Raw genomic sequence first — 66,254 nt, 5'->3', positions numbered from 1 at the left:
AACCTCCTGGATGTTGTAGTGGATGCAGCAGTGACGGGGCCACACGACAGTACCCACTGTGAGGGCTGCCAGCTTGGAATTTGCAACAAGTCACGACAGGCCCCAACATCGGATCTGTGGAAGGGCTTTATGGATGTGAACAAGGACAGAACCCACCACACAAAGTCATGGCGAGCCCCAGCATGGGTTGGCTGGAAGCGCTTGACAGATGCAGATGTGTCCCTGAAACGCCAGGGCTTATTAGGGCCCCATGCACCCTCGACCCACCACCTCCCACCCTGCAATAGCAACTTCCCCTGGAAACGCTGCTGCTGCATCAGCAGCTGTTTGCTCTGTGTTTTGGCAGTGATCATCTTCATTGCGGTTTATTTCAGCAGCATATAGTGGGACCTGGAAATTGCAAAGAGGAACTAGGGTGATGGCTAGGGGAGCTGATGGAGTGCCTGGGAAATCTAGTACCCAAGGTCAGCCTTTGTTCCTGGCTCAGCTAGGCTTTCCTGGCTTCTGGTGGCATGGGAACACATCAGGATGCTTCAGCCAGGCTTGTCCCAGAGCCTTAGGGAGGCTGGTGGACTTGATGGGTTTCTTATGGGACATATTTGTATGAGGATGACTCTCAGCATGGCCATGCAAAGGATGAGGTTTATTACTTTCACTAATAAAACAAGCCCTTGATCCTCAGCCCAAAGATGCGTTTGTGCTTTTTAATTTATCTAAAGCCTTTTCTAAGTGTGTATGAGCAGCTCAGAGAGAAGCTGGACAAAAAGGAGGGTGCTGACTCTTGTCTGCTGCTACTTTGCCCTGCAGGGCTCTAGGGACCTGGTGGGCATCATAAAGTTGGGAGAAAACCTGTTGTCCCCCTTGCAGCCTGACACCCCTCAGACTCTTACCTTCCCTGTAGAGGAATTCTGGGCTCCTGCGGGACTTACCTGTGAGGAGTGTATGTCCTTTGGCCCAGAAAAACGAAGTTGATCGGTAAGTGCTCATGTCTTCGTTTCAGCTGGGAGATAATTTTCTTTCTAGTAGCTATTGCAGTGTTGTACTTTGGATTTAGCATGGGAATAATAATGTTGATAACACACTGATACTTTGGTTGTTTCAAGTATTGTTTACCTTAAGTCAAGGACTTTTCAGTTTCCTATGTTCTGCCAGTGAGCAGGTACACAAGGAGCTGTGAGAGAGCATGGCCATGGACAGCTGATCCAAACTGGCCAAAAGGGATATTCCATACCATAAAATGTCCTGCTCCGTGAATAAATGGGGCGGAGGGAGAGGGGCCAGTTGCTCTTGGAGGATGGACTGGGCATTGGTAAGTGAGTGGAGAGCAATTGTGGTGTACATTACTTATCTTTATGGAATTTTATGTTTCCTTCTCTTTATTATCTCTCTGTTTTGACTGTTATTGTTATTATTATTAGTGTTTACTTTGTTTCAATTATTAAACTGTTCTTAACTAATAGACTTTACTCTTTTCCAATTCTCCTCCCCATCCCACTGGGGTAAGGTGGTTGTACTGAGTGAGAGGTTGTGTGGTACTTAGTTGCTATTTGGGCTTAAACCACAACAGTTTGAAGAAGCTTTTGAAATAGTAGCCTGCAGCCTGCACAGCATAAGCCTTAAATATAACCATGGCTACTAAAGGACATCTTCTCTGGCATCCTGGGGTGAACAAGTGACAGAGAAAATCAGAAGTGAGGTAGCAGAGATTGGTATAATCTTCATGACTTGAATTTTAGAGCCTGTTCTGTATTTCTTTTTTTCATATAAACAGCTTGATTGTTCTCCTGATACCACTAATAGATCTTGAATCACCTGTGCCAGGGAGCACTCAGATTAACCTGAAATGCTTTCTTTTGTTTCTTCCTTTTTGTGTGTTTTGGTTAACTGAGTTTTTGTGTTAGGCAAGACTGTCCCCCCTACTCCGTTCCTGATGGTTGATGCTGTGTGGGCAGCACGGGGGCAGGACCAGGAACCCATTGCCCTTTACGACTCATTGCATGTGGAAAAACACACACAGAAGCTGGAGAACTGGTTGGACACTGAGGCAAAACTCCTTTTGGTTTCCTTTCTTGTGCTCAGGCTTTGGCTCCCTAGGTCAGGCAGCAGGGGCCGCAGAACACCCCAGGCATTCAGCCTGAGCCTGTACAGCAAGCTTGGCCCCTAGGAGAGATGGACCCACTGCAGATGGACACCTGGAGGGAGATCTTTTATGACCTGACAGAGGGAGGGACCTGAAGATGGACCAGAATCTCACTCCTTAAGTCCTGCCCTGGGGGCTGGATGCAGGTGGTGGAGGAATGAGGCTTAGCCAGGTAAGGGAGTGGGGAATGGGGGCAGCTTAGGCTGTTATCTCTCATGTCCTTCCGGATCAACTCAGACCATAGGGCTGGGCAAGGATGAGGACCTTCAAACAGCAGTGCCACCAGTACTGGCTGCAGACAGAGCTGGTTTCAGCCATGAGAATGCTGGGCAGATCCTGCAGGATTTGATTGCCAGCATCCAGCAGGAGACACTGACTGGGGTGCTCCATGAGAGTGAGCACTGTGAGAGCTGTCACCTGCAAATGCACTGGGGGATGCACTGGGAGCACCAGGGATGCCATGGGAAATCCAGCTACATGGGGCCACAGGAGAAGCCAGGAGATGCAGCCATCTCCTGGGGAAGTGAGGTGCCAATGACGACCGTGCAGCCACCTTCTCACTGCTGAGCACTGGAGAGGTTTAGGAGCAGCTCAGCAGACATCACCCCTTGATGTGTATGTGCCATTCTCATCATACTTTTTGTTTTTACTTGATACCTCTCACAGAGAGGCTGGTCAGTCATGCCTGGCTGATGAATGGCTTGTATTAACTCCATCAGCATTCCAGCTTCAGTGGCCCTGGACACCTGACTGTGCTGCAATACTGACTGCTGGGGTGACATGGGGATTTTTAACACTCTCCAAACTGACCTGCATAGCTTGCTTTTCTCTACTGTTTCCCCTGGAGTTCATACATTGCCTGGGTTGTTGAGGAGCCAAAACACATACCAGGGGACCTGCAGCTTCCCTTGAATAGTGAGAGCTGAAGTGAACAACCTCCAGACTACTTTGGGTACTGAAATTGGTTTTAGGACTGTTTGTCAAATTAGACTAACAAGGAACAGATCTGCAGAACCACTGAGGCAGATACATCCATCCTCTCCTGACTTGGTAAATTATTTGATGCTGAAGATGGATATGGTAGCAAAGATTCCATGACTGTAGTAATGGAAGAAAGATGGACTGAAGGAAAGACAATAACCAAACCCAGTGCACCTTGCACAGCATCAATCCCCATATGGGCCATTCACTTAAAAGTTGGACTCGATGATCCTTGTGGGTTCCTTCCAACTCAGAATACTCTGTGATTGCGTGAAATTGAAAGTGGCAGAGACATAAATCCCTGGCTGTGCAGCTTCCCAGGTCCTGTTCTGTCCTCTCCTCCATGCTGCATCCTACAGGGCCCTTTATGCTGCTCATTGTAGGTTTGCTTTTTCTGCTAGTATAAGATTCTTCCGTATTTTCACATATTCAACCTACAGGCTATTGGTTAAAAAATGTACATAACAAGAAAGCCCTATGTGATCCAGGGGCCGCGTGGATTTGGTTTCTTGAGTGTTCTGTCCTGCTTACCCCACCAACTCTCACTCCTTCCCAGCGCCTTCTCTCCTCTGCAGTCTCAGCAGCCCTGGCCATGGAGCCACCAGGTGGAGCTGCAGATCTTTGGCACTGCACTGGGAAGGGCTAGGACCGGGGACCCGGCAGCACTGGTACGGGACAGCCCTCCCTACATGGGGGATGCCCTCCCTCCTATTTCTGTGACCAGCTGTTTTCCTATAGCATGTTCCCCCAAAGCCTACCCTACGTGAGAATGGAACTGGTCTGTAGAGTAGCTTTGCTGGGGAGGAGGAGGAGGAGGAGGCTGGTCCTGTAGCCTGGATCAACTCCTTTCCCTCCTGTGCTGGGAGAGGTCCGCCCTCTCCCTCCCGTCATTATGTCATGAAGCAGAGACACAGCCAAGTTTTTTGCTGCCATTGCCCATGGCCCTCTTCATTCCATGCTGAGGTTTTCCCAGCCCCAGTCATCATGTCTGCCTGTCTGCAGCCTCCCAAGCCACCCAGCTGCTGAGGGACTACTCCCTTGTCTCAGCCTGAGAAGCCAGCTCTGGTGGAGACAACATCCCTGCGGGAGTTCTTATTTTCTTTTTTGAGTCTCTCTGCACTTTTACAAGGGCAGACCCATCCCTTGCTCTCCTGTAAGTCTTCTGCACACCCTTTGTGCTCCCCCGCTGATGGCCTTATGTGAATACGCTGCTTTTTGCCTGGTCCCATCCTTGCCTCTGCCCACTTGCCCGCTTGTCTCCTCATGCTGTGCAAGCATGTCCCTTCTGTCATGCAGCCCCTTCACCCCCTCCCCAATACTCAGAGCTGCCTGTGCATACATGGTCTTGTGCTGCATGCATGCAGCCATGGTCTCATTTTTGGGGTCCTTTCCAGGACACCTTTCTCCAACATGAAGTTGTGCCCATGTGCCACTTGTTTCTTAGCAAACTGCCCTCAAAGTGCTGCTTTTGGTGGCTCTTGGCACTTTTGGAATCCAGAGTAAGCCCTTACAGCTTGGCTCAGGCCCTACTGTTGATGAGCAGTGGCAAACAGCGAGCCCATTGCAGGGAAGGTGGCTGAGGGGAGAAGGATGCTCTCTCTCTTTGTGGGTCCTGTGCAGGTCCTGGCTGTTCCCCCCAGTCTGAGACTGGGCTCTGTGGCAGCCAACTCTCAGCTCACTTTTGGCACTCAATGTAGCCAGGGGCAGTAAAACTTCAGCCAGGGATGTTTTGCTGGCTTTTCACCACAGCCAGACTGATAAATTGCTGTCTCCACGCCTGTCTCCCTGGAGAGAAGCTCTCACCACTTTGACAGGTTGCAAGATGCCAGCAAATGCAAAGCCCATTGTGGTTCCCACTTTTCTCCTTGGCTGTTTGTTCCCAACCCACCCTGCAGCCACTGCGGTGCCTGTGGGGCATAAGGGATGGCACTCTGCAGAGGCAGCTTGGTGAGCAGGGGGCAAAGGCTGGGTTGCACTGGGGATTTCCCAGCAGAGCTATCGACAGGAGGTGGAGGAGAGTCAGTATTTGCGAGTTAGGGCCACAATATTTTTTAATGTGCCCCAGAGCTGTCTAGGCTCAGATCCTACAAATGATGGCTTAATACTCAGGAGACCATGCCCTGATTTTGCTTTTTCTCTCTTCTCTCCTTTACCCTCAATATCTATGAATATGTCAGCAGACCCATGAGTGAGCCAAACCCACCACCATCCTCCCTGCCATCAACACAGAGGAGCCTGGTGCTGTTTTTCAGTTCTGTGCCATAGGAAAATAGGGATCAACAACCCAGCTCTCATCCTTGGCTCAAGACACATGGTAAGAAACAGTGGCCATGATTTTAAGCTCTCTCCAAAGGCTAGATTTTCACAGCCTGTGATGCAGAGATGCCTGGCAGAGTTTTGTCCCTGCCTCAGCTCACATCTGAGCTTGCTGCAGAGCCTCTGCTGTGAAGACACACCTTCTCAGTCCAACAGCTACTGGAGATGTGCTGATTTTTCACCTATTTTATAGCAAAAATCACATACCTGTTATTTTTTCCTCATGTCAGTTGAACTCAGATTTAAATACTATTCTCAGCACACAGGTTGCTGCCCTCTCTTGCCATTGCCCCTTCTTCAGTGATGTGCTGAGGACATAAATAATTAAAGGAGACAGAATCTCATTTGTCTCCCTTTTTGTGATTTGTATTCAGGGCTATTCAGGGTCTGTCTGAGCCCATGAAGCTGCGTGGGCCATGGCTAAGCAGCCACTGGAGTGAAGGATGGTGTGAGAATCCTCCTGGGAGTGGAGGTGTGTATGGCAGAGACTGGTAACCAGCCTTGACCATTTTCCTCTTGGAATGAAAGTCTCGGGGGACAAACTCAGTACATATAAAAATTTTATTATGTTCTCAGGAGGAAGATTGCAGAGAACCATCCTTACATGACATTAGATACTTTACAGAATGTAAAAAAATGCAGAAGAAATACATATATATTAAAAAATACCTTGTAGTTACGTGACACAGCCAAGAGTACAGTTCATAGTGTGTCTCCAAGCTTGACCTTCCTTAGGCCTTCTGCTCCTCTACATGCTCTACAAATGGCTTTTTAGATAATAGCAAAATGTCAGAGTGGCTCATCCTCTGCTAGTTTCTTCTTTTCATTGCAAAACCAAAGGAGGAGGAGGAGGAAGAGAGGCAGGAAGGAAGACAGAGAGGATAGTAGACAATTTTTGCATGTTGCTTACAATTCTAGGAGGGCTTTGCTGGAAAATGAAGGAGAAGGTGTCCCCGAGGAGGTAATGCAACCTCACCTGACCTTGTTCCTTGGCAAGGCTTACTTGTCTACATGGGCCACAGAGGGAAGCTGGCAAGATGTGAATACTTCTGGTGTGTCAGGTGAGTTTTGATCAGTCTAAAATGACTTGGACACCTGCAATAGGCCTCAAGAGCCATGAAAAATTGCTGAACACCATCGGTAAGCTGTAAATCAGCTAAATCAATGACCTTAAAAGCAGTTAAAAGGGACTAGGTTCTTGCAAGAAGGAATAAACTGTCATGCAGGACTAATCAGGTCTCTGAGAAAGAGGTAAAAGCCCAAGGAAGGATGCTTTTTTCTGAAATGATTCTGCTGAAAATAAGTATTGCTTAAGTACAGACAATGTGATGCTGTCTCATATGTTGGAAAACTCCCCTTGGGAGGTCTGCTGTGGCTGGAAACCACAGAGCTAGTCTGGGGGTGGGATTGAAGTCTTGATGTGACAGAGGGTTAGAGAAGTTTTGGTGGCTGGAGGTGAGGGTGATGCTGAGTCCAAACCCCTGCTCCCTGCCCCTGGTGGCCCCTGTGGGTCACTCATCCCACATGGTGGAATACCGGTAGACAATTGGGCTGGTGCTGTCTTGGCAGCCATGGCTGAAGTTTAAGGCTAACTGTGGATACATCCTCACATCCTTAGGGCCAGGTGGTTATCACCTCAGGCAGGGATGTTTGCAAATAAAAATCATAGCAACCCCCCAGAACTCTCTCACTAATCCTCACACAGAAAGTGTAGGGGACCTGTGGAGTCCAGGCTTCCCCAGATAGGTTTCCTGTGCTGTCCATAGGCTCTGTAGTTGCATCTTTTGATGAGAAGATTTGCCAGAGAGTCCCAGGGTTGGGGGTAATTCCCTGTGTGTGGCACAAAGCTTTGGTGTCAGGGAAACGCTGTCTCAATTGCTGTGCCTTTTTCCTGGATTAGAGGGAGGCTCCCTGGAGTGTGAGTGAGGTTTGCAGATGAGCAGCACAAGCTGAGGACACCAGCTGAGATCCTGTCCTTCACTCCCTTCCCCCAGCTCCCTAGCAAGCATTTCCTAAGAATGGAAGTGAAGGGATGTGGGACCAAGTGAAATAAATGACCTGGAGGGCTGGCAAAGTCTTGGCATGTGTGGAGTATCGTGGCTGTTGCTTGTGAAAGACCAGAGTCTGGAGCACATTAAACAATAACAACAACAAGAAGAGAGCTGTGGTGGCAGCAGGCTGCTTAGTCACTCATCTCTCCAGCTCTGGGTCCAGAAAAGTCCACCTCTCTAAGGAGCCTGTTTTCTTCTCCACCCAGTCCACATAGTTAGAGACCTTGGTGTACACACCGTACACCTGCTTGCTGCCACACTCTTCTGGGCCACCCCATGAGACCAGCCCTTGGGCCACCCACCTCCGGGTTCCTGGATCCTGGATGACAAAGGCACCCCCACTGTCTCCCAAACAAGTGTCCTTCCCACCTTCATAGTAGCCAGCACAGAACATGTTTTCAGTCACGCTGTAGTTGCCTGACCGCGACTCGTAGCTGGTCTTGCACTCGGCGTGCAGCACAACTGGCAGCTTGACGTATTGCAGGATGTCAGACAGGGTCCTCATGCCCGAGCTGATGATCTCATCCACTGTGATGTTGGGGTTGGAGATACCCCAGCCAGCCACCAGCCCCAGTGTGTTGGGGTGAGGCCCCTCCAGCTCATGCTCAAACTGGGGCAGACAGACAGGCATGACATACTTCCCCATGGTCACCTTCTCCTTCAGCTTGACTAGAGCAATGTCATGGTTGTAGTTCTGGATGTCAAACTCCTCATGGAGGATGATCCTCTCCACTGTCCGGTTCACAGCATCCATCTTATTCCTCACATCATGAAGGGCCAGGTAGACAGTGACGTGCTCCTTGGAGACAGGGATGACAGTCTTGTCCCGCCGCTGGGAGCGGAGCACATGAGCAGCTGTCAGCACCCAGGAGTCTGAGAGCAGAGCCCCACTGCCAAACCATTTGTCATTGGGCACCCGGGACATGTCCTCCACCACAATCAAGGCCTGCCAGGGGAAGAAGCCAGGCTCTGCATTCCGCCCGCCAATGATGCGCTTGATGATCCCAGGCAGAGGACGAGCTGGCTGGCCACACACTGGGGGTGGAAAGGACAGAAAAGTTACTTCCAGCTTACTTATCTAGAGAACAAATGAAAAGGGATATCTCTGTAGGTCATGCCACATGGCTGGTTGTCTTTAAACCAAATCCTCTCTTTTGTAGTTTCTGGAGTGATTTGGCCAGACCCACACCACTTCAGAAGCAGAAAGGCCAAATGAGTAAACCTGCAGCCTCACTGTGACCCATGTGCTTGCTCAACCCTTCCCAGACCTTCCAGCTCCTGCTCAGTGTGCCAAGAAACCCAGGGGAATGCCAGCAGGAGGACTGCAGCTTGACATCAGCCCAGTCTCACCTCTTGCTCTGAGACATGCCATGAGGTCTGTATTCTCATGGCCATGGCATTTACCCTCCCATATGAGCTGCAGCTGAGGAAGGCTCAGCCACATTGCCTAGCACCATGGGCTTTACTCTGCACCTCCTCACCACAATTCTGGCAGCCAAACCAGAACCCCTCTGCTCAGCTCTTCAACAGACCTAGAATTAATGTCTGAAGAGCCCTGACATGCTGACTGGTTTGTGTCCAGGAGCTTTATCCAGGCACTGCGACACAGTGTGAGGAAGAGAAGTGACTCAGGATGCTGAAGGTGACTCTGAGACAGTTGAACAGGGTGGGGAGGGACAATCCTGTCCCTGCAGAACTTCAGCCTTGGGACATGGTTGGTGGTGGTAGGGCTGATGCATGCCTGTGGCAACACTGTGGAGAGGGACTCCCAACTAGCTGGTGGGTGCTGATGTCGCTGGGAGGTTGTGGGAGCCAGTTTGGGCTTGTCCTTCTACATCTGCAAGATTCCTGAATTGCAGCAGCTCAGGTGCTGGTCTCATCCCTGAGTCTGCAAAGAGAACCCATATCCTCCATGGAAAGTGCCAGGCCTCTACCCTGATGTCATCTGCACTGAGAGGGGAGGATGCAAAGTCTCAAAAAAAGAGGATCTGACCTTTCAGGGTGATGGGACAGGAGCTGAGAATCAGCCTTGGAACCAGTGCAGGAGCACTGGGAGCTGCTAATGTGGATTTGTCACAAATGGGGTCTGCCTCTAGGAAAAACATGACTCTATCAGGGAGGGAACATGGTGTCTCTGCATGTGCTCACCATCCCTGCCTTTTCCAGTGCTGAAAGGAATAGAAAACATGCCCAGGAAAAGAATTCCTGTGTCCCAGCCCAGATGGTCTGCTGCACTGAAGCCGATGGTTGTCCCAGGGAGATGGTTTTAAAGGAAGTGTATCCAGTCAAATATTTATTCCATTAAATTACAAATCAAAAATGCTGACCAGGCTGCAACTGCTACCACTAATGGCAGACACAGGCATGGAGTGGCCTGGAAGAGAGGTTTCTATTGATGGGGAGGTGCGTGACACAAGGGGGAAGAGCTGAAGAACAGCTGGCCAGCTGCTGCCTGCAGATGCTGATCTCAGGAGAGCGTCACCCTCTCTCTGGGATTTTCCATTTTCCTGAAGTCTCTGACTTCTGTCACTAGTCAGAAGGCCTGGAAATGCCCCATGAAAGCAGCTATGGCCCCAAAAGCTGTCCCCATATGCTCCCAGCTCAAATTAGTTCAGGCTGAAACATCAAGCAGAGATACAGGGAGCAGCTGCCACAACAAGAGCAGCCACAGCCCTCGTCTTGTAGTTTTGTGGTGAATCTGAGGGGTCCTTCCTCTGGCCTTGCAGTGGCTCTGCATGACTGGAAAACAGATACCCTCCATGGGCCTGAGCCAGTGTTCAGACCCTGGGGTGGATGGCAACTGGATCCCTGCACCTTTCTGGAAAGTCTTCCCTGCATGGCTGATCCCAACCCACACCCAAGCTGCCTCCAGGCCCCCGACCTGCCAGCCAGACCTGGCCTCACTCTTGGCTATAGTCAGCGAATGTCTCAGAGACTTTTGTTTAATCCAGAGTGGGCACTTGTCCTAGAAACTTGCTGGCTGCAAACATTTCTGCCACTGCTCAAAGACTTGGGACTTTTCCTTCCCTGCAAATCACTTGAGTTCTTCTGCAAGGCTTGAAGAGGTGATAATTGCTACTGGGTCTACACACTGCCTACAGGAGCTGACAGCCAGGTAATGCTCTACCCTTGGCTGGAGCCACCGCCAGGGATCGTGGAGGCTGAACATGGCCAGTGGGCTCTGCCCTGGGGCTGCTGGTTTCCTTGTATGCTGTAATGGTGAGCTTGGGGAGCCCTGACAGCTAGGAGGGCTGTAACCCCACTGCTGCCCTATACCGTCAGGAACATATTCCCTCATCCCTGCTGCCCAGGGCCACCATTGCACCTTGACCATCTGGGACAGCTGGGAGAGCAGAAAGTCTCTGTCCCCTCCACCCTCCTTGCCATGCATTGTGGCAGTTGGATACGAATAGCCAAGGCATGTGGCATTGTCACCAGGGAGCACAGTCCCTGCCTAGGGAAGTGTTAGGTCTGGTCAGCATCCCCTCCCTGCATGTCCCTGCTCTGCACCCCTCACTGCAGGAACCAGCTGCCCCAGCACCAGTACCTGGTCGGCAGGAAGGCAGCTTGATCCCCAGCTCCTCGCTCCTCCACACCCCAGATTCGTCGCACATGTAGGTGGCTGGAAGAGAGCAAAGTGATAGCTGGTCTTGTGGTTCTGGCGTGAGGGGTTGTCCTTTGCAGTGAGGAGACATTGCCCAGCTGCCAGGACCCTGAGAGCCCCTTTTAAGAGCATCAGGTGACTTCCCTGTTAATGCTCTCTGTGCTTCATTTCCTGGGGGGCCCTGGCAGCTCTGTTCCCATGCAGGGGACATGTCACCATCCTCGTTTTCATTGCCTTGATCTGTCTGGAGGGCTGTGCTGTGCCCTCAGTCTCTGCCGGCACTTGCCTCCACATAAATATTGCCCGTGCCCGTTCTGCTAATGCACATGGGATGCTGGGCCCACATGCACAGGGCCAGCGGGAGATACAAGCAGGGAGACAGGAATGTGAGGAATTCCTTTGGCTGCTTGCTGAGGGAGGAGGAGGAAGATGGGCTGGAGTGTGTACACACCCTTCCTGCTGCCCAGAGCTGAGTTGAAATGGTGCAGAGGGTTCTTGTCAAAGTGCCTTGTGGTTTTTCTGTGGTTGTGGACTAGGGGGGTGAGGGGAGAAACTCCAGTCTGATATGATCCCACTATTATCTGTTCAGCTTTGGCTATGCTAAACATTTGGGTGCTGGGATGAGGAGCCTTACGGAGCCTTTACTGAGGCTTCTGGACCTGGTGTTCTCTCCAGCAGCAGCTCCTTTCACTTTTTCCTAATTTCATAGCCTGCAGGGAGCAGATGACAGGGTAAGAAGGCAGAACGTGGTACACCCACACTGCTCTGCTGAGGCTGTGAAACACCCAGGCAAAACACCAGGCAGGGCCAACTCCATCCTACCTCGCTGAGGAGCAGGATGTGTCCAGTCTGGTAGTCCAGGTGCAGGGTACAGCATGTATAGGCTACATCCACAGCCTGCCCTTTGCAGAGCATCCACCCCAGGCTCCCCCCGCTTGCAAAGGCACACACACACGGCCACATGCCCACCTGCACTGTGCTGTGGGGACGTGGCCTGGCCCCACTGCTCACCCGTGCTGTTGGGGGCCATGTGGTAGTAGGGGTGCTGGCAGTGGTACTGGATGGCTGCTCGGTAGGTGGTCAGGTTGCTCCTCGTGGAGTAGGTGACAAAGCCATGCTCCAGCTCCGGCGGCGCTTTGCAGTCAGCAACTGAAACCCAACACAGAAAGGGGATTGAACCCTGTGCTGTTTCTTGGGTTATCCAGCCAGCCAGCAGGCAGGTAGTGCTGGGCTTTGGCATGTGATGGTGGCCCTGTGGGGCAAGGCAAAGGCTTGTATAGTTCTGTGTCTGCTTTCTCTAGGGCACTGCAGGACACACAGCCTGACATGGTCTCAGATGGCAGCAGAAGGCAGAAAGCTCTCAGAACCGCTTGTGAAACACTCCTACAGCCACGCTGCACACCCAGGGCACAGGACTGGCAGAGCTCTACTGCACTCTGTGGCCAGCACCACTCATACTGGTGGAGACCCCAGTCCTCGGAAGCCCTCCATTTAGTGTGAGATCTCTCTGCTATTCCACTGAGAGGGGAAGAAGCCTGCTCAGGCAGGTGAGATCTGTTGTGAGATGGTCCTGGACTACGCCTTTGCATCCCTTAGAAGTGGGCAGGAGGAAGCAGGCAGTTATTCACTAGCCTATGCCGTGCATCAGTGGTGTTCCTCTATGCACAAGGCTTTGCTGAGAGCACGGTCCAGCCCATCCTGCTCTGCTCTTGCTCACCAAACAATGCTGTTAAGCACAGGCTGAATGACCCTTGGTCCTGGCTGTCCTATTACAACAGGAGATGAAGAGTGTGACTTGGTTGGTCTGCAGGCAGGGATGAGGCCAGCAGATGTGGGTGAGACCAAACCTGCTCCATCCCCCAGGACACTGGCAAGGTTGGTTCATGGTCTGATGGAGGCATAAGAATTCTCAGGGTGCCATTGCCCTTTCCCATGGCCTGTCCATGGTCCCCTTTCTCCCCTAGATGCATTGGAGTGCCCTGCCCAGCCTCTCCTCCCAGCTTGTCCTCTGTATTGGGTTTGTGTCAAATACACCAGAAAGGACCCCAGGCTGCAAGAGGGTTCATCCACCAAAGCCAGAGTCACTCCCTTGGGGCTGCAGCTCCCGGCCATGTGGGCAGGTCACAGCACACTCCGGTGATGCTGTGCAGCTTCCTGCTGCCCCATCCTGGGGGACCTGCCCCACCAGAGGGCAGGAACCAGAGCCTGCTCCTGTCAGGAAATGCAGTGTTATGGGGCTGGATTCTGCTGTTTAGGATAAGGGACTGCGTAGAGGATGTGTGACTTTGCAGAAAGCAGATCCTGTGGATGACTCCCTTTGGACGTGGGTCTGCATGTGCTCCAGGATGCAAAGGGGATGAGGACAGGAGTCCTGATTCGTGAAGTGATCCAAGCTAACAAAGAGAGAACTCACCAGAAGGAGTAGCTGGAACAACGGATACATACTGATGCTCAGGGTTGCCTAATTGCTTGGGTGAAAAAAGCCTGATTTATAGCAAAATGCTTCAGCTCACCATTCACCAGGGTCCCCTCCAACTTCTGTAGGGACAGCAGGTGATGGGGTATAAGTGTGTGAGTGCAACCTGGCTGGGTGGAGACTCTGGGTACCTCTTTCCTTGCAGGAAGGAGGGAATGAATATTGGAGGACCATCCTGGACTGCATCTCTACCCTGGGGTTATCTATGCTAGGCAGCATTCACTGGTCTGCAGAGCCCATCTCACCCCTGTGTGCCCCCTGGGTCTGGGCAGGTCTGATGCCAGGAGAATGGGCTCTTACGGAGAGGTGTTGCTGCACCAGTGTCCCAAGTCCTGCTGAAGAGGTGAGGGGAGGGCATTTGTTCTGTGAACCTTTCCAGAGCTTTCCCTCAGGAAAGGGGTCATTTAGCATGCCCATCTTTGTAGGACCAGAAGTGGACTGAGCTCCCCAACACACACCTCCTGCTCCTCCTCTCTCAGCCTCTGATCCACATCACAGCTTCCTCCCAGTGAAGGCCCCGATGCCTCAGGGAGTCCAGGGTGCATGCCCCTGACTCCTGGGTACATGAATGGGGCCAGATACCAGGCTTTGACCTCCCGCAGCTGCAGTCAGCCTGAGGCCAGCCCATCCTCATCTCTGCCGTGCCAGCAGTGGGAAGCAAAGAGGAGGCAGAGGAACATCCATCCCGCTGCGCTGGTGTCAAGGCTTGGTGCCAGCAGGAAAGGGCTGGTGATGCCAACCCATCCTCCAGGCCTCCTTGTCCAGAGGGTCTGAAAGGCACCAGGACTCTTGGAGAGAGGAGAGGAAGGAGTGTTTCTTATTTGTGACACTGGGCCAGGGAGGAAGGGCAGTGGGAGACTGAATCCAAACAACCAACCAGGCAGCCAAGCCACACTACTTGTGCAGCAGCCGCCTTGGAGGGGGAGCTGAGGCGGCCAAGGGATCTGTACAGAGAGGGATGGATACGGACACACCAGGAGCTGGCAGGAGTGTGTGGTACCCAGGCAGTGGTGCTCAGGCCAGGTGGGCACCCTTCCCATGGGGTGGCATGACAGTGAGAAAGGTGGAGTTTGGCTCCAATTTCCTTTCCCCTTCTCAAGATGGAGTTAAGAAAGCACCAGGCACAGAGGGGTTAACAGTGCCATGCTGGTTAGACAAGCCACAGAGATGGATTTGGCAGCCAGGCCAGCAGCAAAGGAAGCCTGCCCTGGGTACTGGACAGATCAGAGAAGGGCATCAAGACAGGCTGCCCATCGGGGTGCCACGGCCGGCACCAACCTCACGCGGCCACTTGCTCCGAGCCGGCTCTTCCCTCTGTCTGGTTGTTGGCTCTATCTGCAGCTGCACCAAAAGCAGAGGAGAAGGAGGAGAGCAGAGAGAGAAAGCCCAATTAGTGGATGAGCAGAGAGAGACATGCAGGAAACCCAGCCCCCAAAACACCAGAAATCGTTAATGAGCACCCGACGAGCCGTGCCAGGGTGCTGTGGAGGCCAGTGGAGCCATGGCCCTGCTGGGGACCCTCTTACTCTGCTGGGCCAGGGCAGCCTGGAGGCAGTGGTTGGGAGGAGCTGTCATAGGTTTGTGTTTATCCTCTCCAGGCTATGAAACTGGACTTTATCCACATTGGCTGAGAAGTTTTCTATTTTCTGCATTACTTTCTGAAAACATTCTTGCTTGTAACCTGCCTCTCACAGACATCCTGGAGAGGTGGAAAGCTTTACAGTTTGGAGGCCTGAATTGCCCATTTAGGGGCTTCTTGGCTTTCCAAAAAAGTCTTAGAAATTTCATGTAGTGAGTCATATTACACAAGAAGGGATCAGTTCCAGCCCAGCTGGAATAATGCAGGTAATCCCTTAAATTTTCTCAAAACCCCCATTTTTCTGGAGTTAAAAATATTTACCTGGAATTTTGTTCTGTTTCTTAGATGATGCAAATTTATTTGATCACTGTTCAAGCTGGATACAGTCAAGGGGAGACTGTGATAAGGAGAGCATAGGAGTGGGGAGTTCCTTGGCAGGGCAGAGGCATCACTGACCCCACATTTTCTAAACAGCTCTTTCAGCTACAAATCTACTTAGCAGGTCTGAGAGCCTCCTAGTTTCCATTTTGAGTGAGAAACATGAATTCAAACTCCAGAAATACTCTTCTAACGTAAGATCCACAATATTATTAAAAGAAAAAGGATTTGCCCAGGTGAGGAGAGCCTGAATCCCAACATCCCTAGAAAACATCACCTTCTGCCTCTCCTGGAAGGATCTGGGACACTCTCTGAGCATGTGTGCATCTTTTCTCCTCTCTGGGCCAGCCTTACAGCACACTGAGCAGTAGACTGAGGGCTGAGGGGCTTGGGGAAAAGATGTTACCAGTTACATCTCTCAAGCCTGAGCTGAGAGAGGAGCTGTGTTAGATGAAAGAAGAGATGATGAAAATCATCACCTGTCCTTTCAAATGGCATTTCTTCTGCCCTATTCTCCCATTTTAAGGTTTGTAAATATTTGGACAACTTTTCATTTAGCTGAGGAGTGCCCAGCTTAGGCTAGTACCTGGGTCTCGGCAGACTCCATTGGGAGGGAAATTTGGACAAGGATTATCCCAAATTCTCCCAGATTTATCAGACAGAGCCAGTTCTCAAGAGCCAGGCTTGCTCTTTCTTTGACAGGGAGACAGCAAAGCAGCTCGCAAATCAAGTTATATGAGTAATGTAAATAAGAGCACCAATCTCCTGCTTGTGGTATTTGGACTGAGCCCCACTATGTTATCCAAGAACAAGCCAAAAGAGCTTTGCAGAGTTACGTAGCCTCTCTGGCTAGGTTTATGTCTCTGAGCAAGGAACTCCACTCTGGCAGAGCAGTGCCCATTAGTATGACATGATTTTAGCAGGAAAAAGACATTGGCAGGGTGGGGAAGCGTGTCCTTACTTTGGCAGATAGGGATCTTGTTACTCCACGTCCCGTCCTTCAGACACTCGATCTGAAAGGAGTCACTTTCCAGGTTATCCTGTACAGAAGGTGCCAACAAAAAAAACCCAATTAATGTTTAAGGCAAAGAAGTAAATCTCTCAATTAAAAGGGAATTTCTTGGCAATTTGGTCAAGGTATATCCAGACTCCCCTCAAAGAGGACTTTTTAGATAAAAATTTCAATAAAATAATAATGAAAAACTTGAAGAGTTTTCTCATTGCCAGCAACTCAGTGGCATGCTGAAAGCAAATGAACTGGAGTCATTTATTCATATTCTAAATGATGGGATGGGTAAGGAGGCAGCTCTGCATGAAAAATGCACTAGGGGGAGATCAGAGAAATACCCAACTCCATGTTGGAAGTGACAGTGGGCTACTGGTTTGCAGGGAAGACAGCCACCCCATGAGTCACCCACGCTCCCTGTGGCTCCCAGCTGTTTCCCGAAGAGGGCCTGCCAAAATCCTGCCTCCCAGGACTTGCTGAAGCTGTCCCAAAATCCCAGAAAACCTCCTAGTCAGTGAATGGTGGCCTCTGTAGGGCTGCTGAGCCAGTGCCCACTGAGATGGGGAGCAGACAGAGCCCTGTCAACTCCTCCAGGGCTTTTGCTGACTTTTTCTCTGGCAGAAGTGTCAAGCCTGACATTCTGTGAGCTTGCTGGGTCTGGAGGGATGCTGAGAGGGTGGCTCAGGAAACTGCTGTCTTCTCTCTTCCTCTGCGTCTTTGGAAAGGTGGTGGCTCTCAGAAGAGGCTTTTTTCTTGCCCCTGGGAAGAGGGTAAGGATGGTGCGTGGGTTGTGTTCACTCTCCCAGACATCCAATGGCTTTGAGAAGAATGATCCTGCATTTTCTACCCTTATTCCCAGCTCCAAATCATGGCCCCCTACCTTCAGCACTTTGTATCCGGTGTTGCAGCTGATGACAACCTGATCTTTGAAGGTGTACTTGGCTTGAGAAGGCTCAATTTTCCCATTGATTGGTGGTTGCACTAGTGGACATGGGTTTCCTTTGAATTAAAAAGAAAAAGAAGCAAAACAAACTCAGAGAAATAAATGGAAGAAATGCGGAGTCCCAGCTCTGTCACCCAGTTCATGTAGCAGAGTCTGAGCATCTCTGCCCTTCTCTGTACTAGTCTGCACTGGCATGGCTCATCCAAGCTCTCCTAGAAGGCATGGAGGCTCTAGGTCTTTCATCCAGTCTATAATTCTCTGGCTTTGGGCATTACAAATCTGGGAGCTAACAGAATCATAGCATCATAGAATCGATTGCGTTGGAAAAGACCTCCGAGATCATCGAGTCCAACCCTTGGTCCAGCTCCAGTCCATTTACTGGATCATGGCACTCAGTGCCACGGCCAATCTGCGTTTAAAAATCTCCAGGGAAGGTGAGTCCACCACCTCTCTGGGCAGCCCATTCCAATGCCTGATTACTCTCTCTGTAAAGAATTTTTTTTCTGATACCCAACTTAAATTTCCCCTGGCAGAGCTTAAGCCTGTGCCTCCTTGTCCTATTGCTGAGTGCCTGGGAGAAGAGACCAACCCCCACCTGGCCAGAACTTCCCTTCAGGTAGTTCTAGACAGTGATGGGGTCACCTCTGAGCCTCCTCTTCTCCAGGCTAAACAACCCCAGCTCCCTCAGCCTCTCCCCATAGGACCTATGCTCCAGTCCCTTCACCAGCCTTGTAGCTCTTCTCTGGACTCGCTCCAGCATCTCAATATCCTTTCTGAACTGAGGGGCCCAGAACTGAACACAGTACTCAAGGTGTGGCCTCACCAACGCAGAGTACAGGGGAAGGATCACTTCCCTGGTCCTGCTGGCCATGCTCTTTTTGATACAGGCCAGGATCCCATTGGCCTTCTTGGCCACCTATACAATTATCCTGCCTGAAATTGCTCTGCTTTGCAATGTCATCTTGTTTCAGGGCCCATCTGAAAAATACTCCCTTTGGACGAAGGGCTATGTGTTATTTTATGCCTCTCCTTGTGTGATTTCTGGCATGGATCCTTTCTAGAGACAGGATCATGGACCACCAAACTCATGGTGTTCATTTGCAGGGTTTATAAAGCCCTTCCCCATTCCCAAGACCAGCAGACAGAGGAAACCAGCAGGACTTACCAATTGCTGTGTATGATAGCTTCCAGCCCCTGTTCTCTCCAGAGTTGTCACTGTGAAAGAGGATCTGTACACTGTTGGTTTGGGTTTCAATGTGTCCTGGGGACTTCTCTCCACAGAAAGGTCCAAACTCCCTTTGGCCAGCTTTGATCTGTCAAGGCAAAGACAAGTGGATGATGTGAGGAGGCTCTTTGATTCCTGAGGCTAATGGATGGACCTGCAGAGGGGTCAGTGGGGCTTAAGCTCCATGTATTGGGGGGATATAAACAGAAAGAGGCTCACTGTTGGCTGAAAGGGACAAAATCAGATGTGGTAAGAGCACAGGGCTCCTGCTGGCTCCATCAATCCTGTTTAGAGAGGGGCCATTTGTCCCATCACTAGGTCACTGGGGAAAAGAAAGGTGGGCAGGAGAGGAGGAGTGTGCAGAGCCCAGCTCACCTTCATGTAGTCATATGGACAGGTCACCTCGGGATGGTCTTCCACGTCAAAGCTGTCCTCAAAGTCCAGGGTGATGAAGAAACCCTCCTCCAGCTCGATACGGTACAGGCAGTCTGAGCTCTTGGGGTAGGGGCTGGGGAAGTCGGCACTGGTGATCACCCCACTCCTTTGGGTGTAGAGGTTATCGCTGCACTCCACTGAAACACAGCCATGGCTCTGTCAGGGCCCTGACAGTCATGTCCCAATTTTGACCACACTCAGAAGCCCTCCCAGTGGAGTGGGGTCTGTTGAGCAGGTTCATGGAACCCAAATATTTTTCCATGCATGGAGAATCTCACACAGCCAACTTCCAAATAAGCCTGTGGCACAGCAGCCCTGGGCTGAGCACCTATTTACATGATGCAGTTTCAGAGCACAGACTACACCCTTTAATTTGTCTGACTTGAGGAGGTCTATAGAGCTTAGCTGAGGAGCAAAGACCATTGTCAAAACCAATCCCAGATTACTGGTTTGGAGGGGAAGAGGCACCTCATCCCCTCCTGGCAGCAAAAAGGTGCAGTTTTGCCTGTGTTTGGTAGGTCTGTTGCCTGCACAGTGACCCCTCTGTGTGACCACCCTGTGTCCAAATGGTGCCTGGGTGGTACCTTTGCAGGTCCGGTTGTCAGAGTGGAGGATGTAGCCGAACCTGCAGGAGCAGTAATACCCGCCGATGTAGTTGTGGCAGTAGTGGTCACATGCCAGCTCTTCATCACTCTTCTCCAGGCACTCATCCACATCTAGGGTGGAGATAACAAGGCAGAGAGGTCACCCTGCAGCACTCCAAGTGCCACTCCTCAAAGAGATATTTGCTCCAACACTGAGAAATTAGTTGTCCCCTGTGGTGGGTCACACAAGCACCCAGTGAGGTTGCACACAAACACTGTGTGCCACAGGGTTGCACACAAACACTTCTCTTGCCAGGCTCCTCAAGGCTGACCTGGGATGTGATCTTTGCAAATTTGTTACCCTACCCCAGCAAACTGGTCCTGAAGGCTCAAATGCTGCTTACCCACAGCTGTGTAATGGGCATCAAAGCCAGTGAAGCGTTCCTCATTGGAGAAGTCAGACCTGAAGGTGAGCCCCATGTAGGGCCCGGGAGACAGGATCACTTGCTGGCCAGGAGCCTGCTCTGTGTCTGTTGTCTCCCTGCCACAGAAGGTTGCCAGCTCCTGATCCTCAGCTGCAATCTGTTAGCAGAAAGAAGAGGTGAGCCTGGAGAACCTGCTGTGCATTCCTAAGGGACATCAGGCTTGGCTTGGAACCATTCTCTGCACCCAGGAGCTCACAACTCTCTGCCTGTGCTTGCCCAGCCTGACCCCTGCCAGGCTGAGCAGTGTCTTCGTGGGACAGGCTGCCCATCTGGTAGCCCTGGAAAGCCACAGCCTGAGGATGCAGCTCTGGCCCCTGCAAGCCCCATCCTGCTCAGTGTTCTGCTGCCTTGGCCCTTCCCAGGACATTTCTGAAATAGCATTTTCCAGCCATTCCCACTGTATTCACTCCACCTTCTGCAGCCAAGCATGATTTCACGGATGCTCAGAGCATGGCAGGTCTGACTCTCACTGCTCTAGTTTTTTGAGATGCTATTAGTGCAGTAAAGCAATTTAGTGGGTTGTGCAAAATGGGCACAGGGATTCAGGTCTGTCTACTCTGCCTGGAGTCACCCTCTGAAGAGGATGTCTAGAGCACATAGCATCCAGGATGAGAGGAGCTTTGGGGTATAAGGGGAGGATGCAGGGTGGGAGCCTGTTTGGGAGGCGGAGTGAGGATGTGGACAGGTGGTGCAGAAGAAGAGGTGTGAAAATCAGTCCCTGGGATGTGTCACTCCCACTCAGAGCTGTCAGTACCTAGATGTTCCCCCTCACCCCTTCCCATGGCCCTCACACTGATCCAGGCACAGCACCTGCGTGAGGGCTGTGCTGCTGGGAGGGTGCTGGGAGCCCAGAGCACCCACTGGTTTTTCACCAGTTCAAAGCAGCAGCTGTAATTGTGTTTTTGTTCCCTGGGCTGCCTCTGGACAATCTTGGTCCCGCCCCTACCACCCAGGGTCCCTGTCTGGCTCCAGACCTGTGGTGCCAGGCAGTGTTTGGACTCTCACCATGCGTCCAGAGGGCTAAAGAAGAGAAGCAATGAGTCAGTGTGCCCTGTTGTCACGTCAGCAAATTCTGTAGTCTCTATGTGTATTCCTTTAAAAAACAGCCTTACCTGTGCATTAAAGAAACAATCCCTGCAGAAAACCCTCCAATTTTCCCTGGATATCCCCTTCTTTCCTTTTTTCATTGCCATCTTCTCCAGCACTGATCAATCTCCTTCTTCTACACACCCCATCCCCAACCTCTGTCTCAATCACAATCTCTCCCAGGTGGTTCCCAGCACCCTGCCTGCTCTCCCTCAGGAGATTTGGCTATGAATAAGCCTCATCAGAAGAATGTGATGAACACCACCAGCCAGCCCGCCAAGGCTCATTCCAAGCCACGGCTATTGAGGCTGTGATGAAGTGTGCAGTCCCCCAGCACATGGCTGGGGAAAACATTCATCTACTCAGGGACCCATGGGGCCCTGGAGGTGTTGGAAAGCTGTCCCCAGCCTGCATGGCCTCAGCAAGGCAAGACCACTCTCCAATTGCATCCCTGTCACCTGGAGACCCTTAGGATGTGTTGGCTGGAGAGGGTCTGGGACTGAAAGGGAAATTTCCCAGAACTGAACAGGCGGAAACTCATTCACATCAGGGAAAGCCAACATGGAAATGGCAACTCAGCATGCCTTGACATTGCCTCCAGATATTTTCCATCCTCTCATACAAGCTGGAGCTGGCCAGAAAAGAGAAACTTTCCGATGATAAATTTTGAGAATTTGGACAAAAAAACTCTCGGCCTGCTTTGGGACAAAAACCCAATTGAATATTTTTTTTTTTGTAATGGCATCTGAGGGAAAAAAAGAAAACAAGTAATTTGGGCTCCATCTGGTTTCAATCCCTTTGAACTATACTGTGGTGCTTTAGAATAGCTTTTAAATCTGAAAGATTGTTTTGAAATAGTGTTTCAGACTGAAAAACGGGAGTGCCATCATCAAAAGTGAGGGAAAAAGGCATTTCAGCCCCAACATGCAGACTTGGCTGCACAAGAACTCAGGATGCAGCCTTTTCTGCAGAGAATGCTTTTTCTTAAGGAAATCTGTGGGAAGAAGGAATTTCCAGCTGGCTGCTCTGTGTGGGGCTGGTGGCTGTCACCTCTGCCAGGACACATGAGCCACTGTGTGAGCTCTCATCCCTCTCCTTCAGCCCCACCAAAGTGCGGAAAAATCTCAGTGCCCTGTGTCTCAGCCTGAGGATGATCTGGCCATGGGGCCAGCCCCAACACTGCCCCCAGCATCCCTGGATACAGTCCCAGAGTGGCAGGATGGGGCCCGGGAGAGCCATGCTCTCCTCACTGAAGGTATCCACAGCCTCTTATCTGAGACGGGTCCCATGCCCCAAGCCACAGGGAGCAGAGGCAGCCCTCCAGCAGTAAACTAAACAGAGAGGTCATCATCCCTGGTTAATATTTGCTGCTTCTGCTGGGGACTGTATACTTTTTTTTGTAGATCATTTACATCCAGCGAGCAGGCTGGTAATTAAATCCCGGTTGTTTGTTTGGAGTTTCTCCCTCTCGGGTCATGATGTCGACGTTTTCACTAGAGAAGATGTGTCCCTGAGGGAAATATCAATTGCCACAAAGAAATTCCCTATAAAAATACGCTGAAAGAATCCTCTTTTGAAAAATAAAATATAGCGACACCCTTGTGCCTTAAATTTACCCTTGCCAATGTCTCCTGCAGTCTTCCCTGTTTCTGCCTTCATCCTCATCCTCTCACTAAGATTTCTGCCCCTGTGGATGGAGGCAGATGGGAGTCCCTCCCTGGTTATGGCTCTGTCCCCCTGGATATTGGCTGGTGCTGTGGCTAAGGGGTGTCCCAAGCTGTGGGGCCCTTTTCTGCCCCACAGTGATTTCCCCCTTTAGGGCAGGATCTGGGACACCCCTGCTCAGCAGGAAAGAAAGCCTGCCCCAGAGTATGGGCTGCTGGGGATCCTGGGGCACTGATGCTCCAGACGTTCCTCCTGCAGGAGATGCCTCATGCAGCCGGCGGGTTAATGAAATGCTATGATCACCAAGGGGAATTTGGCTCGGCAGTTTGGTGTCTGCTGCTGGAGAGGAGCAGCAGTCGGCAATACGGAAACACAGCCGTCGCCAGCACCCCCCTCCAGCCCTCCAGGAATGCACTAATTGGACTGATGAAGGCCAAACACACCACTTGTAATATATATAAATGGCTCATTAAGCAGAGAAATCGCAGTGCTGGGCTGAAGACACTGGGAACATGACATGGGGAGGAGATGCTCAAAGCCAGGGAAGGGCACGAAGTGGCCCCTGCAGAGCGGCCCCGCAGTCAGAGTGTGGCAAGAACGCAACACCCAGATCAACAGGGCTTTTTTTCACATATCTGCCGCTGCGGACTGCTGGGAATGAGGCAGGGATGGGACAGCCCCTGCAAGGGCCTCTATTTAGGTCTCCTGGAGAGCCTCTCACCAACATGCTGTCCATCCTCTCCCTGACACACATCAAGGAGCCTTTCATATGCAAACATGAATTTGCCGTAAATTTCCATCGGAACATGTGGCAGCCCTGCCATGGGGGAAAAAGGAGGATGGCTGGTTTCCTGCGCTGTGGACTTGGCTTGGTGGCCAGAGACTGTCCCCTCCTGGCATGGCAGCTGTGCCCACATGCTCTATTTCTGGGCCAGGCCTGTTCCTGGAGCAGCTGGGGGTGAAAAGAGACGCAGGTGGGATGCTGGGGTGTTGCAGGAGCTGCTGGTTTGCTTCCATGCCTGGTCCTCCTTCCCTTGCACTGGGGGTTAACCATGGTCCCCAGCGGTGCAGGGGGTGGCCAGTGCCACCTCACTCCTCCATGCAGAGCCATCTCCCAGCTGCCTCCCAGGATCTGAAGTGCTCCTCTTGGGACCCCACACTCCCAGGGCATGAATAACCCCCTGGCTGGGGCTGGCTGACAAGACCAAAAGAGGATGCACTTCTTCTGAACTCCCAGTTCGTGTCAAACCTTGATTCGTGCTTCTTCTCCTTCCTTTGAGCAGAGGAAGGTGTGGATGGGTCCCGTGCACCCTTCTTGCAGCCCCAGGCTGGGCATGCACTGATCTGAATGAAGCACCAAGCTTGTTCCCAGCCCTTGCATGTTCCCAGCCCTGCAGGTATGATCAGCAAGGGGGTGTGCCCCCATATTCACTTCAATCAAGAAGCTGTACCGAGCTGGCTGCCAAGTTCTCAGGGAGTGATTTCATTGCAGGGGTTCACTGAGTGATGTGCAAAATGTCATGCTCAGATCTCCCTAATAAGCTTGGGGATTTACCCATGAAGGCCTCTCAGAAGTTAGGATTTCTCATTGTCCATCTCTTTGCCTCTTCCACAGTGCTCCTCAGTGACACTATTCAGGTCACTTAACCTGATTTCCTGGTCATGGCTGTGGCTCTTGTGGTGACCTGGGCCAGTGCTGAAGACTTGTATGCAAAAGTGTTCACTGCTGGGTGACCCCAGAAAGGAGTTGGACAAAACCATGGTGAGATCCTCGGCAAAAGAGGAACCCCCAGGTCAGGTTCCTGCAGGCAGTGACAAGCCCAGCAGAGCCTGCTGAGGAGCATGGCAGAGGGCAGGAGCTGAAAGCCCAGGGTGGATGGCTGCTCCATCCCTGTCCCCAGGAATCTGGCAGGTGGCTGAGAAGAGGCTGTCTCCAGTGTGCTGAGGCCTGGAGTTTGGCTTCCCGAGGCAGTGTGTGACTGGTGCTTTCTACCTGCATGGAGGGCTTTCCTAGTTGGGTATTGTGGGGGTGTCTGTTCCTCTCATTTCTCCTGGCTCAATACCTCTCTCTGCTATCTCCATTTGCACAAAAAAGCCTCCCATCTTGTGAACATTTCTTTAGGAGCCATGATCTTTTTACATATATACACAGGCACACGCGTAGATGTGCATGTATATAAATAAACAGCTATTGTTTTAATTAGCCATTGTTTTAGAGCTCTGGAAACTGTTCCCTTCTGCAGACCACCCCGAAGGCAGAGGTCTGTGTGGGTTTGCAGCTCGGCTCACCCTGAGCTTGCTTGGGATGAATTTCTACAGTGCTCAAGAGCTTGGGTGTATGGGCAGCCAAGGAGTGAGAGCAAAGGCTGGGGTACAAGGGATTTTTGCCTGTCCTGAGTTGAGTCTCCACCTGATCAGCCCCATTTTAATCTCCTTCCTATGGCAGTCAAGAAGATGAAGACTCAGAACAAACAAGAAGGTGTTTCTTCACACACACACATACACAAACACGCACACACACAAACACACAGAAGCATGTACTCATATATTCAGCCTGTGCACCTTTCTGCCATGTGATGCTGCAGAGATTAAAGTCACCCATGAGCTCAGAAAGCAACAGTACAAGCTCATGGGTGGGGAATCCATTGAGTGCCATGCAATGCAGAAATCCACCTGTGTCTTTCTAAGCTTGCTCACTGGGACCAGTGGAGTATTACAGAGAACCAGCTGTGACTGCCACATCTATAGTTATATTCTGTAGCTGTTCACTGTGGCCTCTGTCAAAGAGTGTGCTGAAGCTGCTTTTACACTATGCACCGATGCAGACAGAGCTGGACGTGAAAACCAAAGGAGGAAAATAGCCATGGAATCATTCCCTGCTCTCCTTGATGTTTTCTAAGCTGGTGGTTTAGTAGCACAAAGATTGCATCCTTACCCAGCAAACTATGGATTTCCTGTAATCCATCCATTTTCATCACTTTTCAAAATGTAATTCTGTGGTGGAGTCTCCATAAGCTGAGTTACAGCCCTGAGCAAATTTATACAGCTGAGATCTAAATCCCTGTGAAAAATACTGCCTTCTTACAGAAATCCAGCAGCAGGGAGAGCTGTGGTGCCAACTTGGCACCATGGCCAAATAACAGGGAGCCTTATGAAAAAGGAAAAAAGAGCAGGGGGTGAAGGGTGGGAGGGGTAAAGCTTGGAATGGGGAAAGTTTCCAAGAAATCTGTTTCTTGAGCTTATTGGGTTTTTAAAGCAATATATCTCTATATATGTCCCTAGACCTTGTGCTTGGAGAAGATCCAGGAGAAGCAGAAAGAACTAATCAAACCTCAATGAGAGCTGTTAGTAGCAGAATGAGTGCCAGCACAAAGGGGAAATTACAGCAGTGAGCACGAGATCCTAGAGGAAAACCCACACAAATTATTGCTTGGTTTTCTTAGAGCAAGAATAAAATAATAATTTCAATTATCTGGCAACCAGCACCAGGGCCAAGTTCTGTGGTTTCAGATCTGGGAGCAACCTCCACCTACCTACCTATGTGTGGAGGGGCTGGGCGAGGCTTGTGCTGGGCAATGGGGTGAGGTATGTTCAGCCAAGCAAACCTAGAAAGCACCTGCTTGTTACTTCTGGTCTGCCGGAAGCACCAAACTTGACCATTTTCAAAGATATGGAGGACCCGCTTGTCCTGGATGGGAAGGAGAGTCCTGTCTGGAGAGACTTGTAGTGCAGAAGGTAAGGTTGCTTTGTGAGTGGTCCACTGCAGTTTTGGATGGGTTACTGTCCAGCAATGAAGCAGACTGAAATATTTGGAGGTTTTGGCCATGACAGCTCCCTGGGAACCTCAATAGCATCCTTAAGCTCAGTTCTAACCTTTCATTTTTGCTTCCCTGGGGGCTGGATAGTGTGTCCCAAGAGCCTGCAAGCCATGTCCAGGGACCCAGGCTGGCTGCAATTGCACACCCCTTGGCCTGAGAAGGTGCACCCAGTGCAGGGGTCCTTCTTGCACATGGCTGGCATCAGAGTGGTCCATGCTGCTAGTTTAGCCACCAGGGTTTCATCAGCCCATGTGTATGCAAAATCCCATTTGGTTCAATGAGAATCAGATGCCCAAATACTTTCAGAAATGAGGTCCTCCATGAGTAAACTCTGACTCTGATATCCCACTCACTGTTAGTCCAATGGATGTTGTCAGTCTACCTGTGTTCTCCCCATGGTCCACTGGACTGATGACTCCTGTGCACAATAAATGGGGAAAACTGTCTTGTTCTCAGCTTTTTCAGCACTACCCCTTCTCAGCTGGCCCAACAGGTCTGCTGTCCACCTCACCATCTGCCCCATGATCTCACCACTCACCTTCACATAGTCATATTCACAGAGGTAGGATGACTCCAAGTCAAAATGCATAAAGTACAGCTTGATTTTAAATCCATCAGGCACAGAGATGTTCCACGTCACTTCCGAGTCACTGGGGTAGGAATCGGGGAAGTTGGGAGACTGGATCTCCCCAAACATGTCTGTCAGCTCGATGGCATCTGCCATGCAGAGCAGCAAGGCACAAAAGGGCCAGGTCAAGAGGTACCTGGAAAACATACATGAGGAGATGAAATGAAACACTAGAAATGACAAAACCTGCTGAAGGCTCATCTCTTTTCACAAGTGGATTGTGCACGAGGAGTTGCCATAAGCACCCTCCCTGTCAAACCACAGGAGGTAGCAAGGGGGTGGGCGATGCGTGTGGCTCCTGTGAGGGGAAACCCCTTTAAAAGGTGTGTGACACAGGTGCCACATGTAATGCAAAGGCACCTCCACAGCTCCCAGTCAGCTCGAAGTGCCATCAGGAGTTTGGTGTTTCTCAGGCTTCTGGGAGGAGCAGCCATTGGCAACACATCCATTAACTAATGGGGCTCTGATGGGCAAGCCCATATTTAATGGAAGAATAAACATAAGGATGCTTAGATGCTTAATAAAATAATGATGCTTTCTAAATCGGTTTAAGGAAAGCATCATGGCAATAACTGTTAGGTATCATTATTATTATTATTGGTACTACTGCTTAGCCTCATCCTGCCAAATTGGAATCATTAGCTTTCAATAAACAGAACAGTCTTCGATGCTGGGTAAAACAGACCTGGGCCTCAGCAGCTCAACCCTGCATGTTACACTAGTTTTTTTCTTTTTCTCTTTTATTTTTTTCTTTTTTCTTTTCTTTTTTTTTCTTTTTTTCTTCTTTTTTCTTTTCCTTTTTAGAGGTGTTCTGTCATCAAACACATCTTTTAAAAAATCTGAGCCTCAAGAGTTTGTCCCGACTTGTTACCAACTTGTTGGTCCCAGAGGAAGGCAGAGAGGACAGTAAATCAGTGGCAGTCCAGCTGACTTCACACCAGCTTTGAGTTCCGTTTGACCATGAAAGTGAACATAAATGCAGTATTTGTGCAAGGAGAGAACACCACCTGTGCTGGAGGTGTGAACACAAAAGCCTCTGCTGTTGCATAAAACCCAGAAAGACGATCAAAACTCAAGACTTTACACACAGCAGAGCATACAAAGGGCATTAGAGTCATTAGAGATGAAAATTTCTACTTTCTAAAATAGGCACTAAGGTCTGGCAAAGGCTTGTAGGTGTGTACTACAGACACTGGACTACTCACACGAACATGTACACCTGGTTTCAAAATCAGGGCTTGATTTAGGTATGCCAGTGAGGAAATTGAAGCTGCATTAGTGGATTATTTTTAACCTGTCTGTGTTCTTTCAGGGCAGTAAATTTCTGGGGTTCTTCTGTGTAGTGCCATCACTTTTCTTGCTCTTCGTCACAAAGAAAAATAAAACTGAGAAATTTGGATTGATTTTTCTTTCAAGAAGAGTGAGGTTGAATGTGCCTTTTTTAACAACTTTTTGAAACCACAACAATGTGTGAAGGGAAAAACTGTTTCTCCTGTTATCAGAGCACACGCATGGGCCTGGATGCTCAGCAAGGGTAAATGGGCATCATGTCCTCGATATCAACGGGCTGTCTGCTGGTGCAACTCTGCATTCCCCTTAAACACCCGAGATAAAACAGCATCAAACTTATTCCCCATGACGGAAAAGTCTTAACCTCAAGAGTGATTAATGACCGTGGTGTCCACAGAAACCTGAAGCCCGTGCAGCAGGTCGTGCCTCGCTCGCACCTTTCTCCCTCGGGCCACAGCAGAGCGGTGCCCATCACCCGATGCTCCTGCGGGATGCCAACATGCAGGCTGGGCGGCGGCACGAAGCCGAGGCATGAACAATGCCTTGTTTGCTCACAGACAGGGGAACTGAAGCCACGGTCATTATCGAGAAACCTTCCTCAGCAGGATGGCCCCCCCTGCCCGGCCGAGCCCTGACACTGTGGTGTGCGGGAGCCCGAGGGCAGCCCGTGCGGAGGTACTCACCTCATTTTGCTGCTGGAAGGGTTTCCTGGGGAATTTGGTGCGGAGGACCGATGGCTCGTTCGCGGGGGCCGGCTTTGCCTCCTTCCCAGCGCTCCGCTCTCCACTTTATCTCTGTCCAGAGGTTCGTGAGCGTGTGTGCGCCTATGTGTGTGTGCGTCTGGAGTTGTCTGGCATTTTCCATGCAGGTCACGCCTTTCCCTGCCTGCAGCCGTTCCCCACATCCAGGCGGGCAGCAAGCAGGCAGGCAGGCAGACCTGCCCGCATTCGAGCCCTCCTCCCCGCCCGCCTCTCCCTCCTCTCCGCCGCGGGGCTGCCCCGCGCTCCAGCATTCAGCGGAGTTTTTGTCTTCTCTAATCTCCAGAGTTTTGTATGTGAGTGTCTTTGCCCATGCACATTGTGTTTTCTTTTTTTTTTCCCTCACAGCCTGCTTTGCCAGATGGCTAAAATTTGCTTCTCAATAGAGTCGGAGGCTCCAGCAAAAACAGAAGGCAAGAATGTGTGAAAAAAAATACAGTGCGGGGATAAATAGCTTTAGTGGTGGTGCTGCCGCTGGGATTGGCGCTCGGGACTTGCTTTCAGCATCTCTACTTAGTGCCGGCCAGCGTTTGTGATGGGAATCTGACTTCCAACAAACTTCGGAGTTGTGACAGTCCTAATAAAATCATCCATAGCTTGCAGCCTTCTACAGAACTGAGGAATTGCCGGGTTCAGTATTTTGCCCTAGGGCAAAAGAGCAGCCTTAAATATGGACGCTGCTTGGGAGTGAGATCTTTAAACAGTAGAGTTACAGGTTTTAAGCCTGACTTTCTCTTGTTCAGGAAGGTAAAAACACGAACACTCCCCCCTAAGCCACAGGAGATTAAGTTCCCCTCCCTGTGCCAGGCACAAACCAATCCAAACTCCCTTGTCTGCACAGCTAAATGGGAAGAAGATCTATCTGGGCTGCAAACAAGGGAAAAACACGTAGGAAGTCAAAGGATGCAAGCGACTCCCTCATTCAGAAATCTCCTTGGACACACGAAGAGCAAAACATTAATAGCTGTTTACCAACTTCAGCTTGAGCTGGTTAATGTAAACCCTGCAGACATCTACTGGCAGGCACGGATACACATGCGGCATGTTAAAAGGCACACACAAACAAGAGCCGGGAAGAGGCAGGGAAACAGGGATGTGCTGGCACCACTCCTGGAGCAGCAGCTCCCAGCCTTCCCCACCGACTCCCCAGCTCGCTGATGTCAGGCCGTGGCGCTTCTGTTAAAGGGGCAAGGATACCTCCAGCCTCTGCGTCGGCTTTGCCCCTCCAGCAGTCCTGGAGAAGCTGGGAGGGAAAAAACCCCCAGAATTTTCTTTTCCCAATTCTTATCTTTTTGTTTTGAGGCGTTATGGTTCTTTGGCTTCTCGTGCAGAAGCTGCTTCTCTTGCTCCCATGAGTCTCTGGTTCTGCGCTGGGAAAGAAATGGTACCTAAGAGGCATAGTGAAATAAAGTAGAAAAATGAGTAGAAAAGCACTAGACAAACAGGAGAAGGGCTCTGGGCAAAGGGAAGATCTCGGTCTACCATTCTTTGTAGCCTTATTTGGGAAGTTTTAACAGCTTATCACTACACAGTCACAAGCTCTCACTCATGCTAACACACCCAGGCAGGCTGATCGAAGTAATTAATATGTAAGCAATGTGTCAAAAGCAAGGATTTATTTTTGCAGGCAAGTGTGGTCTTGTCTGAGCCCTGAATACATTGTGATCTATTTTTTCCCTGACTGTTCTGCAGGGTGGGTCCTTCATACACTCATTTTTCCATCACGGCAGGCTTCTATAGCTTTTTGGAACAGCTCCTCTAATTCAGGGGCAACATTAATTTTGAAGTGACATTTTCTGTGTCTGTCAATGCTTCTTTCAAGCTAGATCACCGAGGGTCAAGTTCAGTGTCTACACTGCAAGGCTGGACTGGGAAATGTAGAGTGGCAACAGAAGCTCTGCTTGTTTTTGGCCCATGTTGCTGGATGCAGCAAGGGCTTAAAGCATTCATACTGACCATGTAGGCTGTGGAAGGCAGGAGAGGCTGCCCAAGAGGCAAGCTACTGCAGATTCCATCAGCAGCCCTCTGAGCTGATTTCCCTTCCAGACTGCTGCATCCTAGGAGGTTTCCTTGACCCAGTGCTTGTTCCCTTTTACCAGCCCCCTTGCTGTGCAGAATCATAGCTCCCTGAAAGCTCGTGCTGATCAGCTCAGGGATCAGGTTTTTTCTGGCCAAATCTGACCTGAGACAGTGTGAATCCTAAAGAAAGTTGAGAGGCAGTGGATGAATGGGCACAAACTTAGTTCTGCTCTACCCAAGTGTCTAAAATTATCTGCAGCCTCCTGCACTCCCATTCCCTCCCGCTCAGAGCTCCAGCCCCAACACCTGCAGTGTTCAGTCCTCTAGTATGGGACTCACGTCTCCAGATAAGTTCTATTGGAGCCCTAATTAGCTGTCCTGGTTAATTGCACTGCCTTCCTCAGTTACAGCAGGTCAGCCCTGATGGACTCTACACCCCGCTGTGGCAACATCTGGGCTTAGCACTCCAGGTAGTTCCCAGTCTTTGTAGCAACATAAACCCTGTGCTGCAGAGTCTGCATGAGTACCAAGAGTAAAGACCTAAAAAAGGTGACTGAGAAGAGGATCTGGTGCTGTCCAGGCAGGGTACTAGGCAAGGTTCACCTTGTCTCATATGCACTGTTACCTGCTTTTTACCTGAAACATCCAGCTAGCTCATAACTATCCCAGTGATGTCAGGGCTGTTGAGTCTTGTCCCCACCTTACTGGGGTTCTTGCAAAAATATTGTCAGAGGTCTCACCATGCAGTGACGGGGTAGGCATCCTGAGTTTTTATCAAGGACTGTTTTCTTCCCCAAGTGCTGGTGGGACAGTGGAATTAGAATGTGACAGACCAGCACACAGGCTTGGACCTGCTTTCTCACCAATATCTCCCATACTTTAAGAGGTTATCCCTGGGATTACTTCTGCATGTCCATGATGCTCAACAAGGACTGACCCCAGACATATTGTCCAAAGCATTTCTTTAATGCTTGGGAACAAATTCAGCTTCTGGAAATAATACCCCTTGAACGAGTGGAGTTAGACAGGGATAAAACAGCTGTGAGGGATAAATGTGGACCCACAGGAATAAGACTGTGAGGTGAATCTACAACTGGTGTAAATGATCATACACAACACCAGTATGCTGCAACAGCTTGTGGCTCTCTGGGTCAGGCCAGCACAACCCACACCACAGCCTCTCTCAGGTCCTGTGTTGGGCACATTGCAACATGTGCACTGCTCTCGGTCATGATATATGTGACAGGGACCAATGTTCTGGCAGATCCTGCTTCTCGTTAGAGCTGTGACATCTCTCCCGCTCTCCTCCGCCTGGGATGCTGAAGACCTCATTCTCCAGATGTGAGCTCTGCTTCTAGCATCTCTCCTCCATGCTACAGTAAATGCAGGCCCTGCTCTTGGCATCTCTCCTCTGTCTCGGATGGATTCCTGGAGCCCCCTCGTGGCTCCTACCACTGACAAAGTGCCACCAAAGCCACCTTAGGGAGCTGCTGGTGGGGCCCCAGCACCCTGCTGCAGGTTCTCTGCAGTTTGAGAGCTAGGGAGAGTGGAAGAGCCACCTTGGGGGTGGCATTGGGAGACAGGGCATGGAGGTGACAAGAGACACTCAGGTCTCTGAATAGGGCAAACAGTCACATTGCATAGCCCTCTCCCTGTTTTGTGCGCCTGGGGTGTCCTTCAGTGGCTTTGCAGTGCTCTGCCCATGGAGCCTGCTTTACTGTGTGACAGTCCCAGGGGGAGGTGGCCACAGCCCAGACCTGGTGTGGAGGAAAGGGAGAATGTATGGCATGGAAAAGGAGATATAAGACAATGGGGAAATGAAGGAATGTGGAGATCGAGAGATTACACGGAGGTGGGGAAAAGAGACTGTGGGGTGATGACAAAAGGTGGGTCTGTGGAGAAGAGGGGAGAGCAGCGTGGGAGGTGGCGGGCAGAGCAAGGCTTGCTGTCCTGGAGCTGGAGATGTCCATCTGTCCCACGGGGCCCCGCATGCCGCTAGATGGCACTTGAACCTTTGCGTGGGGAGGTAGGGGAAGGGCAGTGGCGCGATCGCGGTGCGACGTGGGGGTCCCAGGGATGCGCTGGGCCCGGGGGCTTTGGGACTATTCCAACGGATGATTTTGCCTGGGGACTGGATAAGGATAACATGTAGAGGTGAGATGGCTTTTGGGACAGATGCTTCCTTCTGCCCTTGGGCTATGCTGGCCTTCCTCCAGCACTTGTCCTGCGGACAGGCTCATGCCACAGCCCTTCACAGAGGTGTCCTGCAGAGATAGCGCACAACATCCACTAGAAGGTACCTAAAAAAATCTAGCGCACTCTCAGCACAGCCCAGTGGCTATTCAATAAATCGATGTTTTGTTTGGCTGCAAATCAGATCTATAATGCTGTGGATGGAAATACTGAGCCCTCTTTTCCCCCTTTTCAGCCCCATTCGCTGCCTCTGTGTGCACACGGTGAGGTCACAAGAGGCAGCCTGACTGTCACAGCACATTCATGACTTGCACGAGATGATCCGGATTGTTTCAGCAACCTGCCCTTCCTCCCTCCACTGAAACTGAGTGATACTTGGTGGACCCCATAAGGGTGAACAGAGGAAAAAATGTGTATAACACTGAAATAAACGCAGAGAAATCAGGATGTTGTGTCATTTATGGGCTAATTCAAACCTATCTCTCCTGCTTCTGGGTCCTAGCTGCTGCATCACTGGCTCTTGACAGCTGCCAGAGCTGTGTCTTTGACTTCGTACTGGTGTGTAACCGTGAGTGCTGGCCCTGATTTTGATGGATATTTTGGCATTGCTCCCCTTCGTATTTCACTGCCAGGGAAGCCCCTGAAAGCTTTTGAGAGAGTGAGATTTGAGGTGCTGAGGCATCATCCACCTTGACATGGTGCAGGTTTGTCTAAGCCTACACCACTGTTGAAGGACAGGAAAGACTTGTGAACAGCTGAGTCACTTAGTACCCATAGAGACAAGCAGCAGAGCATCTCTTGCACACTTTTGAGAGAAAAAGACCTCTCAAACTTATTTGGAGAAATCCAAGGGAAATCTGAGGCAGGGACAGACTTTGAAAACTATGGTCCTGCCTCATAGCCTGATGCCCCGCACCCTCACTAGTCCAGAGGAGCACTTGATACGGCAAGGGCTCTGTTTTCCATCCCCAGGTGCCCAGATGCAGCCCCCTTTGCTTGTCCAATCACTTTTCTTAGTGACTAGTGAGTCACTGGGGAGCTCTGGACCCTACAAGGGTCACACCACAACCAATACCTCTCTGTGCAAACCAGCGTCCTTTTAAGAGGCACCACACAGTTGTAATGCCTTCAGTCAAGCCCAAATCACTGCAATTTCCCCCTGACTGAGCGGCTGTGAAATTGCAGTGGGACAGAGTGTGGTGTGACTGAAGTGATTACGTGGGTGGCAGGGGATGATAGCAAATCCATGGTGTTGGAGGGGACTGCATGCTGTGCTGTGCTCCCAAGCACAGATAACATGAGCCGAGTGAGCTCAATCAACAGCTTGTTTGAAGGACCTTGCTTCCCTGGGGAAAAGAAAGACGCAGAAAAATCTCAGAGCATTGTTTCCTTCTCTTTTTTTTTTTTTTTTTCATTTTCAAAAGTTTGGCCTTGCTGAAGCTGGTGGGTGTTGAACCATGATGTGAATCATTACTGACCCTGATAGCATCAGCCCCTGCTCACATACTCTGGGATTCACTGTGATTCCCCACAGCTTGTAGCTCCCAGCATTTGGGTCTGCAGTCCCTGTTCCAGGTGTGGGACTCTCTGCCCTAAATGCAGACTCTTTCTCCTCTTGGGAAGCCTGAAGGCCCATGTCCTGGAGAACCCAAACCTTCTTGCTACTGGGAAAGATGGATGTCCATTTACTCTCAGAACCAGCAGACCTTTTGAAGCTCCCCCATGGGGAAGCCCTCTCTACTGTAATCATTTCCAGATGTGATGGTTGTGGAAGCCTGCAGGTCTTTGCTACCTGCAGCCATGAACAATCCTGTCCATGCAGGTGACGCATTGGGTCATCTGCTCACTGGGGTCAAGGTTATGGTGGCATCAGATAGGATGGCAACTGGGGAGCAATTTGTCATGAGTGGTAGCTCCAAGTGGTGCCATTTGGTCCTTGATCGAGCTGGGGCAGGCAGGCAATTTGTGTCACTAGTACTGGGAACACAGCCCATGTATGCCATGACCAACACATATTTATCCTTCAGGCCCCTGTTTGTGGTAGGAAGCATTTTTTAGGCTGGTGGTGGGGTCCTCACAATTTTGGCTATCTCAAGGAAGATGTCCTGGAAAGGAAAGGACCCAGGGAAGGTTTGGTACATGGAGAAATGTCACTGTGACATCCAGTGCTTCTGAACTTGGTGAGGCCAAAACCAATGGTAAAGCCCTGGTGTTGGGACTGGTTCAGCTATGAGGCAGCTCATATAGACATCAGTGACAAGTGACTCATTTGCTCCCAGCCACAAGTGGAAACTGCTGCTGCCAGCATGGAAACCCACATTTGCAGGGCCTTTCAATCCCTCCAGGGATCATCCCTCTAGCTTCCAGCCTCTAGGGTGGAGCATAGCAGCTGAGTTACTGCAAAAGTGATAAGGCTGGAAGGCAATGCAGGTGTATGGGGAGGTTGCAAGAAGAAGGTGTCTCAGACAAGTCCTTTGACCACTGATGCTGGTGCACACAGTGTTACTGCTGAAGAGATCCCCAGGTCCCCACAGCCACAGCTGGATGTATGCCTTGCATCTCTCACACAGTGTGGCATCTAAGGAGGCTCAGTGTCCCCTATCTCAGCTCCTCTTGGTGTCCCTTTCTTATGATGAGGATGGCTGTCCAGGCACGTGACTTTGGAAGGGCTGAGCCATTAGACACAATGACCATACAAATATCAGTCATTGCACCATTAAATATGGTGATAAATATGCTTCCAAAATGGCTGCTTTCATGCAGCCAGCTGAAGGCCCATGTGTCCCAGCCATCTGAGCATCCCCATCCAAGGAAAGTCTGAATATTTAACCCTTTCACTGGCCATCCCTTGGAGCAGCAGTACAAAAATGGGAAACTCTTGGCTGTGCACAGATAGGGGAGGGGAAGAGGACTCAGGGAACAGAGAATGCAGGAGAGGACTGTGAGCTGTTTGCCTGCCTATGTGTGCTGCTCTGAACCAGCTCAGGAGCAGCCATTCTTCAGGTGGGCTTTATGAGTCTTACTGTGGAGTATTATCGACAAGCAGCAGCTCTGCTCTCATTAAAAGCTGTTAATCATCCGGCCTGGGTCGAGTCGTTAGGAGGTGTGCAGAGACCCTGCGAATGGCAGGCAATGCATAACATGTTCTGTAGGCTGGGGGCGGGAACATAGCTCATAGATCACATAGCTGGAGACAGGAGTGCTGGGTGGATTTCAACAACTCACCTGGATATATGAGACCCAGCAACAGGCCATTAGTTATCCTCAAAATTTGCTGTGACTTGTGCTTTTATGGACAACCACATTTACAATGTCATTCAAATCACATTTTGAATCTTACTCATGCCACAACCGACCCCTCCAAGACACAAAAATTCATCTGATGGTGAGCCATAGGCTTGGGGGAAGCAGAAGATTGCTAGTCCTGAGGGCAACAATGGGCAGAGGGATGGTGCCCTGGGCTGTATTTTTGGAGAGCAATTTCTGCATTATTCATTCATGACTGAGCTCTTTGGGGGTGTATTTTAGCACACAAATTGATATTGAATATTTCTAGCATGACAAAATGATTGCACACAAGTGATTTCACTTGCTGTCAGGATGTGGCCACTTCTGGGGCAGAGTTCAGGTACCAAGAGCACATTACCAGCAGAGAAGCAAAGAGGGGACAGAATGGTGATGGGAGAAGTCTGAAGCCAGAGTCTGCCTGAGACACCATTCGGCAGTGACCCTGACATACTGTGCCCTCACTTACACACAGAAGAAATTTAAACAGCAGTTTTACACCTCACAGAAAGCTCTGCAGCCTGGGGCATTACTTGGAACTGTGCTCCCATCTCAGAGCAGGGTGCTGAGGACGGCTGGAAGCTGGAGGTTAGTGTTGCTCGCTGATCTGACTCAGGTGCACTGGCTTTGCCTTGAGACCAGTTAGAAGAAGCCTGGGAACTGCATAAATAGCTGCAGAGCAGCTGGGAGTTGTGTTGTTGAACCTTGGAAGGACTTTCCCCATGATTCTTTTGCTCTGTCTCTGCCATTTCCATCAGGTTTGGGGCACATAGGTGTGTGAGTAGCTGCTCAGAAAGCTGATGGATGCAGCCTAGGTGAGGTGTGGTGTGCCTGGTTCTTAGGAAAGCATGGTGATGAGGGTGGGGGCACCTGTGACCTCCTGTGGGAGAAAGATGCAGGCTTGACTTGCCAAGGAGGACTTTCTTGCCATCCAGCTATGTCCAGTTTTCCTTAATGGTACTATTTTAGTACTTGTGAGGGCTGAGCTGGGACACACAAACCTTTTCTCAGCTCCCAGTCTCGGCTCCCTGGGGGAAGTCAGTCTGTGATGACTGGAGGCCAGAGGGTGCAATGCGGAGGAGATGAGCTGTATCTATAGCTGGTGTAAATGGGTGAAGATGCTGTGTGCCACCATGCTTTAAACAGGAATAAAGACACCAAACCCACACAAATAGATCATTGATGAGACTCCAGCAGCCTTAACAAGAAACTGAGGGACCATCTAGCTGCCTGCAGCAGCTGCTGGTGGTGAGATATGCTTCATGTCTCATCAGTGTTGGAGGAGTGCTGGAAAAGAGAAACAAAAGGTGAAACCAGGGATGGAGAAGAAGCTGGACAGAAAATGAATTTATATACAAGTGAGGAAAATCTTGAACATATTACAGTACTGTGAAAGGATGGGATTGGTTCCCTCAGCAGGGTTTGGATCACCCCACAGCAGCACTGGAGCAAAATGGGCTATTGGTGTAGTCAATAAGAGCATCCAGTTTGGACTGTGAATCTGCGGAGTGACTCTGGCAAACACTTGTGCATCAGTACTATGAGCAAAGGTGAGATGAAACCCAGCTCCTGTGCCACATAGTGCTGGAACTGTCAGCCTGGGAATGTCCTATGCATTCCTCTGAAGCAACTATCTTTGGGGACAGAGTGATGAAGAAGGACCTGTCATGGGGTGGCTGTCACTTCCAGCCTGTCCCAGCTGCTTTGTGCTGAGGCAATCAATGTTTTGTGGGTTTTTTGTTTGGTTGGTTTTGAGGGTCCTTTTTCACCCCCTAGGTGTGTAATTTCATCTATAAAATGCTGAAGTGTTGTCTGGGATCAAGTCCCGCCTTTCATTTTATATTTCTGCTTAAATGAATATTGATGTAGTGTTTATATTTATTTAATATTCATGATGGTAAAAGACTTGGAGCCATTCACTTTTAATTACATCCTTCTCAGAGAAACAGTCTTGTGCAATTAGAGAGCTTCCAGTGCATGAAAGAAAAACAAACAAACTTTTTGCCTCCACTTCCAGAAGTGCCAAGTGGGGTTCCCAGGGGTGTCCACTTTCCCACTCCTGTGGTGGTCTGTGAGCAGGAGCTTCTGTATAGGACTCCTGTGGGCTGTGCTGTTAGGGAGTCCACAACATCTGAGTTACCATGTGCAGCCCTCCAACCTGAGGCAGTGTCTGGGAGGGAGAGGAAGGAGACAGCTCCATTGGATGTGGGTAGGTGGCTTGGAAGGAGAAGCAACTGGGGGATTGTGACATGGGAGTTCCATTTCTATCCTTGCAGCAGCCTTGGTGTATGTGGGTGAGTTGGACCCCTTGTACTCCCTACCCTCCCTTGAGCTAGACACAGCCTCGTGCCTTTGTGCAGCTCAGAGAGTCTCACTCTTCTCCTGCAGCAATAATTAGCTGTTTAAATCAAATCTGGAAAAATGATCATAGAGTCATACCTTGATGGCAAGGCAATGACCAGCTCTTCTCTTTAGCACTCAGACAGCATTGCTTCTCTCTTCCATAGCATTATTCATGAGCAAATTGTTATATTGAACTGTGCAAATTGCCCAGGAGATTCTGCTGGGAGCCTGAATCTTTTCTGACACATAAATCCAATCTGTCTTAGTGTGCCTAATGATCAAACATGGTCTGGCTATCAGCATCTCTTTTGGCAGCTGGGTCAGTGGTGGCTTCTACTCTTGGCATGGCTGGTAACAGGAGACAGCAAGGCAGAGGATTTCCTGTGCACCAAGCTGGCTTTTCACAAGTCTTTGAAAAACTGAGCCCTTAAGAGTTAGATGTCAGCATCCTATGCAGAAACATCCCATGTTGCAACTCTTTTTGGAGACTACTGTGCCAAACAACTTTTTCTTCTTGGTCTGCCTTTTGATGAGCATTCAGATGTTATTGATCACATCGTGCTCAAAACCAGCTGAGTGCTACATGAGGCTTTCTCATGTTTAGTGGCTGTTTCCAGCAGCAATGTCCTTTAGCTGAGACAACACCTTAATGAGAAGATCTTTTAATGTCTCTTCTCTGTTGTGTTCAGGCAGGGCTGAGGAGTGCAACAGGCTGATCATTTTCATCTTGTAAAATATACATAATTCTATTTTACATAGGGGGATAATCACTGCAGTACTCACTTCTTTTCATCCTTTTCCTGCTGTAATTACTATCCCTCTGCTGATGCTTGTGCCGACGTCTGTGCATGATGAGTGAAAATTTAAACTGCCCTGGGTGATGGGACATAGACCTTGCTGAAAAATTTAAATGTCTAGTATCCAGAGAAGGCTGGCCCATAAATAAAGGATGAAGTCCCCACTGCAGAAGGGGGAGAACTAGTGCAGCTCCAGATTTAACACCTTCCTGCCCACCTCCATCCATGCCTGGAGTTGTGTTTCTTCTCCTTGCAGAAGTCTGGGAACTTGCAGGAGCCCCAAGGTGTCAGGGGCTGGAGACCCAGGGCTAGGAGGCCTGTCTGAGTCACTGTGTGCCAGAAAGAATTCTGGGAGTTACAAGTAAATTGAAAGAAACCATCCTGAGTGTAAGTGGGCATGTTGATTCATTTAGCCTAAGAGCTAAAGCTGCTGGTACCTGTGGAGCAGAGGGGCTTAGCTAGAGCAGAAGTAATAGGTAATTTTTTTTCATTGGAAAATGAAGAATACAAGTAATTAATCTCCTTACAACATGGGGGGGGGGGAATACTGGAGAAGAGCAATTATACCATGCTATGTGTGCTAGCATGAATAACCCACTATCCTTCAAAAGGTCAGTGATTAGTTTTACAGCGGAGGACTGGTTTTATTCTCACATCTATTTGGAGGTATTTTACAGTCATCTTTTGCAGATCAGCCCAGACAGTCACAGATGAAATGACAGTTTGGTGAAAATTCTCTCCCAGTAGTAAGTTGCTATTTTTGTGCATTACTGACTGTGCTGCTGAGTTCACCATAAAGAACAGGGGTTGGAGACCTATAGCATCATCAGCTCTGACTCCCTTCTGTCACGTGCACAGCATCACATAGACTTCAGGAATCCCTCCCCCATCTTCTGCTGCTGGCAAGAGCTTGTCCAGCATGCAAACATGGGCTCAGTCTACCCCTGAACCTTTGGCCCCAGTCCATACTGCTTTAAGCAGTTGCGTGGCAGAGGAAATTGTGTGGGATGGACCAGTTTTTTTGGAGGAGGCAGTGCCACTTCTTATCTCCCATGTGGTAATTTACTCTGAATGTGAAATCTCTCATTTCCAGCTTCATATCCCAGGAATGAGATGAAGGGTTTGGCTGCCTGTATCTCACCCCAGCATCAGGAACCTTCAGCCAGTTGCCCCATTTGAGCCAAAGCTGGCATGGGACAGTCTCAAAGATGTTAAATTCTTCTTCAGTGAAATGTGAAGGAAAAAGACCCAAATTGGTATCTCCAAGGGGTGAACTCAACAGCATCACACATGTGAGAATCCACTTGGGAAAGTCCCTGAAAAGTCACTTTTGTGGCTTTGCTGCTTGTGGAAGACAGTGTGTGAGCAAGTGGAATGCAAATGCAGGTGGGTCACAAGCTGTGCTTACATAGCTTTGTGGGACATTCCTGCCATCCGCCCTCAGGAGTAGAGACACAGAAAGACAGGCAGGACAGAGTATCTCCTTCCATTAACATAGGTAATTGCTTTGTCATTCCCTTTTCAGAGCTGGGTGCAGTGAGCTGTGCAGAGTGGATGGAAATTGCATTGACACAATTTGAGGGCAACATAGAAATTAGCTAAGCTGCCAGGGCATCCTTTGCTGGGGTCCCATGGAGGTGAGTGCCCTCCACTGTTTTGAGTGTGCTAAAGAACCCTTCCATGGGGTCACAGGGATGGGGGGCTTATTCCTGGGGAAGTCTGTGTGGGTTCTTCCAATTAACCTACTATACTTAATTAGTAGGAGCTCCCTGTGGAGGCAGACAACCAGATAACAAACTTGAGGGTTGGTCCTTATTAACTCTGGGTTAGGATATTGGATGGGGAAGTGCAGTGTGAGCTAGGATCTGCTGGCTGAAGCCTGATGAAACTCGGCTCTCATCTCCTGAATGTTCCTGTCCCCAGGGCACAGTGTTATGCAGTCCTTGTGTTCCCTGCAAGTGATTCCAAGAGGCGGCTCATCCACTTCCCAGGACCCACGGGGCTATGAATCTTGCAGGATCTTGAGGATCTTGCAGGATTTTGCACGATCATGGGCCACAGATGCCTGTTTGCAGGGCTTCTTTAGAGGGAAGCTCTCAGAGATGGAGAGTTGCCCTCAGAGGGCAACCAGCAAACCATGTTGGTTGTTTGGGGGCTCCGTAACAGTCTGGTGGAGGTGACCAGAGATCCCTGTCTGAACCAGTTTCTCTTATTCTAGCTATTTCCTGTGCCAGAGACTTTGGGTGGGGATTTTAAAAAGCCAGAGCAGTCAATCCAGCTCTATTCCAGCTGTAGTTTGTGATAGTTGTTTTATCTTGCCTTCTAGTGCCTGTTCCCACCTCCCTCAGGGTGGCCCATCCTCCTCCAGATGCAGTGAGGCAGCCCTTTCATTTTGCAGCTGCGTCTTGAAGAAACAAGGAATTCTGGGTTTCTATTTATCTTGAAAAAATAGATATTTTGATTGTCAAGTCAATCCCAGATTATTTTGGGTGAATGCAGTTTGACAGACCATTATTTTGAAGGGACACGGATCATTTAACCAGGCCTAATTGCCTCTATGTCACAATTAGTCACTGGGGCTGAGAAGGAATTGGTCTCACCATCATTCTGTATTTGGGAGCCAGTGACTAAATCTAATGAAAGTGTTTGAATGAGAACTTTTATGTATGAACATTCATAATACAGCAAAATTGGCCATATCTCCTCGCGAGACGGGGGAGGACTCTGTGAGAGTGTGGTTGCTACTGCAAGGGTGAGATGAAGTGCTCAGGGTTTGGGAGAGGAGAATGAGGTTTTCAAGTGCCTCCTGGGGTGGAGCTATGCAGGGTTGCTCCTGCAGGTACAGAGACCTGTTTTCAGTACCAGTTTTGGAGATGCCCTCTGAGATACAATTAACCTCCTGGCAAGGATGACAGGCTCCTGTTTGCAGCCCAGACCTATGGCAGAGAGGGAAATAGCCAAAGGTCTGAAGAAGGGAAAGGTTCTACAGTTCTTGGACTGCTTCCATCATCTGGTGAAGTCACTCTGAAAAGCAAGCCAAGAGGCTTGAGACCAAGAATGCAAGGCTATGCTTCAGGATGGGGTGAAAATCTGCCCTCCTTCATTTCCAGGGAGTAAATATTGCTTTGTGGTTGTGTCTTGGCAGTGGTCAGGGTTACACAACAGGTAAGGGCTCAGAAGTCTCTGCTCCCATCACCATAACACAGATTTGTGTGGTGCTGAGGAAGGGTTATTTGCTATTTACATTTTAAATGTATGAGGTAAATCTTGCTATGCTTTAAGGCTGTCAGTCATTGCTTCTGTTGCATTCACCAATGTGAAGGTTGTGAGAAGGAAAGCTGTGAGCCTAGTGGAATGCTGGTACTCCTGTGCTTCAGGTACCACAGGCACTGGAATGACACCACAAAATTAGGAGGTGGCAAGGGGTTGCTGGGAACTCGCCTTCCTGGCCCACAAAGTCCAGAGTTTCAAAAATCTTCCAATTTTTCAGAAAACTGCAGACCGTCAGCTCAACGTTGCAAGTGAGCAAAGGAGCCAGGAAATGAACTTCTCCATGAAACAAAAATCAAACTGACTCATTTGTTTTCAAGGTTCTTTACCCCAGTGAAATGAAAGACATAATCATACAGGGGAAATAGGAAGATAAATTGGGTGTTATTTCAAGTATTGCTGGCTCACATAATTTTATTGTGATGTTTGCAAGAATGGGTGCTTGTTCTAAAGCTTTGGATACTGGATTCAGAAAGATTCTTGTTACTCTAAGCTTTTAGTAAAGAAAAGAATGGTTTAGGCTTCATAATCATAGAAAATGACTTGAAAATTGTGGCCTGAGTTTGACTCCAAAAGCTCAGCAACCCAGAAAGTGAGTAAGGAGGACTCAGAGGACTCTTTGTCAGATTCAGGCCAGGAGGTCTTGCCTTTGAAGGTCTCTGTCACTGAGCAGTACAGATAATGAGCACAGAGCCAAATTAGCTGTGTTTCAACATCTGGGGACATCGAGGTGTTGGATATGTGAGATGACCGTGACCGAACCAGCCTCCTGGGAAGCTTGTTTGTTTGCAGCATCTCTGCAGGTTGAATTTACTCAGAAGAGGGGAAATGGGGCATGTGGGTGATCTGTCTCACTGAATGAGGGAAAGACTTGGCAATGACATCAGGGGAAGATATTATGGGAACTGCCAGATTTCTGATTTTATTATGCCTTAATGCTATTGTCAGATGAAGGAGGTGAGTTGGATTCAGCTCCTGCTTCTCCTCTGAACAGGTCTGACAGACTCTGATGGAAACAAAACTGCATTGGCCCCTTCCCTGTTTTGATCAAGACAAATTTTTCCATACTTTTAAACAGCCAAACACACAGCCTCAGATGGAGAGTAAATTCTCGGGACAGATCAGGTAATCCTTGTGTGACTTGGGAAGCTGTGCAACATCAGGGGACATGTGGGTCTCACACAATCTTTCCATGCTCTTTGAAAAACAAAATACCTGGACTCACCATGGCTTTAGGGAAAGGAAGTGAAGGGAAGACAGGATCAGTCTGGTACAGTTAAGATAAGGCTATGCCAAGCTATCTGACATCTCCATCCCACTCCCAATAGATGAGTCCCCATCACAAGGAGACACACCATTTTGTAATCATCTGAGGCAAGTGAAGCCCTGAATGGCCACTAATGTGCCTTGCAGAGCTGAGTCCCCTCTTCATTATTAATGTTTAAATCCCTTTCAGAAGCACAGCCATTAATTTTGCCGTTGCCTTGGTGTCAAAGAGCCAGCACAGATAATGGTGAGTGTTCCTGGAGGCAGAAGTCTTGCTGAGAACAGCCTCCCACTCCACTCAGCTGCCGTCCTCATCCACACCATCTGGGCAGAGGTGGCCTCAGGTCATTTGGTGCAGGTGCTGCTGGTCAGAGGATGTCTGCTTCAATTAAGAAGGGAAAAATGTCTCAGTGAAAGCAGAGGATAAAAGGTTGTACCTTGTCCCTGTCCTCTTATCTCCTCCACTATAACTGGTTCAGCAGCTGGTTTAGTCATTTTCCTGCCTTCTCTTGCCTATGATGCATTTTTTGAGGAGGGTGGCTGTAACATGTCACTCTGAAGTTTCATACCTTGGAAAGCAGAAATGATTTCAGAAAAGAATAGTTATAGAGTAGCAAAAAGAAGGATAAGGGATTTTAAGAAATAATCCCAGCAGGCTTTTGGGACAATACTAGCTATTCTTTTGCTCAGATAAAAGGGAGAAACAGCCAAAAGAAATGAGGTGATATTCAGCAGGAAGAAGCAAAAATTTCTGTGATATGTTGAGGCTCCCTGACTGGTTTTGGCCAAGGGATTCACTTTACACAGATATAGCCCAGCTCGTCTGGACACCAAGCCTCTAACAGAAGATGCAGTGCTGTAACAATCCAGTCCCAACCAACAATCAGCTTCACCCTCTTTTCAGTATTTCAAACCTGAACTTGGCTGATTTCTCCTCCTGAGAACTAGGAGATCCTGTGGAGGATTAGGGTCTCCTCTGTAGTTAGGGAATGGCTGTATGCATAAACATGTGTAGGCTGGGAACTGTTCATTCCATAACTTAAATGTTGAGTGTTTGGGAGCTACAAAGCCTGATCCTACTGCAGGACCTTCTATGCAATATCCAGAGCAGCAGCAAAGACTCTGATGCTCTGTATGGCTGCCTGTGCTGCTTAACTATGAGACTGCATCTCCTAATGGAATGGTCAAAGCCAAAGGTGGGGAGGAAAACTTTCCTGCACTCATGAAAGGGATTTGGCTGCCAATGTTTCTAGTCCTCAAGGTATTTCCTTAATTCCGCTTCTAGAAGTGACCTTGCCATGTCCCTGAAACTTATGATACACCCCAAAGTCTCCAGCGAAAGTGTGGTGGGGCAGGTTGATGGCAGATGTAGGTTCCTCAGCAGCTGCAGTGGGAGCAGATGCATGCATCTTAAGTATGGGGCTCTTTGCTTGGTTTGTTTCCCCATTCCTTTTTCATTTTAGGATGTTCTAAGAGTAAGGCCACTGCCTGAATTATTGAGATAAACTGTGTTTAAATTGCTTACATATTTGATAGCCAGTGGTCAGCCAACCTGCTGTACTGATGCTGTGCGTGCTTAGCAGTCATTGCCTTAAAACATGGGGCAGGAAAATGTTCTGTCCAATTCATGGCAAGTGACCATCCCACGCTGGTGTGTAAATAGCTCCTCTTCTGCTTTATCTGCATATTTATGTCTGTGTGTCTAGGTGTCTGTCCTCTGATATGCCCACAAAGAGCCTTGCCCCTGGTTGCCTCCCTTATCCCTGCCCCAATGCTCAAACATTAGCTGGAGAGCTCTGACTAACCAGTAAAACTGAAATAAGGGAGTGGGGATGTGCTAAGGTGAAGCCAAATGGCTCTTGGAGGCAGCCAGGAGGATTTTTGTCTCCCTTGTCTTGTTCTACTCATTTTTATGTTCTGTGGGAGGGGAAGGGGAAGATGAAGGCCTGGGCTGGAGCTGTGGGATGGCTGTAGAGCATGAATTTCAACCTGAAAGGTGAAGTTTTGTTGGCAGAAGGTTGGTAAGACAGCAAAGGAGGCATTGGTGGTTCTGGCCATAAATGCAATGTTTGGTGTAGGGCTGGTCTTTCAATTCCTGGCCATGTCCTTCACTGGGGAGAACTTCTCCCCCATGCAGTGGAGGATGCACTGGGCATCCCTGGGGCCAGAGCACTCTGCATCAGAAAAGGCCATGCTTCTCCAGATGGAGCATTAATGGAATTTGGATAGATTCACTGTCACAGTCAGCTCCAGCACTTGGAGACTGTGCTGCAGGTCTGATAGCTACCCACAATCAGCTACACGACCAAATCTTTGTTGGGGATGGAACTCTTTCCAGGGATTCTACAAGCTCTGTGGGTATGTGTGGCACATCCATGAAGTCTGAGACATGTGTCTCTTGGGACCTATGGCTGCACAGGCAGAGCAGGAGCCCATGGTGTCATAGGTGTTTGGAGAAGCGGGTGGAAGCAGGATGTGAGAGGTGGCTGTGGCAGCAGGGAGGCAGTGATGTAAACAGGGAGGGAGAGTCCAAGGACCAACATTTATGAGCTATGGGACAATCTAGCACCACAGGCTATGGCTTCTTCAGGCTAGGATGTTTTGGGGAGCAGATATCCCTTCACAAGGTTTGGGGACCGTGTTTCCTGGCTCACAGCCACTAGAGGCTGCCCTGCTCCAACTCCTGAGCCTCCACTGCCTGGGATAACAGCAGCTTTGCTGCCTGTGCTGGAGACACCAAGAGAATGTAATAGGAAAAGCCCTGAAGGTTTTTTTTTCCCCTTTCTTCTGGGAGTGGATCGAGCTGGTCTAGCAGCAAATATAGGTCTTTAGGTATGTAGCTTGTGTCCCTGCTCACCGGCAGAGAAACTGAGGTACGAGGAGCTGCATGGAAATGGCTCATAGCAAGGGGGATGTTATCACAGGCAGAGCCCAGCGCCTGTCTCTGGTTGCTGCCACATGAGGGTACAGGAGCAAACCGTTGGTGGGTGGGGAATAGCTTCAAAATCCACAGGCCTGCTGGGTGAGCTTGGAGTGACCTGATTCTGGGTACAGCTGGGCAGACCTGATGGCTTCTCTGGAGGAACTACAAGTGTCTCCTGGTGCACATGCACCTTCAATCCTGCACTCACCTCTGCAAGCCCAAAGCCTGTGCTGGTGTTTGCTGAGTTCCCTGTGCTGGGTGGACCTTGGTTTCTCCTTAACTCCACTGTCAGCACACTCATTGCAATGTCCTATTTGTCAGAAATCCTGTCTGTATAGTGCAAGCATTTCTGCCCCACGTGGTGACAGATGCAGAGATGTAGATGTAGAAAGGTAAGTCCTGAGCTGTGCTGAGTAGGTTGAATATGTCCCTGAGACAATCCTGCTGCCCTGGGACAAAGCCATGGTGCTGGAGATGGGAATTGCAGGCAGGATGCATGAGCTGATCCCAGGGGGATTCTGGATGCCAGAACAGATTATCCTGAGGGTTCCTCACAGTCTTCAGATGCCTTAAGAGCTTCTGGGCTGATATCACCAAATGCTCAGCACCAAACATTCCTGTCTTCTCCATTTCAATTGGGGTGTGTGAGGGGTCCCAGCCCTGCTTTGCACGGTGCTACATGTGGCACTGGGTTTGGCTCATGGGCCAGGTCTAGTCTCAATGGATGTGACACATTTCCTTGATGTCCCAGCTATCCCCAGGTGCAGCTGTTTGCAACAGAGCCCCGTGTGCTCCACCGTGTGGCAGCTGGCAAGGCAGTTCTGGGGATGGAGTGGTTCCCAGGCAATCAGGCAGGCGTGGGGTGCTCATGGGTCAGAGCCCCAACTCCTCTTTTGTTTTTCCTTTGATCTCAGTTATTGTTGCTCTTTCTTTTCTCCCTACCCTACACAGGATGTCATAAATCTCTGCTTCTGCCCTTCTGCTAATGGGCTGCTTTGTCTGGAGCAAGCAAGCAAGATCCTTGGGTGATGTAAATTGATGTAGCTGCTCTGTGAGCATGGTTCTGGCACTGAATTAGCCCAGGTGAGGATCTGCTCCATAACCTCTATTTCATTGTTATCAAAGTCCAAGCATAGCTTCTAGTCCCTGAAAATCGCTGCCTTCTATCTCACTTGGTCTTTGCAGACCGATATGTTGACAAAGACGTCTTCGTTTATCTCCTCAGTGCATCCATTGCAGCCGGATGCTTCTCTGACCCTCGTGTTTTCAATAATCTTTTGCTTCTTCCTTCCAGCATTACAGAGCCTCTTATTCATTTGAGAGATAAGTATTTACGTATGTGTTGGTGAGGAAAACTTAATCAATAATGCCTGTGAATAAAATTTCTTTGTGTGTTAGACCCACCAGATCTATCCCCCTTTCTTTGTTTTGTTAGTTTCTTGTTGTGGGTTGTTTGGAGTGGGTTTTTGTTTATTTTTATACTTTCCAGACAGGATTCACATTCTGTCCCGCTGGCCCCCCCTTCCCTTCTTCCCCACACCCCCTACCCCCCCTCACCCCCCCTGGCCCTTGCAAAGTTAAATTATCAGAGAGGGAAAGCAAACTCCAAGCAAAAACTGTCATTTTGGAGAGAGATCAGTCTCACCAGTTCGCTCCACCCACACCATGCCTGTCCAGAGAGGCTGCCCATCCTGCTGTCCCCAGACTCTCCAAGAGGCACAGGGCGTCTCTCCCTGAAAATTCAGTTACATCTTCTGGGCACAGACTTTGCTGTTGGGAAGTGGTTCCCCAAATCTGCAAGTTTCAGAATTGAGCAGTGAAATACAGCTGCAAAATCCTCCTGTACAGATTTTTTTTTCTCCAGGTGATTTAAAACTGAGGCACAAAACTGTGTATTCCAGTGCAGGGGTCTTACATGAGGCTTCAGCTGCTCTCTTTGCAAGGGCAGGGTGCTGTGGGCCCCGGACTTGTTGCCTGCTGAGGGTGAGCTGCTGTGAACTAGGGGAGGCCAGCAATTGCTCTGGCTGGGGAGTGTGATGGGAAGCTCCAGCTCCTGCTGTAGCTGTGGGGCTGGATGTTGGGAAACCCCTCTCTAATTCTTCTCCCTGCTGTATTTTCTGTGCAAGTGCCTCTGCCAGATGGATGTCATGCAAAACACCCTGTGCCACGATAGTGGCAATCTTGACCAGTCCTCACCCACTGGTTCATCAGCACTTTTGCACCTTTATGTGGAGTGTTCCAACTGTTCTGAACATCAGCATCCCTGGGGATCGTGCTCTGCACTGCCCTGGACATGGCTGGTCTGCTGTTCCTGTGCCCCTGGAGCAAGTGTGACAGCTACATGTGTAGTCCACCTGGTCCCTGTGCTAGTGAGAGGGAAGCTCATACACCATGGCGATGTGTGTGTGTTTGCAGGAAGCAGCTACAGGAAACTAATGGACCATGAAATTATCCAAGGAAAGGAAAAAAAAGAGGAGAGGGTTAGAGCAAACTGCACTGCATCCATAACCCTGCTCTGCTCTCAGCCAGCTTAATGCACTGGCAAATAAGATATAGTAGTTTTATGTTGAAGGCACAAAGGGCTGGTAAAATGGCTCTTTCCAGGTTATTTGGGTGACCAAGTGGGAAGGTACAGGGAAGTGTTATTGCATTAAGGAAAAAAAAAAGAAAGAAAAAGGGCTTTCAGGGGAGACTAAGATAGTCACCATCATCCTTGTAATAGTACAAGTGCACTGATCCAGCAAGCTTTATCCCAAGGAATCCTAAGCTGTGTTGCCAAACTATACAGAATTCCTTGTCATTTTTCTAGAGCTCCACTTCTAGTAGGGGGAAGCACACAGAGGAGCAGAATGTGCTTGAAAACAGAGACTGCAGGAAGAAATTGAGAGACATGGAACAGCTACTTAGAGCAGAATTCAGCAATGGGACAGCATCCCTGGGTGAGAGGGATGGAGGTTGCTAATGGCCCTGAGTGGGTGCAGAGAGAGCAGCAGCAGCTTTTCATCACTAACCTGCCTACCTAACCTAATCTGATCTCATCAATTCTGCATTTTACATTCTTGCCACAGCAGTGTCTGAGATGGGAAATGAATTTGTCTACAATAACTAGAGCTGTTTGGGAAATGTGTTACTTTTTTCCATCAAAAAAAGTCTAGTGAGAACATATGTTTTTGTTGAAGGAAGGGAAAAGCTCTCTGATTTTTATTTATTTTTGTCTATTCAAAGTCTGAAGTTCAGGGTTTCAGGTTTCTGGTGTGTCTATTGGAATTAGTGCACTTCTCAACTCACAGAGAGGAATTGTCTGGGGAAATGTTAAGTGTCCATTTGATCATAAAGGTGTGTTATTGCTGTGTTGTTCCAGGAGTAGAGCATGACCAGTCTGACTCTGCCAAAGAAACAGTCAGAGATCATTTATCTGCTCTACTGCAAGCTCACCAAGGGATGATGGCCCATTATGGCTGCACCTTCCTCTACGATACAGAATCAGAGAATAGCAGGTTGAAAGGGAGCTCAAGGATCATCTGGTCCAACTTTTCCTGGCAAAAGCAGGGTCCAGACAAGATGGTCTGGCACCCTCTCCAGCTGAATCGTACAAGTGCCCAATGATGAGGAATCTGCCACTTACCTAGGGAACTTATTCCAAAAGCTGTCTGTTCTTATTGTGAAAAATTTCCCTTTTGTGTCCAATAATCTTATTTCTCCTCAAGTTTTGCATCCCCCAAAACAGAACCTGCAACCAGGACCCAGCCCAGGGCTCAGCACCAAGACCCAGCCTAACTTCAGTTCCCTGTTGCCAGATCTGAGTGGGACTTCAGGGTGCACCTGCTCAGGGCCTTCTTTGTATCCTGATAGAAATAACTGGAGAGAGAATTTTGTCTGATAAGAGAAAGATCAAGAGGAAGCTCTGGGACTGTTTTGTTCTGTTTGAACCTGTGCAGTAATTTGATTTCTCCAGTGCCATGTTCTTTTGACACTGGCTGAAGATCTGAAATGTGTTTGCTAAGTTAATTTGCTTGCAAACAACAGATAATTGACACCAATGCTGCAGCTTAAATGCTATGTGAGAGAATGTAAGCTCATATGAAAGAGCAATCACACTCCAAAATAAAGGATAGTGGCCCTGTGCTCTGCTAAATACAGCTCTGGCTGGGATGCAGAAAGTGGAAAACCTGTAAATAAGAAAGAGGTGGAATTATCTGATGTGACTGCTTTGAGTCATGCACAAAGACAGCTACAGGAGGTAGTCGGGCAACCAGAACATGTGGGTTTTCCTCCACCTCTTCTGTTTTTTCATTTGCAAGATCTTTCGTGGAAAGAACAAAAAGAGATCCTGGCAAATGAAGCTGTGCTGGGGGTTTGTGGTCCTGTCGTGGGATGAAGCTCTCCCAGCCTTCTTCTGAAAGAGGTCCTCACCTCTCACCCAGCTGGGAGGGCCAGCCCACCTCGGCAGTGCTGGTCCCCTGTGCGTGCAGGAGAGGGGGTGCAAAGTCCCCACCCATGAGGGATGTTCTGGTTCATCACCTCCATCCTGTCCACATCCCAGACCAAACCAGAAGATCCCAGCTGGTCAGTCTCAGGGCAATGATGCCTTCCAGCTATCTGCTGTGGCCATGTTACTCTGGTGCAGACAAGCTCTCTTCCCATCATAGGTCTACCAAAGATTATTCCTCTTGAATTGGAATAAGCAGTGTGTCCCACTGTGTCACCACCATGGAAGCAGCCCAGAGCGATGCTGGGCTATAGCAGTCCGTCACCGCTCAGCCAAGCGCAGAGCCCTGATCTCTGCTTATGAAAAGAAAGTTACATTAGAAAGGCCTTTTACCCAGATACTTAATTAAAATAATATTGAAACAAGCAAGACACACTGTGTGCTAAGCACACGGTCACAGCTTCCCACAGCTCATTTGCAAGAGTGCTCAATAATGGCTGTGGGTAATTATTTTTTAATCAGCCAGTGTAAGGAACGATTGGCATGTTAACAAATGGTACTTATTTTCTCTTGCTCCAACGGGCGAGATCACAGGCGATGTGGTGCCAGCCAGCAAGTATCCCCTGGCACAGCAAAACCCTCCAGCTTACCATGGCTGGATCTTGTGTTTGAAGATGCGAAGAAGTGGCTGGGATTAGGGATAGCTGGGGGCAGGCACAAGGAGGCTGCTGGCATGGGGCACCTCAAAAGCACTGAGATGCTTAGGAATGAAGCCTTTTGTGGAAAACCAGAAGGAGAGCTAGGCAGAGATACCTTTGCAGCTATTGGGCTCCCATCCTCCCTCCTGTGTTAGCCTGCAGATAATTCACGACAATTTTGGGATACTGGTTTGTGTCTGTCCAGAACCAATACTTCAATCTGGGAGACTTGGACTGGCTTTCTTGTTAATTAGCTGAGATGTCACAAAGCTCAGATGTGATTTCAAGGTCAAGAGCAGTGATGCCAGCCAGCTGTGAGCTATACCTCTTGTGAATATTTTGCCCTTCCTAATTGCCTGCTGTCCTGCTCCCTGGAAGCCCAGGGTGGCTCAGAAGCAGGGCAGCCCTGAGTTAGTGCAATTAGACAATTTTCTCTCCTTTTAAAAGCTAAGTGTCTGTGCTATTTTATTCCTTCCAAAGAGCCGAGTCACCGAGGGGGCACAGGACCTTTTTCCAAGGTTCCTGGTTTACTCCCTCTGTCTGCCTCCAAGGACAAGCCCAGATGAACCCGAAGGAAGCACTTGCTCACTTCTGGCTTTTTCCTCCTCAGTTTGTCAGCCCTGCTATGACTCTCAAGGGGCCTTGTGCTCCTGACAGTGCTCCGGTAACTTTGAACATTAATAATTCTGCTTGTTCTAAAACCACACTCTGTGTGCCATGAAAATTAATGAGGGAGCCTCTGGAAATCAATTTGCTGCTGTAAAATCTTCTTTCTGGAGAGTTGGGTGCTTTGGGCCTTTGGGGGTTATTTTAGGTTGGCATTATTCTGTGTCTTTGGCCAAAGGAAGTTCTGTCTTGGGCATCTGCTTGGACATGCCCCTTGTTTACCTGCCATACATTTTCTGCCTCCATTATGTGACAAGGGTTTGACAAGCCTTGGTCTGACTCTTCTTTGGGTTTACTCAGTTGACTTGGACTTTGAAGAGTGCTGGCAGTGTCTCCTCATCTTTGCAGGGTTAAGCCATGCTGTTTCTCCTGGCCTTTCTGTATGGCTCTGACTCTTCTGCTACTGCTCTTTATTCATCCTAGATATCAGCCTCCTAGCATTTCAGGTTTTGCTCCCCTTAGGAGACATACCAGCATCCCAGCAAGTCAGGGGGAGCAGAGCTCCATCTAGAGTGCCCTGAGGTTGCTGCTCAGCTGAGCAAGAAGTCGCCTTTTTGTGGCTCAGTAGCCATGTGTTCCCAAAACCTCAGCACCAGTGGCTGGAGAAAGTTCAAAGGTGCTTCCTCACTTGGCAAATTCATTGTTATCACCACAAAGGGGGCTCCGAAGTCTTCCAGACAAGATCTTGGTTTTCCTGCAGCTGTGGCTTCATGTGGCCTTTGTATTCCCACAAGACTGTGTGGGCTCACCTTCATCTCATCTTTCCATCTAGTTGATTTATTTCATTAAGTTGCAGAATTGCAACTGACACATTCCTCCCACAATTGAGTTGTTTTTTGGTGTGCAAACAATTACTCGTCATACCACCCAAGTGTGGTAACTTATAATTTTCCTATCTGTGCAGATGTGCTTGGTGCCTCTGGGATTTCAAAATGCAACAGAGAGTTTTACATCAGCCACTGACTCCAACATCTCCATTGTGCAGTGCTGTTCACGAGGCAGAGGTAGGGAATGGAGATTTCCTATTCCTTTTGTGCACTTTTGATTTATTTTCATTGATGTTGTTGCTAATTAATTTTTTTTATTTCCCCAGGTACAGTGAGTTCTCATGGTTGTCCTCCCTTGCAGAGCCTCCAACACAAATAAACTCAAACATGAAGGAAAATCATAGCAGGGACCTGCATGCTGATGCTCAGCTGAAAGCTGCTCCCACTGACGTTGACTTGTGGATCCCATTTGAAGCCACCATACTTTGAGATGAGTTTCAATCGAACACCACCTGCCAGCACATGATCTGTCTTTTCTCCTCCCTCCTTTACTTTTCACTCCTCAAATGAGACTCAGTCTGTTTCCACCCTCTTCTTTCCTCTGAGCCAGTACATCATACAGTTTGTGCCTTCATCTGTGAAGTGTCCAAGGGTCAAACATGCCAGAGAGTTTTTCCCTTTCTGTTTTTTAAAAGCAATTTGATTAAAACAGGTCTCTAAACCGCGACCCTGCCCACGCTCAGGGGACCCAGCCAGAATTCTTCTTGCAAGTCAATTTTACCTCCTGGTCAGTCCATTAAACCCCTTTTCCTTGCTGGAGTTGTTCTGGGTGAGAGCACTTTGTTTTATTAACATGGTCATGTTTGCTTGGGAATTGGAAAGGGGGGATTTCTAAGCCAATTTTATCCTTTGAAACAATTCTGTGGTTCTGTCTATATGTGGTTTATTTTCCTGGAGTGGAGATGAGATTGTTTTGCTGGGGAACTGACCCATTAGGGTTCTGCTCAGCTGCCTGAGGAGAGATACTCATGTTAGTAAAACATGAGCAGTCGGTATTTAGATGCTGCTGTGTCCCTGGTCCCAGCCATATGCACTGTAACCGAATGGCAAGGATTGGACCCTGAAAGGTGTCCAGACTGCCCAAGTTCACTTAGGTGTCCCTTAGCAAATCTATGTTGCAGGGAAAGGGTCATCTGTGTCTTGACCCATTGCAGACATGCAGAGAGGGACATGGCAAGGGACGCTGTGTGCTCACCTGGCTTATGGGGTAGTTGCTAGGTGTGAGGTTCTCTGACTGCACAACACATTGCATGCCGTTAGCAGTGTCAAGAAGACAGCTTGCTCTGAGAACTCAGACAGCCTTTCAAATTCCCAGAAGATTCCGCATATACATTGCATTTGCTACTTAGACTTACAGTTAGCTGGAAAATTACTACATCTCTGCTGAAGGAGGTGTTCAAGATACACCCACGTTGATATCTGGAGTTAATCTTGCAGTCAATCTCAGTCAGCTCCAGTAAAATGAGCTCCCCTTCCTTCATCAGATCTCAGGTGGAAGTTGGGATTAATTTGTCAGATTGAGGTTGCCCAGGAAAGGTCTTTCTGGGACACACACCAAATATGTGGACCAAGCACAATCTCACACACACCTGGGCACATGCAGGGATGTGTGTGCACATACACACATCCCACTCTTGCTTTAAAGATCACACCTTGACAGGCAGAGTCACTTCCTGCTCCCCAGCCAGCATTCAGGTTCTCAGCAACATCTAATCTCTTCCTGTTGTTAGTGATGATTGCCATAAATACCAACAACATGAATGTGACTTCAGCAAGGCTGTTAAATTGCATTTGTTTTCTCATGATTTAAATCCCACCAGCCTTGGTTGTGTTAAAAAGTGTACTTTTTCTGCCTTTCCCCACTGCCCTCTGCTCTCCCATATAAGAAGATTATGAGCTGTGGGAAAGTAAATGCATTATTTTAAAGTAAAAAAAAAAGATAATGTTGAAATAACTGCTGTTGGTGGAAGATACATTTTTCAAACACATCTTCTGTGCTCAGCGTGAGGCAGCGGTTGCCTGTGTTTCAGAGCATTATGGTACATTAGCCTCTTCATGCAGTGTCTCTTGCTTTGTTTATTATTTTAATTTCCAAGTTGCTGGCAGGGGTAGATAGTGCTGGGGTGACAGCATGGGAGGAGTGAAAGACTCTCCTTCACCGTGAAGTGGGGCTGGGGACAGCAGAGGTATCACTTCCCAGGCAAGTGGCTCATTGCAGGGAGTAGGGCACTGCCAACCCAGCAATGAACATGACAATTCCATCTCCTTTCCAGAAAAAAAATTATGATCTGGAGCCTCCAAACTCAGCCTGTATGAACACCTCAGAGGCTTAGCTACAGGGGTCTCTGACAGGATATTGTCCCAGCTATTCCATCCTTACTTTCTTCAGGGGAGGAGCTGCCTCACTAACAGAGTGGGAAGGTCAGTGTCTGGCAGCAGAGAATGATTTGGTGAGTTAGAAAGGATGTTTTTTCTTCTTTATGAGTGCAGCCCCATCTTCCCGAGCTGCCTAGTGCTCCCCACATGAAAGCAAAGATAAGAAAATGTCGGTTCAAGTCAGCCCCCATCTCTGATCTAACCTGTGCAGATGGGTTTCTTTGTCTGTATTTTGTTTTACTGTCTCCAGAAAATTAGGGCAATTTTGGGGAAAAAAATTACTTTGTAACAGGGGGGAAAAGAGAAAGAGGGAAAATGTTTTGACATTCTCTCTCAAAGCACCCTCCTTTCGTCTCCACCAAGACTCTTTGCTGCATTTGACCTGAATTCTGAAATAGCTCCAGCTCTCCTCAAAGTCTTGTTTTCAGCAAAAAACACCCCTCTTGATTCACCAAATAATGTTGCCCAGCTCCACTCAGGGTGCTCTGGGGTGCCAGGACCTCACAGAGTGTCTGACTTCCCCATCAGCTGGGTGATTTAAGCTGAGTATTTGTGATTCTGCCGCTGCCCTCATCCCTGGGCTACGCTGATGGCTGCATCTGTCCCACTCCATCGCCTGGAGAGCCCCAGAAGATGGGAGTCTTGGGAGCTATTTTCCTCCTCTGAGAAGCTATTTGCAAATATTAACATAAAGCCTATTTGTATGCATTCAAGGCCAAGGTTAGGCTGAGTTCCTCATATTTGACGCATGATTAAGAGCATCTCCCAAGCCCTGGTGAGATCGGGGGGAGTGCACAGTATCAGATGGTGGGTGGATAGGGATGAGAGGTTGGATTCATTAATGACACTTTTCACTTTCTGCCTGGTTCTGATACTGGCACAGATTTACAAGGGAATGCAGTCAGTGGGTAGCAGAGATGCTTGGAAAACAGTGTCTGTTTGCCTTTGGAAAGGAAGTGTAAATCAAAGTAAACTAATCCCAAAAACTCTAGAAATGGACCTGACATCTGATAACAAAATGAAACTGGAAAGAAATATTGTGTTGAAAGCCAAATGATTTGCCAGTAAAGACCTGAGCAGCTCTAGCTGCTGGGTAAGCAGTCACTGACATGTTGACCACTGCCTTGTGCTGAATGGCTGATGCTCTTCTGTGAGCATTCCAAGACATGACTGTGGTCACCCAGCCTGAGCTCCCAGTGTCACAGCCGGTGAGGCTTTCCAGTGTTCTGCAAGGTTACACTGGACTGTGCCTTCTCAAACCCCAGTGGATCCTGGCTGGAATCCCACTTTCTGGACTTCAGACCTTGACAATGAGGAGTCTGCTCTGAGCTGTTCCTGCAGGAGGCGACAAGAGAAAGTGCTGTCCTGTGACAGCGTTTGCCCACCTGCCTTAATACCTTTCCCTGAAGTGGAGCGGAACATCTTCTGGAAATGACTCTCTTCCCTGTGACTACAGGGAGAGCAGAACATGCTCATTTCCAAGGCAGCCAAATTCAGGGAGTGCAGTCTCTTCCTGTATTTTGCATATCCCAAGGCAATGGCTGGGAAAGCGATCTAGGGCTCCCAAAATCACACGTCCAAGATCCACTCTGCAGGCCAGGGCTGAGAGGTACCTGTGGCCGGCTGTCAAATACCCGTTCAGAGCAGCCACTGCAGGTGAAGAGATAAAGGGAAGGAGCAAGACTTTGATCGCTGTGAATAGGCAGCACACAGAGAAAACAAAGAGAGCCATTGATCTCATTTACTGCCTGGGCTCGTCAACGGGGATGGAGAAAGCAGCTGCTCAATCCCACTTTGTCAGAAAATCCTGCTCTGAATATTAGTTTCAGCTCTTCCAAAAGACTCTGACACTAAACATAAATCACAGTCAGAGAGGGATGAAACAATACACGTGTATATATCCCTACTCTGGTATTATTGTAGAGTCCAAAGCTGTGACTTCTTAGTGAAATGCTTCAAGTTCAGACACAAAACTTCTAGTCCAACCTCCCCATAATGCTTCTGAATCAAGCCCGCATTTCCAAGCCAGAAGGGGCGGCTCTGTCCAGCCTTTATTTTAGGTAGGACTGAAATTTGGGAAGATGAAATGAAATCACATGGCTTTGCCAGACAGCTGACAGTCAAAAATAAATGTGTTTCCATGGGGAAAGGGGAGAATTTTTAGCAAATGTATTAAGGTTTGCTAATCTCAAACCTCTGTTTCACTTTCTTCACAAAGCCAGTAATTGCAGAGAGGATCTGGAGGAGTTGCAACCACTTGAGATGAGTGATTTGTAAGTAGACACTAGTTTGAATTTCACTTTTTGGAACTGCTGGTGAAGGGGCAGCGTTGGCTGGTTTCTAATGCAGTGTTTTCCAGGTATGTTGTATAACGTTTTTCTTCCAAATCTCTGGAGTGGTCCATAATGAGCAATTATAAAAGGCTAATCTCATTAAAAGGAAAATCTCCTCATTCATTTAATTCTTAAATCTCTTTCTGTTGGGAGGAGAATATTTAAATGAGCTTCCTCCCATTATAAAGTTACTTCATGCTCTGTTTTTCATCACAGTTAAGTCAGAACAGGGGCATGAGGTGCTTTTACTTTAATCTGTTTTTAATCTGATTTTCCTTAAATGAAATTGGATCATTTCTGGTGCAGAGTCCTAGAAACCAGGGAGACAATGACTAGCAAGAAGTCATTTATTCTGCTCCATGGTCCCAACAGGGACCCTAAAGTTTCATTAATGATCATTGCAGTCATAAAGAAACCTGTTCATTTTACCCATTGGCCAATAAATGCTTTATAGTATTTAATGGGACTTTTCTTTATTTAAAGATGAGAGAGACGAGAACCCTTTGTAGAAGCTGAATCTCAGAGCTGTCATGGGGAAAGCTGTGAGCAGGGAGGAACATCTGCAGATCAAAGCGGGCTGGAGAGAGGGACCCAGATCTGGAGCAGCATTTTGGCATCCCCCAGAAGCCACGTCTGGGAATGGAGATGCTGGGAAGTGATGAAGGGAACAGAAGCATCCTGACATCACTGGGGATGTGGTCTCAGGCTCTGCGTACATGCAGTGCTTCGTTATCTGGGCTGTGCACTCCAACACTGCCAGCCTGTGTGCCCGGATAGCACTTCGTTGTCTGTGCCAAGTTCGTCACTGGGCCTTTCTTCTGCTCCCCTTCCATCCCTTATCAGCCATCCCCGTGCCTCAGTGCCTTCACAACCACCCCCTCCTCCCCACAGGACAGGACTTGGCCTCTCTGGTCACTCAGTGGGGGAAGGCAGAGCTCGACAGGACAAAAATCAATCCTAATAACAAAGTAACAAACTGCTCCAGAAGGAGAGTGCCTGAAATTACTTTTAATTCAAAAGTCAGCCTGAGATAAGGCGTCAGCCCAAATGCCAATATGCTAATGTTGATCCTTCTGCCGGTATCTCTACCCTGCTTGTTCCACATCTGTGACAACCTGTCTCTCTTAAGCACCAGCAATACATATTTGCTTAGAAATTAGGGTAAATCATGCCACTGTTTCAATGTGAATGATGAAAAAAGGCCAACACCCTTATGACATCCTCTTACGTGTCCTCTTTCTCTCTTCCCATCACCCACATCCCGTTGAGCTTCCCATCACATTGTCTTTGGAGGTGATCCTATGATTTGGGTTTGATCTCTGCCTTCCCTCTTGTCCACTCTCCAACTTTCCAAAGGCATATATCCAGAGTTCAACGTGGAAGGATGGCAAATGTTTTACTAAGGAGAGTAGAAAAAGAATGCAGGGTTTGTTCAAAGAGAGAAACTTCAGTGTGATTGGAACACTGTTCGAAATGGCCCAGAGCAAAACTTGGGGTTAGGACATTGATAGAAAATGGCCAGCATCAAAACTGGGACCTGGACTGGAGTGTCACGAATGGTTGCTTTGGCAACAAGTTGGAGTTCTTTCTGAGAAGAGAATTTCAGCCTGACTGCCTTTTCCTTTCTCTGTATTATTTCATGTCTCAGGCTACTCTTCCTTTCTGCAGTGAGAGACAGTCCATGAATGCTCTGTCCTCATCCCTGCAGGAAGAGAGGACTTGCACAGAGGCAAGGTTCAATTATTATCTTGTCTAGAAGCACTCACAGACAGTCAGTCCTGCCTCTCAATAAATGAAATACTTCCTCCAGTTTATCTCTTCAGACTCCAGCACCCTAGATTGCTAATTGGCAGCAACCTCTTCCCTCAACGGAACAATCCTTTCTCATTCATGGATTGTTCTCTCCTTAAATTCGGTCATGACAGATGTGGAAATCCATTTTTACACCTCTTGCTTATTTTTGCTAGAAGAAAGCCCTTTCCTGTTGTTGAAATGAGTCATGGTTTTAAAACTCTCAAACAGATCACTTGCTCTCTTGGTCGTGCTTAATTTAAATGTAAAGTTTAGGAGAGTGTTTTTTTGATTACAGGAGAAGGCTGGCTATGGAGTTTTGTTTTCTAGGAACTGTCATACATAGTATAGTAAATAAGCACAAAATGAAATAAAACTGATGAAATGTTACGAAATAGTGCATTCTTATTAGCGTATTCTTATTAGATCCTCCAGTGATATTTTCATTTTGGAATCAATGGGGAGCTGTTATTATTGAAACAGTAACCTTAATAAAAAATACTGTGGTAAAATGATCTGTGGAAGGAAAAGGTCTGAATCCCTGTATATTATTTGGAATCCAAAATGCTGACTTTAAAGGAAAAAACTTGGAAAATGGTTTTGTTTCTTTTCCTCTGAAAATGCTGACTTTAATTCCCAGGCCCCACTCCCCCCTAAAAAATTCCATTGAAAAGTGCAGAAAGTATTGCAAGTGAAAATTAGTTGATACTATAAATATCGTTTCCATTTTTGAATGGAAAGATGTGATTTATTTGTGAGGAATATTGCAACTTTCTAAAGCAGTCTACCAGTACTTAATCAAGCTGCCTGACTCCCAGCAAAGTGTTACTGCTTGGAAAAGCCAAAGCCTTCCAGGCTTGCCCAGCCTAAATCACACTGGCACAGACAGTAGTAAAAGGACCCTGAGCAAAGTCTTCTTCAACTCTCTAAATCAAGATGGGTATTGTAGTTTATTATTAAAATCTTCATGGATGGAGAGAGGCATGGGTGGATGTTTGTGTGGATAGATGGGATGATGTTCAGTCTCCACCACCAGTAACTCTTTTTCCTGCTTGGCTGGTGATGTTCCAGCTGTATGTTGGCACAGCAACTATAGGGCAGTTACTCATTTTTAGTCACTATGAGTGTCCAGCTGCCAGAGAGAAAAACAAATGTAGACTTCCCTGAAATCAGAGCCTGGGTTAAACCCCAGCCCAAGCATCCCCAGCAGGATAAGTCTACATTTAAGGAGTAATCTTTGCTCCTCTTCTCTTAGGGCCGCAGGAAGCCTGGAAGAGTGTAGGAGATACATTGATGAGACAAGGCTGGAACAGCAGGACCAGGATGGAAGAGCTATTCCTGCCTGTCAGTTCTTTCTAATCCTGAGACTGCAGGAACAGCTGGGAGCTGCTGCTTACACTCCTTTCTTCTTAGAGTAAGAGTCCTCACAAAGATGTGTATTTTTTCCAAGTGCACAGCTTTCAGGCTGCTATTTTTGCTGCGCTGTCTGATCTGCTCCTGTGGCATGATGATATTTATGTTCTTTCCTTTACAGCATCTTCCGTGGCAGAGTGCACATTCTGGATGGATGCCTTGCAAACATCCACATATATGAACTTGCGTTCTCCCTTTGGTAGAAAAGGAAACTGAGGTAGGGGAAGAGCTGTCACTCAGCCACGGTTACTCAGGGAAAGAAGGAGACCTCAGGAGCTTAGCTTTGGGTTCAGTACTTTAGCAGTAAGGCCGTCCTTCCCCTCTGAACCGGGCTACTTTAAGTTGCCTCCGCGTTTTATTATGTACAGGATTTTCGTCAGACGTGCAAAGTAAATTAGCACCGTATTCACAGCCATAATCACCTACCAATGATCTCATACATGTGGCACAAAGGGAAAGGATCTGCATGGGATTCTGTTCTGCAAGTATAATCCGCCCATAGCCTCCTTGTTAATTAGCTCCTCTCAAGCATCCAATCTGTGGCAATTATAGCAATCAAAAATGCATTCAGCCCCCCACCCCTCCTGTTCCCCATCAGCACCTGACAAGCCGAAGGCACATTATCCCAAACCACGGCAAGCGCTCGCTGATAGGACAGAAACCTCTCCGCCGCCTGACTCAGGATTCATCACCCACAATACCAGCCTCGGCTCAAGGCCTCGCATACCAGGAATTATTACAAAAAAGAAAGAAAAAGAGAGAGAAAGAGACAGATTTCAATTTTCTCTTATGGTTTTAGGAGTCCATAGAAAACCGAGTGAAAGAGGCTATTTAGCCCCTTGGATTCGATTGGCATCTTCTTCTTCTTGTTTTTGCTGATGTCAATAGAAAAGTGAATCTCTCTTATTTTTAATGTTGCCTAATTGAAAGTGCTGCTCCCCAAATTGCACGGCAGGAGGCCCAGGTGGTATGAATGCCTGAAGTGATGGCTGCATTGTGTTGTGCTCCTCGCTCTTGGAGGCACACTTCATGAGAGCAGCAGAGGGATTGCCCTGGGGGAGTTGGGAGTGGAGTCCCACTAGAAAGATCTGCTAGTTAAATTCAGCTCCTTCGTCCTCCTGCTGCTTCCCACTTCTTATTCCAAGATCTCCAAAGGGTGTGTGCATGACCATCTACTGGTGGGGACCTCGATTTGAAGCTTGCACTATGGGCAGTCCTTGCTCCCCTTGGGCTTAGTAACATTGTATATATTGGGGAAAACCCTTTGATTTGCACCAGTATCTGCTACCTAATTGTAGAGGTAAATTTGCTTCTTGGCTTCCTGAATGGATCTTTTTTTTTGCTGTCCAAGTGTACAAATAAAATGGTAGAGGGTGCTCTAGACTTGACATCCATCCTGTCCTCCTTGGGGCTGTTGCTAGGAAAGCTGTGAAAGCAGTGGTACAGGGTGCAGGTCTGCCTTGTCTTGTATCTGTCTGCAAACCCACTCCAGGCGTACTTGGCATCTCCTGCCTTCTATTGCTGCCTCTCCACTGTACTGGTGCAGATGTTTGGGAGCATTTCCACTATTATCTGATTCAAGCTAAAGGCTCTGTGAAAAATACTACCCTTTTCAGTCCAGATCCTGTCACCGACCTGCATGTACCCGGTCCCAGTAGCCATTCACAGCTACCCATTGCAGTGTCTCAGTGCTGGGCACATGGGACAATCCATGTGAGTCCTCCTACATCAATCCCATGCAAAGTCAGCTGGCTGAGCTACAGGCACTAGTGCTTACAAGTCTTCTAGCCCAGCTTGGCTGCTGGCACATCATCCTTCAGGTAGACTCATCCCTTGGGAAAGTTGCACTCTCAGCTTGATGCTTCAACCTGCCAATGTGAGAGATCACAAGGTCTACTGATTATGCCATTCCAGGTCCTATAGACTGCATGATGCCAGGCTTTTAGCTCTAAAGTGTTGAGGTAAGTCTGCCAAGGTGAGAGATGGTCCAATAAAGCATGGCCTGAGCTCAGAATAGCCCCCAGAGAGCTGCTGCATCCAAAATTACTTGCCCTTTGGTCTCCTTCAAGGTCCTCCCAAGGAGGGAGTTATTGCTATTGTTCACAGACAAAACATGCCCCTCAGTTGCTCTTGAACTCTTCTGCCTTGAAAATAAATGTCAGATAACTCACATCCCTCCTTGCCTACACGGAGCAGACGTAGGCTTATGAGGGACAGACTGCAGAGAGCCAGATCCACCGAGAGCACCTCCACAATTAACTTCTCCCCAGGTGTTGGAACTAGTGTATTGTGCCCTCTTCATCATCACAGCGCTTTCTGCATAGCTCAAGCCTGCCCAAAGCTCATGTGGGACCAGCCTTCCTCTTCAGACTTCAGTGCAGTGAGACAGCTCTTGTTGCCCAGGTCCTCACTGTGACCCCAGATACCTGCCATCCCACGGTGCTGGTTCAGCAGGAACAGTGAGGATGAGGTGGATGGGAAGGGAGGAGAAGCTGTATGAGAAGTAGGCCAATTGTTGCTGTAACCAATCAAGAGAGCTTTTCCATCCCTATCTAACCAGAATAGTCTGAGGAAGTGTCCCTAGGCAGAGCAAGCCCTACAGGCACCATGGCAGCATCCACCTTGGATGCACGTGCAGGCACCAGTTCTTAGCAACTGCCCAGGCAGGATTGCAGAGCCCCAGGCACTGGCCCAGCTACAGCGGCACCAGTGGAGACTGGCTTAGAGCTGTCACATGGCCTTGGGGTCCAGTAGGATTTCCTCCTCTCTGGCATTGCCATTTTATCTCCCCCAGAAACCCTCTGCACCTTGCTGGACTTCTATTTCTTTTGCCTCTCCATTTTCCAGCCCATTTCTCTCTCACCTTGACTTGTCAAAAGCCACGCTCACCAGAGGTTCTGCTGGCCCTGAACTTTGCCTGTCCTCTGGCATGCAGGCCAGCACATAGAGAACTAAGCCCCAGGTACCAGCTTTGGCTATCTGCCATCAGCAGTGTTGTTTCCCTTTGCTTGCCCAACAGATAAGACACTGCATCAGTAGCTCTATCGCTTGATGGAATTCATGTTGCAGCTGAATGCCATGTGGAGGGTTTCTAAGACATAAGATGACTTCCCAGGACAGTGTGATTGCCTTGAATCTCCTGTTCATCTCATTTGTTTAGGGTTTGTAGTGTTTGCTCTCTCCCCTCCTTCTGCATATTCCTGATGAGGGAGAGAACAGAGCTGCATCCAGGGGTGTGAACCCCTGCGGGGTGAGGGTTGGTAGAATGAAAGCCCAATTGACAACATCTTCCCTGAGATGGATGCTGAGCTGGGATCAAGGTGTGCTGCTGCACAGAGGTGTAGGCACCTCTGCAGAGGACTGAAGCCTATGCATCGGTATGGAAATGGCTGGAGAATGGGAACTAATCAGTATATACGGAAATAGTGGGAATATTGGCTGAAATAGCTAAGCTATTATTCAGCTTCCCTTTTCCCTTCCTGCTTTCTTTCCTTCCCAAGCCAAAAAAGCTGGTTTACATTCTAATGGCTTTAATTACTTCACGAAAATGTGAGCGGATGGGGAAGCGCTGCCACCAACAACGCTTTCATGGTTGGCTGCACATAATGTGAATTAATTTGGTTGAGATGGCTATTAGCACTAATACTCCAGGGCCTGTCTCGCTGGTGTTGCTGTAACTTCCCGTGCCCCTCACAGAGTGGAGGCTTCCAGGCACTTGCTTGGTTGCCCACCCTCCAAGGCACCTCAAGGACACTTGGGAAATGCCCTGTCTCCCTATCATTTCCCTCAGTCCTGGCTTTATTGCTTACGTGTGTTCTTATTTTGAAAATTACTTGGAGCTGTCTTTGAGACTGTATCAAGCTAAGGAGACATCTTCCCTGTGCCTCCATCTCTCACGATCTTTGTGGCATCCAGAAATGTGAAATTTGCCCAAAGTGCATCCCAGCTTGGCTCTGTGCCTGTGTGCACATTGGGGTGTGTGTGTGTGTTCTCTGTTGTGTGACGAGGGTCTGAGCTTCAGCTGCTGCACCTTGGTGGAGAAAATAGCAGAGGCCCCCTCCTTTGTCTAGTCATCCATATCTAAATCCACATCTACTAGCTCACAACATTAGTGGGGACTTCACCCCTCTAGGATCTCTTCCCTCTAAAAAACCTGCTCTGGAAATGGCCTGAAGAT

General features: G+C 48.8%; 1 protein-coding gene across 3 annotated transcripts; it reads right to left on the bottom strand.

Moving 5' to 3' along the window:
* Positions 1–5,984: 5,984 nt before the first annotated feature.
* Positions 5,985–29,731, bottom strand: MASP1 (MBL associated serine protease 1). 3 transcript variants are annotated; one of them, XM_071566619.1, is made up of 11 exons: positions 29,374–29,731; positions 27,311–27,536; positions 20,123–20,300; positions 19,719–19,850; positions 19,075–19,271; positions 18,640–18,787; positions 17,412–17,530; positions 16,487–16,565; positions 12,062–12,241; positions 11,036–11,110; positions 5,985–8,523 (listed from the first exon to the last, which is right to left on the bottom strand). In XM_071566619.1, the coding sequence occupies exons 1-11, from the start codon at positions 29,700–29,702 to the stop codon at positions 7,628–7,630; spliced, it is 2,559 nt and encodes an 852-aa protein (XP_071422720.1). In that variant the 5' UTR covers positions 29,703–29,731; the 3' UTR covers positions 5,985–7,627. The 3 variants fall into 3 exon arrangements, with proteins under 3 accessions (XP_071422720.1, XP_071422721.1, XP_071422722.1); XM_071566620.1 differs by having other exon boundaries at positions 12,104–12,241; positions 29,374–29,520; XM_071566621.1 differs by lacking the exons at positions 5,985–8,523; positions 11,036–11,110; positions 12,062–12,241 and adding an exon at positions 14,387–14,909 and having other exon boundaries at positions 29,374–29,728.
* Between the last annotated feature and the right edge of the window lie 36,523 nt (positions 29,732–66,254).

This window comes from Pithys albifrons, chromosome 11 (assembly GCF_047495875.1).
Source record: "Pithys albifrons albifrons isolate INPA30051 chromosome 11, PitAlb_v1, whole genome shotgun sequence".
Taxonomy (NCBI): Eukaryota; Metazoa; Chordata; class Aves; order Passeriformes; family Thamnophilidae; genus Pithys; species Pithys albifrons.
This window is presented reverse-complemented; position numbering and strand designations above follow the sequence as displayed.

Excerpts from the sequence above, each read along its gene's own strand:
- MASP1 (XM_071566619.1), bottom strand. The coding sequence starts at position 29,702 with ATGCTGGAGCGCGGGGCAGCCCCGCGGCGGAGAGGAGGGAGAGGCGGG. Across the intron at positions 19,851-20,122 it reads TGCCCATTACACAGCTGTGG|ATGTGGATGAGTGCCTGGAG; the intron begins GTAAGCAGCATT and ends TCTCCACCCTAG. Across the intron at positions 16,566-17,411 it reads CCGGATACAAAGTGCTGAAG|GATAACCTGGAAAGTGACTC; the intron begins GTAGGGGGCCAT and ends CCTTCTGTACAG.